The 60,948-nt window shown below is 35.7% G+C and overlaps 2 protein-coding genes across 2 annotated transcripts; both read right to left on the minus strand.

Annotated features, from left to right (window-relative positions):
• Positions 1–3,757: 3,757 nt before the first annotated feature.
• MS3_00010254 (uncharacterized protein) lies at positions 3,758–46,279 on the minus strand (the record flags this gene model as incomplete). Its single annotated transcript, XM_051218612.1, has 21 exons — positions 3,758–3,910; positions 3,958–4,095; positions 4,142–4,270; positions 4,927–5,072; positions 6,469–6,546; positions 7,488–7,542; positions 8,524–8,588; positions 11,319–11,411; positions 11,706–11,775; positions 11,833–11,922; positions 11,959–12,103; positions 27,668–27,891; positions 30,180–30,314; positions 31,807–31,965; positions 35,457–35,618; positions 36,975–37,130; positions 39,781–39,965; positions 43,254–43,368; positions 45,893–46,073; positions 46,109–46,172; positions 46,210–46,279. 21 exons carry the CDS (start codon positions 46,277–46,279, stop codon positions 3,758–3,760), a joined length of 2,613 nt encoding a protein of 870 aa, XP_051075577.1.
• Positions 46,280–50,434: 4,155 nt separating this feature from the next.
• Positions 50,435–60,539, minus strand: SCARB2_1 (Lysosome membrane protein 2). Its single transcript, XM_051210084.1, has 2 exons — positions 58,311–60,539; positions 50,435–56,977 (listed from the first exon to the last, which is right to left on the minus strand). The coding sequence occupies exons 1-2, from the start codon at positions 59,340–59,342 to the stop codon at positions 56,420–56,422; spliced, it is 1,590 nt and encodes a 529-aa protein (XP_051075578.1). The 5' UTR covers positions 59,343–60,539; the 3' UTR covers positions 50,435–56,419.
• Positions 60,540–60,948: the final 409 nt, after the last annotated feature.

Raw genomic sequence — 60,948 nt, forward strand, 5'->3', positions numbered from 1 at the left:
ATCACGTGACTGATCTCCATTGGGATTCTAATTTCCACCAGGGTAGTTAAAATCTCGTATAATAACCATCAAATTAAACGTGAGAACAGATCAGTGTATAAATTCTAAAATATTCCGATCGTTCACAGAAGTGAAAATGTCTGTGACATTGTTTACATAATTCAAAGGTGGACAGCTAAGATGCAGCTGGACAATCTTGACTCCGCCGACGATCTGGCTCATCTACCGCACACACAACAACAAATGCAGAGGTTGACCAGTGTAGCAGCAGCCTCAGTAGCAGTAAGTCTCAGCATACACAAATGGAAAATCAAGATTCTCCGATACAACATAACATGCACCAATCCAATCACACTTGACGGAGAAGCTTTGAAGGATGTAAAAACTTTAACGTATCTGGGCAGCATCACTGATGTAGACGGTAGATGTGATGCAGATGTGAAGGCGCGGACCGGAAAAGCAAAAGCAGCATATCTACGACTGAAAAAAATCTGGAACTCAAAACAACTGTCAACCAACACTAAGGTCAGAATTCTCAATACAAATGTCAAGACAGTTCTACTGTATGGGTTGGAAACTTGGAGAACTACGATAACCATCATCCAGGAGATACAAGTGTTTATTAGCAGTTGTCCACACAAAATACATCAGATCCCTTGGCCAGACGCTATCAGCATCAGCCTACTTTGTGAAAGAACAAAGAAGATCCTAGCGGAAGAAGAAATCGGAAGGAAGCGCTGGTAGTGGGTAGGACACACATCCAGGAACGTAGTCAAATGTATCACAAGGCTGGCATTCACTTGGAATCTTCACTTCCAAAGGATAAGAGGAAGGCCAATGAACACATAACGCTGAAAAATGAAGACAGACATGAGAAGAATTGACAAAAATCGGATAGAACTAGAAAAGAAGGTGTAGGAGAGATTGTGTTTGAGGATTCTTGTCTGCGAGCTATGCATCACTAGAAGTAACAGACTTGAATAAGTAGGCAACCCTACAGACTGGTTTGGATGTCGAATCATCTTGAGCTATATTCTGAATGAGAAATAGGACAGGAGGTGTTATATCCGAGTGGAGATTAAATTACAGGTAACTTCCGAGGACTATTCATGGACTAATATTCTTATTGTATAACTACTCAACAATTACACTATGTATATTTATATCCCTCTTATGACAAGCTTTATTTTGGCCTATAATTTATCATTGTACGATTTACGGTTCTTAAGTTATGTTCAGTTTATTAACTACTGCCTCCCACATTCACAGCCACTTTTTGGGCTTATTTGTGTACAAATATTATTTTCTATTTTATGGTACGTTGCGGTCTGTATGATTGATATATAAACCAAGTATGCATGAAATAAACGATTCGATTCATATTCGGAAGCTGGTATTGTATTCTGGACTCAAGTGGAAGGGCTCGTAGGACATAAGACCAATAAGGACGCTAAACTGCCCACACCGGTTGAACGTCATTGGTTGGCCTAGTGTGAAGATTCGTAAAGTCGTATTCGGATTGGTAGATAAATCGTGTGATCGAAAAGTCAGACATTCAAGGTCATAACAATTGGCGACGGGGATTTTGGCAAAAAAAATACAAGTGGTGACTCAGATTTTGGAAATAAATTAGCTGTTATAATTGCCGGTGATTTTTGGAGCTAATATTATTGACAGTAAAAAAAATGTCGATTTCTTTAGAACCTGCTCTACATATTGGACAGTGACGTTCATTTCTGAGCGGAAATAAATTCAATGTAACTATGATTACCACATGGATGAAGAAACAATAGTTTCATCAAAGAATATCAATTTTTGGAGAGTATTTGACGGTCAGAGAAAACTAATGGTTGAGAAGATCTGTCATCTATTCCATATACAAATACATTTGCCACATGTGTTTCTATAACACTCTGTTATCGATTATTCTGTGTAAATTCACAGTGTGTATGCGTGTGTGATGACCGGAAACAATGGAATTCAGAAAGCCGACTTCTAACACCTGAATAGCTTGTTACGCACTCTAGTAGTCCGGCATATACCAGTACGAGGTTGAGAAGAACGTGATGAGCACAACTCAATGTACTGTATTTGAACACTTGTCGCACTTGTTCTCTCATGTCTGGTCTGGAATCATAAACATCAGACTACTATCAAAGACACTCAAAACCAGATAGATAAAATGAACATTTATTTAGATTAGTGTCAAATATTTTCTCAAGCATACGACGTAATAAAGTAGTAAGTCATCGATCATGGGATGTTTTACGAGATCACCTGGACAAACATCAACAGTTTTAACTTGACTGGGAATATTATCAGATTCAACTGTGGCGCGTGTTTGCTTCAACAAACGGGAATTAAATTTCAAAGAACGAACTTTTATCTCTTCAAAGTACTTAACACAAGCAGCCATGAAATGTTTAATCAAAGCATCTGAATCTTTTTGGAAAGCTAGAGAAGACAAGTGCAGTTAGTGCCTTTCTAAACACAAAGCTTTCAATAAATCACTCATTTACTATCCAGAGTGGTAATCACATTTGTTTTTGTGTACTTTAATATTTTTTTCCTTTGTTATGACTTACCCTTAACCTGTCTAGTTGACCTTTTAATTTTTCATATATAAATGTTCTTAACAAGTAGATGATGTGTGATCAGATTGTTCGAAATGTATTGCGCAAATATATCACATAATTCTGATAAACTACGTCTTCTCATTGCATTATCGAAATTTCAATAAAATGACTGACGTTATATAGACTATGTCAACAATGAAATTACGGAACGAACTAACAGAGAAATTTAATCGTCTTCAGAACTGTGGATAAAAGTGAAGTATGATCATAAGCTTTAATTCCATTAGGAGTTATTACTGGGGTTTGTTATCATCATTGGTTAAATGAACTCATATCTCTGTTGTGATCCCGAATATTTAAATCGTGACAACATTGGATAGATTATGTTAGTATTTTGTAGTTTGCAGTTTGCCACAGGACAAACATATATCAAATCTGTGTTCACCTTATTATAGTGTATTGAAGCTGTGCGTAGAAGCTTGTGTTTATCCATACTGAGTAGCTCAGGGGGTGATGCAACGATGTTCGATGTAAACGACACTGAGTCTGAGTATCTCAGGTGCAGCCAGCTAACGAGGTTACTCGCACGCGATGCACATATAACATCAACGAGAACATTATAACAACCAATAGAATTTTGTAGAATGTTTTCCCATATTTCCATGAGACTAGTTTCGATTATTAACACTACAGTATGCTTGTTTTAAAATCTGTCGGCAGGACTGTTACTAATTTATTGAACCCATATCTTTTCTGATTATTACTTGAGTATCAGCTGAATCCTCTAGAATTATTTCATAATCAGCATTCATAACACCTAATTAAAAACAGTCTGTCATCAAGCTTTTACTAAACAGTGAATAATCGAATAACGGAGGAATGAGCTGTATCGTTAAATGTTATTTCGGTATTTCGACATTTCAGTTTCAAACAACGAACGTCGGTAATTACAAATGATACTTTTCAGTGGTGAGACTTCATCAAACTGGACATTAACAACGGATTGATTGTTTATTGCAAATGTCACATAATCACGTATACACGATACTGTTGATTCACAAGTGGAATGTTGTAAACTCTTGTAAGACTAATTAGTTTTCACCGAATGAAAACAATCACATAAATACAGAAAACCATATTTTATATTCTACGAACAAATTTACATAAGTTTAACGTAAGAATCATGACACACTCTTCTTCTTTCTGTAAATCCATAGCCCTGTTATACAGCCAGTACATACAACAATGAAAGTGACAACCACTGGTATAACTATATACGAGTAGTTGCGTGACCTTCTTTTCGCTTCATCTTCAGTCGTTTCGGTGGTCACATTCTGAAAAGGCAAAACAGTACAATAATTACTCAATATCGAATATTTACCAGATGAGTTTCAGTGTTTTCAGTATTCTGCCTCAATACATTTCTTAGGTCGTCTACAGTAGTTGCTGGAGTTGTTACTTCTTCTTCTTCTTCTTCGATAAGTGTTGGTCTACTTGAAACGCTGATATTTGAGCTAGTCTGGAGAATGAAATAGTGGCAATATAACCAAATATCAAATATTTACCAAATGAGTTTCAGTGTTTTTGGTAGTTTGCCCCAATTCATTTCTTAAGTCAGCTTCATTTACTGTTGGAGTTGTTTCTTCTTTTTCTTCGATAAGTGCTTGTTCTCCAGAAACGTCGACAATCGAGCTCTTCAGAAGGATGAAATAGTGGCAATATAACCAAATATTAAATATTTCATCATTCAATATACAGTATTTTCAGTATTGTTGACACAAGTGAATTCAACTAATAGTTACATAATTTACTTCTGTACTGTGTGATCAATGAGTATTGATTTAAGATATCTGCTACCGATTCGACAGTCAATGTGATAAGTACACATTATCCTACAATCAACAAACGACTAATATTTGAGTGATGAAATTTGTTTCCTGGATGTCATATTTTATCACAATCTAAATATTAATCAACAAACGTATAACTGTCGGTTTTATTGATGCAGTTCATACAGGATACACATTTCTCAACAAGGAATCAGAAATACTTATTCTGAACTTGAACTATGAGAGTTTTGAGAACTTGCACTTATCACTCAATCATGCTACATGATTTTCAACAGATTACGCTTTATCATTCAAACTGTTTTCATCGGTATGTTTCAATAGTTTCCGTAGATTTACGGTTTCATATTGGATATCGGAAATCTGTTCACATTCTATGAGCTGAAAATTGATATGTTTCCAGGCATCAGTGTTAAACAATGCTGTGAAATGTTCTTCCGAGTAAATAGATTTACAAATATGCTGATACTGAATACAAACTGTGAAGTCTACCGATTACTTACTTTATTCCGGCAAACATTGACTTTGAAGTTGTGAGTATCCTTATCATTACTGGTAATGCACATATTGGCATGATCACACCACATACACGTTTTGTTCGGTGTTGTTGCGCCTCTACATAATTTAGTCGACTTGTGTTCCGGACAATCTTTGGTGAAAATAATAAGGTGACTGCATTTCAATTTATCAAGCAAAACATCAGTGAACTACAAAACATGTAACTATAACTCAATAATATTATGGTAATTTCGCAGTTCAGTGACTATTTCATTCACTGTGAGTTTGTCATCATATTGCGCAATGCGAAATTCAGTACACTTTCAATGTCATTCACATTTCACGACATGATGTTGATGTTGAACAAAACTACGTTCAATAATGAACGATGAGTTTTGACGAGCAAATTTCGTGGATTTCATTGACTGTAAACTTTCAGGAATGTACATACTGTGCTGTCAAGCGTTCAGCATGCGTATAGCACTTGATGTTTGTGGAATTTCATTCCATGATGTCAGTTTTATGACTGAAAGATGGGTTGTATACCACGTCTACATATGAGCAGTGGAGAATTAAGTTGAAAACTCACTCAAACAGACTACTTGGAAATCGGTGCAAGAAAGTCAGTTGTTGAAAGACAGAAAATACATTTTCAGTGACGTGAAAGCAATCGAACAAAAAAGAGGAAAGTAACATTGTTTATCAGTTCATCGTTGACGTTTTTCTTGAACAGACTTCAGTTAATCTACTGTGGTGGGAAGTTTCAAACTATATGGCCATACTATATAACCTGTGTGCTTTCAGATAGCACGTCAGTCTAGTTAGATCATGAAAGATTCATCCATAATAGATAACACTTTATTCAACGAATATTGACGTCGATCTGAACAGTAGATTATGGAATAATTCTCTCAGTTGTCGAAATGTTATTTCAATAGTCTAACACATGATGAACCGGGCAGTGTTTATGGTTATTCACTCAAGTATTCACGAGAAAGAAAGCATTTCAATATCAAGAAACTCGTCAGTGTTTTTGATGCTGTATAAAAATCTACGGCCTATGATAAATTGTAATCAGATCGCGTGAGTTGTCTGTACTCTCAATCTATCGGTCGAGTACGATATATTAGAGATTCTGGATGTTATGCTATTCCATCCAACATAATTACAATTTCTTAGTGTGCTATGCGATTTCAATACCTCGTGGAAATCCACTATCATATGTTCCAAATGAGAAGCAAATAAATATGCCAAATCAATGCGAAATCAATTTACCGACTTATATCATCTGATCTATCGTTTTGTAGCATTTTGTCTAAGTAAATTTCATCAAAGTGATGACATTTGTCGTGGTTTAAAATGTGTCTCTAATCATTTTAAATATTCAACAGTGAATAGACGTTTGATGTGACGAGAGTTGAGATTGATGGTTAAATATCATTTAATAACTGACCAAAATTATACATGAACTCTTCAATTTTATGAAATAGAAATTGTGCAACCAAGTGTGAGAATAGTCAACTGTGATAAAATAAGGTTGAACATACCTCCGGAAACTTCATACTCCACTAAAGTTCCATTTTTCATCCATTTTCCAGTAACAATCATATCAGGGTATATTCTTCCTTGTTCAAATAAGATTTACAGAAGAAGACACTTAAAATATTGATTTCCATTTTATGTATAACAACGTGTTTGCTCGTATAAGGAGCAATCAAAATAAGAAACAGTTTAATATCTTGTCATGAATACAATGATGGTTAAACAGCATCCTCACGAAATATGCTTTAAATCACTTTTGGTTTCGAAAGTGATCATCGTCTAACCAGTAAATGAAAAATGATGTCGTTAAGTTTCTGATTTGTGTTATAAGGGTGTCAGTGCAACATCTTTAAAAAATATGTTTAACTCGTTGGAAATAATTTCACAAATCATCAACATTGAGGTTTACTGTGAAACGGCTCAGCAACACATTGCAACAGATCATCAGGTAGCTGTTGATCAAATGTTTAATGCACTTTCTCATACTCAAACGTTAAAGATTGCATCCAACCTAATCACTTACACTAAACGCTTGCCTTGGAACTCAGCTTCATCTTTCAACAACATACGATCATTTCAGCGTAGCGTGAAGTTTCAGCATTGTGTAAAACAACTATGAGTCCTTTTTGACAAAATATGCTTCCTTTTGTATTGAGTAGTATGAGAACAAGGCGTGCACGTTTGAATAATTGAACAGTGAATGAGTGGGTAAAATAATGGTTGCGAAATCATGATTTTGCTTCAAGATGTGTAAACACTTTAATAGCATTGAATTTTCAATAAACAGTAACGAATGAAGAGTGAGTTTACGAAAAGTATTCCGATTTTAGTTCGCACAACTTTCCTGAACATATGAATGACACTTTGAGCAATTTAACACACAAAACAACTGATAAGTGTAGACTGTCAGAAAGATATATTTGAACGCTCTGACAGATTACAGCAAACGTCTATGTGGACATACTGAAAATGGGGTAAAAACAGATGGTGACATTATTCTAACAGAATAAATGACATTTGTTACCTCTTTCGCAATAAGTTGTAATGCCGACGATCGGTGCCGGAACTTCCACGGGAACCTAAAAAAGTAGTGGATGTTTGAGTCAAGAACTGAATAAACTATTATTCAACACGCAACCACCTATATTAAAATCACCTAACAACTGAAGTAATATGTCGTCATTCGCATTGTCGTACACAAAATCAACTAATAACACCCACAGTCAGCACAATGACTTGCTCATTTCTCTTAGAACTACGCTCCATCTAGTCTACAAACATATTCTGATTCACCTCAATTGTCAACTTCAGAAAAGTTAGATGAACGATCTATCTTTCTACCATGGAATGAGGCGATATATTGGGAGATGGATATCCACGTCGGTTGATAGAAATGTGATTGTGAATAACTGCAATGTTGCTGCACGTGACTTTGTTGTCATGTGCTGTGATTGTGTTTATGAATTCATTTCGACCCTTTAGCGTTCATTTCCCTGGTGAATGTTTTCCACAATGTGTTCTGATTACCTCGAAACAATCAAAATTGATTCAGTTCAACATACACGAAACCTTCATCTTACGAACACTTCCTGGTTGCCTGAATTCCGAATGGATGAACTAGCAAATAATTACATTCGAAGAATTATACACTGAGAAACAATCAAGATTTGAACAATTTATCACAAAGATCATTCAAGAGCGAACTTTTCAAACAGCTGATTTTAAGATTGCGTAACTAAGCTTGACAATATATAACCTTTCGCTTTTAGTACTCTAACTTAGACTGTGGGTACTTAATCGGCGCGAAGACATCAGAATTTCTTTTGATACTAATTCGCTTCTTGTTATTCACTGTTTTTACAAAATTGCTAGAATAAAGTGTGTCACTAAGGGAGTATTAGTAGTTCCATTAAGTCAGTGTGAACACTACAAAATATTGATCTCTTCCTATCGTGTTCAGTGTATCTTGATGCATTCGGCAGTATTGTTATACACGAAGTTTTAGAATAATTTGAAGTGCTTGAAACATAATGACGGTTATATTCAATTGTGCAACTTACGTTCTCATAATATAAAGATATCTTCCCATTCCGATAGATCACGTAAACCATTTTTAATGTAACACCTGCAAAGAGAAAATTGTTGTTATTTAAAATTTGAGGTATTAATGATGAGCGTGTTATTGTCAGATGTGACATTGTATTTGTTTACTCACAAAGTGATCTTATTTAAGCTGATATTTATCCTGTTAGTAAACCAGAGAGAGCTGTCATTGACAAGGAAGGCAGGAAAATTACTGAGATTCAAGAACAAAGGAACAAATGGATAGAATACTTCACGGAACTCTTGAATAGCTCAGAAAAGGCGGCATTCCTATAGTCGAAGAACATATGAAACTCAAAACAACTGTAAACCAATATCGAAGTCAGAATCTTCAAAACGAACGTCAACACAATTATAATATACGGAGCTGAGACTTGGACAACTACTACAACCACCATCAAGAAGGAGCAAGTGTTTATAAATTATTGTCTCAACATCCATTAGCCGGGTACAATAAGCAACAGAGAGAACAAGCCATCTTCCAGATGAAAAAGAAATTAGGAAAATACGTTGGAAGTGGATATAAAATGCACTGCCGAAATCACCAAACTCCATCACAAGAGAATCACTAGCTTGGAATTGTGAAAAGAAGCAAAATAGTGGAATGCCTAAGAACACATTACGTCGGAGAATTGAAACAACATGAAAAGGATTAATAGCGACTGGAACGAACTGGAAGGGTTGTTCAGGACAGGCTCGGATGAAGAGTGCTGGTGGGTGGCCTCAACTCATCCACGAAGATCAAAAGCCGTAGGTAGGCAAGCAAGTAACTGAGTAAGTATGCATGTAAGTAAGCAAGTAAGTAAGTAAGAACATCATGTAAATAAAACGAGCATGTGTAGTTTCCGAGTTTGCCATACACCCTTATTTTCATATTGAAACATTTAATCATCAAGCTTCTAATTAGATCTGATACTTGCGGATATATTCACATTGATGCAATATTCTGTACATTTATTCATGAAACAATCGACACTAAGTAAACTTGACGTGAGATGTGGAGCGTTTGTTTAGAAATAAAACTTGACAGTTTAATTTTCTGTGCAACACATTGGTAAATGAGTAGATCAGATGACTCTGACCATAATATTTGTTAAAGATGATAAGTGAATAGTTTATTACATATTCTCTTAACAATCTCATATTTTAAAGAATAATATATAAGAATGACTGTGTAATGAGTAAGTGTTTAAATGAATGTGATGTTCACAGAAATGGCTTTCCAATGCACACAGATGTACCTCTTTTTATAAACAGAATTCTCATCACGTTTCTTTAAAGCCTGCCTGAACCTCTGTATTCGTCTGTCCACTAGTGGAAGGAGATTGTAACTTGATCTATTCATAATAATCTATTTATTACTCCTCAAATTTAGTATGTTCGTGCTTATTTCAACTGTTCTTTGAGTTTCGATCAATGCGTTCAAACGAACTGTGGGTTCCACATTTACTTCCCATCTAATTTTTCCGAATGGCTACGCTGTATTACTTCTGTCAGTTTTTGAAAAGAATTCAATTACGCATGTTTAACAGAAAACGTGGGAGTAATTAAAGAGAATGACGGTGTACGTGTTAATATTTCACATGTGGTCAAACAATTATTCAATGGATACATACTTTTGCCATCAACGTTTCGATGATAAAGCTTTCTGACAGCTAATAAGTCCTCTGAAATAATTAAATGAATGAAAGTTGTGTTCAAATATCAGCATTACGAATATCCACTCCTTTGCAACAAACATACATTTCAACACAGAATGAGTTTGAACACGATTTGTCGTCTTCCTTTCAAGATTTAAATAAACCGATTCAAGTAAAAAGAAGTTTCAAAGATCCTTATTATTATTTCAGCAACTTGATGAACATTTCAATATCGCCAACTGAGAAGAATATTTTACTTCTCAAACGTTGGGTTTTAAAGTTTTTGGTTAAATGAGACATCGGTAATAGCTTCCATGACAATTCATATACAAAATCATATTCTGAGATTCAGTTATTCCAATGGAACAGTGTTCTCTAAGTTAAACTGATTATTATACAGAAATGCCACTCGAGTGTCATTAATCCCGATTACTGAACAAAATGAATTAACTTCATTTTTATGTTCTATGTGTTCTCGTTCAAATCAATCATGTTGTACTAGCAAACTCTCCATGGTCGTTAGTTGGTTGAAAGTTAGAGAAAGTGCATGAGTTCTAACATCATGATCATACGAATATGATAATCAGGAAAATGTTGGATATTCGATGGTCTACAGATAGTGACAAGAGACATTAAACTTTTAAGAACTAAGTAGGTGACGGGAAAGATTTATAGGACATCAAACATATTTCGATATTTCACGTGTCTCAATAATCCAAACTGACTTCCCATACAACATCGCTTATTTTTGTAACGGCCATCAGTTCGATTCATTGAATCTACCACGAAGTGTCACAGTGGTGAGATATCCGTTCCATGGTAGCTTGAACAGACTGAAGAGCAGATAATTTTCACTTGAGCAATCGCATCATTCGTTTTATCATTTCTACGCAATCGATTTGTGCCTATTTTGAAGTGAATCGCAGTTTTATTTAACGCTTCTACTGGACATTAATGAGTACGCGTTGTGAACAAATTTTAGGGCAATAAATTCCACAAACAAAATAATCACTGTGTACTGATCAGCTCTTATGAAATGATCAAGTCAAGTACTGAATCATTCATGTAAAATGGAAAAAAACAAAATATCATTGAATGATAGAAGGACTCACCATCATGCAGAATCTCAGATTCAGAGTCACGATCGTTCATTATGTAAGTTGTAATTACTCCTTTTCTTCCTTGTTCGTTCAGTATTATTTCAACTGTGTTTATTGAATGAAAACATGAAACTTGATTGACAATCTGTAGTGAATTAATGAAACACTTTGAAAGAAATTTAAGACTAAAATCAATTGCATGAACTGTGATTAGTCTCCTATGGGGCGTCAAATTATTTACAAGGTGAACAAAATATGATATCAGTAGTAGTTTTGAATGTTAGAAAAAGCATAGAACTAATTTACTGAAGAAATTTAAAAAATCTTTGACTCATGGAATGAAGTGTGAATAAGCAAAACTCAGTAACAATTTTTGTTCGAATAAAATCATTCTTTTACCATCAGCTTGTATCTTTAGTGAGCTAACGTCTGGGCCGTAGAATTTAAACGGGAATTTCGGAGGGACTTCCTGAAAATATACAAACATATGAATTAATACCTTCATTACAAACTGAGATCAACTCACCTCGTAAGCAGCCAATTTTACAAACCTGTCATTTTCAACTGGAAGAGGCTGATTAAGGCGGATTGTCTCGAAATAGTAATGTTGGTGAGACTGAATACTTGTATAAGAACCTGACCGATTACTTACGTATTTATGTGAGTCGTTTTCAAAAATTAATTTTCTATAACCCTCTAGTTCACGATTCTCACAAATTTCATGACAATCAAAAAATGTTGAAATTATTACGATGACCAAACTGAGCAGTATGAACTGGCCAGATGAAAAAGTATATCTGAAATAGTTCAGATGAACAAAACAACATTATCTCATTAGTTCATCACATTGAAATTCATATAACACGCTCATTTGTCTCAACTGTACAGTCAACACTCACCTCATCATATTGTCCAAAACGATAATAATTCTTCTTAGATCTTGTTGAGTTTATATAGAATTTTTAGTGTTAGTTTGGTTCTTTCTGATTGGATGGTTCAAAGTGTGATCAGTTAGACGATCAAAATTCATAAAATCATACGATCATTGTTAACCAATCATCATGTTGGTAGATGAACACGTCGTTATGCAGTATTCTTCTAGCTAGCTATTGACGCATATCAGCTGACCCATTTCCACTGTTGGTTAAAATTCTTCACCCCTATTGATGATAACCATTTTTGGATATCACTAGTATTCCTTTACTTCACTAAGTGATTAGTGAACTTTTGCTTCAAAATGTGTGCTCATATATTCACGAACAAACATTCTGTTGCATTCAATAATCATCTATGAATTTATTGTCAATGATTCATTGTTTCTGTTTGGTTGATTAAATTAATATTGGCACAAACTGCTTTGAATGGATGTCTAAATTTACTTTTTTACATTTGAATATTATTTCAATCATATCAGTTATATCTGACGATTCCATCATTGTTGAATGTGGAATTGTAACTTGTGAACAAAGTCACATCAGTTATATTTGTCCAAGGTATATTTAGTCTACGCTAAATATAATGAATTAATTAGATGGTGGTTGGAGGTAGTCGACAGGAAACCCTGGGTCCGGGTTTCGAGCTACTTGGCACTCGTCAGCAAGGTGTACCTGTAATCTTCAGGGAACTGATGCTCCCTGACGTATTCAATCCCGTGTCACCCAACCACTATCAAATCTCACAATAGTGCACGCAGTGTCGAGTCATCTAGACTGGTGGCCACATGGGAACGTGGTTGATAGCATTTGACCTGCACCAATTATAAGGACTTGACACACATGACATTGATCACCACCCAGTGATCAATCAATTGTGATAATGAATTAATTATTGATGAATGAATAACAGTCTGCACTTTCGTAAATGAATAGTAATTTCAGTGAAAGAAACTAAGACTATTTATGTTTTGATTATATTTGCAAAGAGTAATCCTTCGTATTGTGAAGGTGAATTCTGCACTTCAAAATGTTTTCGACAATAAATAACATTTTACATCCTCGTGTATTACAATATGTAGTTGAATGAACGGCTCATCAGCATTACAATTATCTTCATTTGTATATGAAATTGTATCACTAATATGTGATCTGTTATCACATGACTATTGGTTCTTCTTATTAAAACTATCATCAGTGTAAGTAGTAGAAGGCTTATGTAATCATATAACTTATTCACTAAGGCTTGATAAGAATTCACCTGAGTGTTAGATCAGTCATTGATATCCATGGAAATCCTGTTGATTGGAATAGTGAACTAATCTCATAGAATCATTGTCAATTTCTCCTCATAGGATAAGTCCACATTCATGTCGATTGAAACTTGATGATTAGGTTTAATAAACATTTCAAGTTTATAAATTATTTTATTCAGTATTCATTGAATTCCATTGAGTATGAAGAGAGTTCATGTTCAGTAATAAAAAGTATACGGATTAGATGATCCCATTCACTAAGATAACAAATAATATCTGTAACTGACTCGAATTAAGTTCGACTGAATAACAATTGCAAACATGATTAACAAATCGGAGTCTCTGTCACTATCTCAATAGTAAGCATTTGGTCAATTATCTCACATAAGTGTACTTGATGCGCAACTACATTGCGAAGCACAACCATGGGAACGGTTGCAAACCCTTAGAAATTAAATTTCACAACGGAAAGATGCATTTCGTTTAGTCGATTTTCTTTAATTCATCTAATGTTGAAAAGGTTGTGTGACAATTTGAAGTTGTTGATTTATCATTCTAACTAACAATCCCCGAAATCACGCAAATAGAAACAAACACAACTAGGTGAGCACAGACGAACATATTGCATTCGGAATTCGAAGTGAGGCAGTCATGAAGTACAAGGGAATCATTAGTTCATATCGATACCGCAACCACCACAGCTTAATTTGGGATCTGAATTTCTACAATCAATTCCTTGTCTTCTCTATAGCTTTATTACATTTCTGTCAGACTGTGTATTTGACAGAGACTCTGTGTGGTCTAGAACTTGCTTATCAATATTTGAGTTAACAACTCAAATTGGAACGGACCTACCTGAGTCACCGAATTGTATATGATCAACAACTCGGCTGTGTATCGAAATCAATGATATTCAAAATTTTAACCACACATTTCCCAACACTATCCTCCTTCACCAAATAATATGGGATCTTCATATCCCAACGTTATAAGTGATGTGACTTCATTTAAAACATATTTCTCACATTGTTCAAAGGATTCAGCAGAAGTAATTTCACGATACGTATAAACAACACTTGATAAGAAATCATCCGAATTGTAATCAAAATGGTGATTATTTAGTGCTCGAGCTACGCATTCAAACGTTTCCCATAAGAAACATATGCATTAATAGGACAAATAACATTTGATTTTACGTCATTAGGATTTTATTTCTCTGAAGTATTTTCCACAAATTTATTGAGAACTTCATTGAAGAACAACAGATCATTAAACATAGTCAGGATCTATCAAATCTGCATCGGATTTTCGATCATGATTTGATTCATTCAACATACTTTCCTCAGATTTATGAGAAAGTTCGTTAGAAATATGTGAATCATTTGGAAAAATGATATTCTATACAATAACTTCAAAAATCCAATAAGAATTTGATAGGTTAGTGTGATGACTAATCGTTTGAATGCTTATTGTCTTGGCTCTTTTAATGTTACCTTTTCTGTCTGGTCGTCACTGATTGTTATGTCGGAAATGCTTATCACTTATACTCGGAACGAGGGACCTATACAATTCCCACGACGCGAAAGTAAGAACACAAAGACTGGTATAAGTGATGACTTATTAACCCCAAACCACGAAGACGACGACGATGATGATTCTAGTAGAAAATACACTCATTTATATATATTGGTAGTACACCCATTTTGATTATTAATTAGGATGAAATTACATATATGAAAAATACTTTGAGTTATAAGAAATCACAAACTGAGCATAGTTCATGTTAATGAAATACAAGGACATCGCATATTATGCAGAATAAAATATCATACGAGAAACGAAAACAAACACTACATTGAATCAAAACGAAAGTTCTTTGAGAGTTAAATAAGGAAGCTAAATAGAATTTTATGGAAATGTCAAAGTTTATATTATTCTGTAGGCTGATTTTCCGACGACTGTAAGGAAATGTGCTACAATAATAAAGTACACAGCATCATCCTTGGTCACAGTCCATATTTCGAAACTCTGCATATAATCCTCAAAAGCATCGTAATCTGAATGTATGTCCATCTGTTCATCACAAAAAACTATCGCAACGCCAACACGATGATTACGAGTATATGAATTATTATAGGAACTAGAAGTCCACTCAATAACGCAATTTAGATCAACACAATCATGTGAGCACAGACGAACCTGCTGTATTCACACTTCGAAACCAGGTAGTCATCAAGTATACAGGAACAATTATTTTATACAAACACCACTGACTTTCAAATAGTTTGCATTTAGGAATAAGATTTGATAAACTGAGAATTCTGTCCAATTCAACAGATTGAATATAACGTAACACTGAGTTCTATCACTTCTGTTACTTCCTATACAATTTTCAAAGTAAAATTTACTATTTTTTTATTCTCAATGTAAATTATTTGTGCATTTAGTTAATGAGCATATTTCTGTTGACCTCAACTGTCTACAGAACCATCGTTGATTATACTTTGTTGTTGTCTATCACCTTATTTTATCTCTTTAATCAAACATGATGGTATTCTTTTTACTGTATGTTGTATAGTAAGCGTAATATGAATCATAGTTAGAATAAAAGTCATCACATTTTAATGATGTGCTTACGTGACTGACGTTCACCTACATACATTCACGGAACTAAAATGAGTGAATTTCTCACTTTACAAAAGATTGATACTTTTCTAAATATAAAATGAAGTAAAAACAATTCATTTGGCTGTCAATTCAAAGAAAGTTTTGCTCTAATTATGAATGAACACTGTGAACATTTGCCAACTAATTTCAGGTGAGTTTAGTGGTTGTTTACTCATAGAATCATTTGGTTTTCACGTTCTTTAAAATTAAGAAAATGAAATAATAACAGATTTGACTGAAATCAAATTAGTGAATGACTATTGTAAGATAGTAAATAATTTGATGAGTTCAATGGGGGATTATGGAGATTGTCATAATTTTGATTGAGATCATGAAACGATGAATGTCAGACCACACTGAGGACCTGGAAGCGTCAATCGGTCGTCTCGTCACAGTACGGAACTCACCAGAAGTGAGATTCGAATCCAGGACAATCGGTCTCACATGGATTTCATCCATGTGTGTTTCGGCTTCTCACTTGAACTCCAGGAATTCCATCTTGGAGCCAGTCAGTAGTCATCACACGATATGGAGTTTCATATAAGGACGAAACGGCTGTATTTTTACTCAATGACGCGATCTGTTCTATCTTTCTATAATTATGTAATTCCCATATAACGAATGTATAGCTTAAATAAGTGATTTCGTCGAAAGGTAAATTTCCGTCGCTCAATTCTCTTCATTATATTTACTCAATAGCATATTGGGTTATTTTAATTACTTCAAGAAAATTTTATATTATTAAGTTATTAAATTAAAACATAACGAACACATCCTCAACTCGGAGAGGCCAAGTTTCACAAACATAGAATAGAACTACTTTCACAGACACATTGTAGATCCGAACTTTTACAGCCAGACTGACATCACGAAGGCGCCAGAGATAGTCCAGATTGGCATAAACCGATCTGGCTTTCACTATACGTGCATTGACCTCATCATTCACACCCAGCTCTTTTGCAGCTACATAGATATACCGACTTCTCGACTACTTCTATCTGCTCATCATCCAGAGTGAGAACATAATTGGAATCCTGCCAGTCTTGAAGAAGTTCTTTGCACTTCGAAGGTGCAAAGCACATACCGTTCTGACGGAGACTGATCGCCAACTGATTAAGTGCGGATTGCATGGCTTGGGCATTATCGCTCAATAACATGACATCATCTGCATACTCAAAATCTAGAAGTCTTTCTCCAGGCAACAGATCCACACCACCATTACTTATATTCATCAGAGCTGTTTCCAGAATACCATCGATGGCAGAGTTGAAGAGGAATGGTGAGATTGTGCAACCCTGTCAAACTCCACTGCTTGAATGGAACAATGGAGAAAAATGGTTGTTTGTTTTCACTCTACCTGAGGTGCTTGTATATAGGGCTTTTAGGATGTTAACGAACTTCTCAGGCGCACTCTTCTTTAATAGACAGTCCCAGAGAACAATCCTGTCCAACGAATCGAAGGCAGTCAAGAAACAGTGAATTATGACGGTGTTCTAACAATTGGTCGAGGGTGGAGATATAATCGATACGTCCTCGACCGGAACAAAAACCAGCCTGCTCGTGGCGAGTCAGTCTCTTCGAGGTTTTGAACAACCTATGAACTTTGACGGAAGCCAACAGTTTGGACGCAATCGGAAGTAGACTTATCCCCGATAGTTTTTTCAGATACGACGTGAACCTTTTTAAAGATAGGGACAACTATCTACTCGTTACATGGTGCTTGAGCACTCTCTAGTTCCCAGACTTTTTGAACAACACATCCAGTTCCTTAGCCATAATGTCACCACTGTCTTTAAAAAGGGCCGGAGGCAAGTCATCTGGGCCCGAAGACCTGTGGCGCTTCAATAGTTTGGGTCCCTTGCGGACTTCCGTCTAATTTGGTGCATCAGTCGTCACCAGGCATAGAGGGCAGAACAGTTCGATCGATATTGCCGGAACAGCATGTCAGTTGAACTGCCCTTCGAATAACTCTGCCCATCATCCAAGATGACCATGGATGATAATTAACTCTATCCATGAATTTAATTTTAATGGTTCGGCTGGCATTACTTTTGAAACCTGTTTCAAGAAATATGAAGATGTATTCAGAGTTGTCCTTAAAAAACTTGATGAAGCCGCTAAGGTCAGAATTCGCTTACGAAAACTGTGAACTGTTGAACATGAACGTTACAGTAACTTTATCCTTCCAAAGAATCCAAGAGATTTTTCGTTTGATGCAACGATTGAAATTTTGTCGTAAATTTTTGCTGGATGATCATCCTTGTTTGTTATTCGTTATCAATGTCTCAAGATGACAAAAGCAGGTGATGATGACTGAGTGAAGCATGCGGGGTTAGTAAACCGTGAATTTGAGCGCTTCAAATTATCAGCAATGACAAAAGACCAGTTTAAGTGTCTTGTGTTTGTGTACAGCCTCCAATCTCCCGAAGATGCTGATATTAGAACCAGAATTTTGAGTAAAATTGAACAATGCCCGAATATGGCACTACAAGAAGTAACCACAGAGCGCCAGAGATTGGTAAACCTAAAGCATGACACTTCCATGGTCAAAAATAATGGCCAGTTGCCATACGTTCATGCTGTAAGCGGAAAGAAAGATTCCCGCTCAAGAAAACTATCGCACACAGACAATCAGCCTTCATCTCCATGTTCGTCTTGTGGTGGTTGGCATTATAAAAGGTTCTGCCCATATGAAGAACATTGTTGTAGCAAATGTCATCCGAAGGGACATATAGAAAACCGCTGCAGAAAAGGAACCTATAAGCGACATTCTTTGAAGCCCTACTCGAAGAAATACAGATATAGTGCCCAAACAAACAAAATATTGGTATCACATAACCGAGCACGAATTTGCCGCCAAAGAAAGTATGTAAACTTAGATATAAATAAAAAGCGTGCCCGCCTGCAGCTCGACACCGCTTCGGACATCACATTTATTAGTCAAAGAACTTGGAATCTTATCGGAAAACCACAGGTGCTTCCAACAACCCAGTTAGCTCACAGCGCTTCTGGAGGAAAACTAAATATTGTTGGAGAGGTTTGTTGTATAGTTTCGAAAGGGAACGCGAAAACGAATGCAACATTATATCTCACAGAGAAACCAGGACTAGATTTACTGGGTCTAGACTTAATAGAAACACTACAATTAGCGAATCACCCCATTAACCACATATGTAGCGCCGTGAGAACCAATAAGCCAGTAGAAAAGGACCTGAAGGGTTTGTATGAGAAAGACATAGTCAAGTCTTTACGGAAGAGTTGGAGGAATGTAAAAAGATAAAAGTACAACTGATTCTTAAACCGGGAGTTACCCTCTTCCTCGAACCAAAACGTCCGGTACCCTATGCAGCGCTGCCTATTTTTGAACAAGAATTAGAGCGTCTGGAAAGAAGTGGAATAATACAGCCAGTAATTTTTTCTGATTGGGCAGCTCCAATAGTGATTGTCAAAAAGACAAATGAAAGCATCCGGCTATGTGCAGACTATTCGACTGGATTAAATGAAGCACTTGAAGTACATCAATACCCCTTGCCGGTACCAGAGCATCTATTTGCGAAACTGAATGGGGGTAAGTATTTTGCAAAATAAGGCCTATCAGACGCTTATCTACAGATTCAAGTAGAGGAAGAATGTAAGCATTACTTAACAATAAACACTCACAAGGGATTATTCCGGCACAACAGACTTCTTTTTGGAGTAAAGACTGCCCCTTGAGTCTCCCAACAAGTTATGGATACTATGTTACAAGACATTCCTTGTACCGCGGTCTATCTCGATGATATATTGATCATGGGTACAAACTATGCTGATTTCGAGAATAAGGTGGATACGGTTCTCAAACGCATAGCAGATTATGAGTTCAGACTGCGTGCCGAAAAATGTGATTTTTTCATGGAGCAATCCGCTACTTGGGATTTATAATCAATAAAAACGGAAGAAAACCTGACCCTGAAAACATCAAAGCTGTAAACTCCATGCCTCCATCGACGAATGTACCAACTTTACGTTCTTTCTCGGGAATGATTAGTCATCATGGTGTTTTTCTTCCAGATTGACATCGTCATCGTGCTCCTCTTAATTGCCTACTGAAAAAAGATGCCAAATGGTTATAGTCAACCGAATGTCAGGAAGCATTCCTAAAACTAAAACAGCTTCTATCATCAAATCTTTTATTGACACACTATGATCCACATCTTCCAATTATAGTCGCAGCAGATGCATCTAACTACGAAATCGGGGCAGTGATTTCACAAACCTACTCTGACGGGTCTGAAACAGCAATCGCCCACGCTGCGAGATCGCTGACTATGACTGAAAGGAACTACAGTCACATAGAAATAAAGCCCTCTCCATTAAATCTGCTGTGAAAATGTTCCACAAGATGCTGTCTGGTAGACACCTCACCTTACTTACAGACCATAAACCGTTACGGGCAGTTTTTGGATCGAAAAAAAATATCCCTGTATATACAGCAAACAGGCTACAGAGATGGGCAACTACGCTGCTGGGCTATGATTTCAAGATAAAGTATCAACCAACAACGGATTTTGGACAAGCAGATGACCTCTCAAGACTGATTGGTTCACATGCAAACAAGAAAAAGAGGTGCTTGTAGCTGCCATAGATGTTGAGGCTGAGGTTCATAAAGTATTGGTAGACGCAGTTTCCGGACTCCCGGTTACATTCGAAGCCATTAAAGAGGCTAGCAAGAACGATAGTGCATTAAAGATTGTTCGCCACTGCATACTCAACATGTGGCCTTCATCTAGACTACACCGAGAACTCTTATAATAGTTTCGTCGACGAGAGTCATTAACAGTTGTCGATTCATGTATCATGTTTGGCTATCGTATCGTTATCCCCAGAAATCTTCGAAACCAAGTCATTAAGTAGTTCCACAGCGGGCACCCGGGGTTAAGTAAAATGAAGTCACTAGCTCGCAGCTATGCATACTGGCTGTCAATGGACCGTGATAAAGAACAAAAATGTCGCAGTTGTTGGTCCTGTCTAGAGTCTGCAAAGAATCCAACGAAAGTTGAATCACAACCATTGCCTAAACCGGACGAACCTTGGCAAAGAATACATGCTGATTTCGCCGGACCAATACAAGGCAGAAATTACTTAGTTGTTGTCGATGCTTTCACAAAATGGCCAGAAGTATATGACATGTCGAAAATGACATCGGAGAGTACTATGAGAAGATTGTCAGGATTATTTGCTAGTTTCGGCGTTCCAGAGATCTTAGTGACCAACAACGGTACTCAATTTATGTCATCTGTTTTCAAACGCTTTTGCAGTGAAAATGGTATATCGCATCTACAATCTCCTCCGTACCATCCTCAGTCGAATGGCAGAGCAGAAAGATTCGTAGATACGTTAAAAAGAGCTCTGATCAAGGGGGGAAGTGAGGGCATTCCAGAACAAGTGATCAGTAAGTTCTCAATGTCGTACAGAGTTACCACCAATCCTGCAGTACCAGAAGGAAAGTCGCCAGCCGAGCGTATGTTCAGAAGGAAAATCCAGACGGTCTTTAACGGTATGTTGCCGCCCAGAAAGACAAAAAACCGCAAATGAATATCACACGGTCACTCGTAGCTTCCATGTGGGTGAAAAGGTACTTGTCAGATCGTATCAGGGTAATAGGAAGTGAGAACCAGGTGTCATAAAACATCGAATCGGAAATATACCGTACCCAGTCCGCAAAATGCATAAGACACGTAAATCAAATACAGAGACGGCAGTACGATGGTCCCAGAAAGCCGGCTCCCATTTGAATTCCTTGTGGTATCATCTCGGAAAAGCCATCATGAGCGCAAACATAGCAGAGACAAACGACGCAAGGGGAAAGCTATACAACCCTCGAGGGTGATGGGCCGCAAGGGGAATGCGGCAACAAACTTTCACGTGGATCCGAGAAAGAAGTCTTACTCAACAGACTAAAAGGAGGAGGTGTGACGACGGACCACGGGTGAGCTCGAGGAAGCTGTGGGAGGCTCAGATGGAGCCGAAGATATTCCATCCAATCACCTTTTAGAAGAATATTCTAGAATTCAATGTGTAACCTCCTGATTGGTCAATGCTAATAACCCCATGTACGCGGATTGGTGGACTATAATGATGATTTCGTTCTTATTAAAAACTATAAATACCTGACAATTTTGTACTACAATTGACACTATTTGGAATAATATTCCTTTCGTTAGTCTTTTGTTTTTTTACTGCGACTTGGAAGGGTTTCGGTGTTCTAGTTCTCTGTTATACGCGGTATATCAAGAAATCAGCCTTTAAGATATAAGAGAGCTTCCGATAATCACCAGATGCACCTGATGTCTCGAGCCCCTCAGCACGCTCCGACCACAAGGCTTCTCGGTACTTACGCATTCTCTGTCCAATTTCATTACGTAACAGCCGTCGTTTGTGGTCAAACTCACGGTCACCTGGAGTAGACCGCAATAGTTGATCTTGCTCTAGTAATTAGATGTATATTCTCAAAGTCACCTTAACGCCACTCAGAGGTTGCCACAAATTAGAGTCCTAACGGTCTTCCTGGTTGTAAATCTCAAATCATTGAAAAACATAATTTTGGACTTTTGTTTCTTTCTCCATGTAGGTTTTTAATAGCATTAATCTGAAAATATCTGCAGGTTCCAATTTCGCAGTAAGCAGAAATGTCTGGAGCTTTTGCGCAAAATATCTCTAGATACGTAATCGCTCATGAAGCAACAAGTACTAAGTGTGTAAGTACTAATAAATTGTTGTTCCTCAATCTCTTAGCTTTTGCACGTGAATGAACATATCCATTTAGTTGCTAAACTTGCTGAAAAAGGTCGATTCCGTGAATCGGCCCAACTGTAGGTCGTTCTTCAACGTAATTTAGTTTATCTCGTGTAGTCAGTTGATCAGAATAACTTAGATTCAAAGCAACCAGTTGATGCCGACACTATTGCTAAATGAGTATCCCTTTAATCTGTGTAATTTACTTTGAGTTCACGTTGTTCGGCTTCGGTTACTTTTGCCACACGATCTTTCATATTGATGGATGTTTGCACAATCTCGCGTCCCACCGATATTGCTGTTCATCGTTTCTTTCAAATCTTCCTGCAAGACAACCTTTATTTTAATTCATTCTTTCAACATAATAAGAACTTTTCATACTCTTACGGTTAAACATTGCTCTCAAAAATTATGTATATATCAAGTTTATCTAGGCATCGCAATCATTATTTTGTAATTTTAATTCATTGAGTGAAAAATTATTGTATTTGTGTTTAGTTTGTTTTTATTGACTCCACTGGCTTAAGACCAGTTTGTAAATAGTTATGCACATATGTGAATATTTGTGCATTTGCTTAAGCTGTTATTCTGTCTAATATCTTTGACAAATTGGCGTGGTAAGTAATGTTTTGAGATTATGTATCATTTAAACGACTGTTGTTCATGTTGTCTACTTGACTGTTTTTGTTGGAATATCAAGTCGTGAAATACTCACTTAATATTTGGGTAGATACATTAGTTTACTAACCTGCCAATAAGCTCGCGCTAATAAATGATTTTTCCAGTTGTGAGATGTTGGTTTCTCAAATTCTCCACTTTTCGCTTTTCAGAAAGTTCCTTGACTCTTCCAACTTGTGGTACCTGTGTTATAAGTCGAATTTTTGATCTTCTAACTTCACATTAGTTTGATTTGTCCCACTTTATGGTTGTGAAATGATTTTTAAACACAGGTATTTGTAGATTATTACCATCCAGTCACAAGTATCTTCAAAGTATTGCTCACGTTTGTTGGGACTACCGAATGAGCGATGCACAGTATAGACTCAGGATATTGGATAAAGATGACAAGTCGATATGTAAAGTGGTGAGTCTTCATTAGCTGAGGAGATTAGAACGCGTATTATGTGTTCTTTCAGCGAACCACCACCCCTATCTAATCCCACCAGAGCTTTCTTCAATTACAAAGTTCAATGGGAATGACGAGATTAACCAAACCTACCTAAACCTATTCTGGAATGGAATGACGTAAAACAAATTGCTTGTATGTACTTACTGTCTGAGATGTTTGTGCAGTGAACCTTCAAGATTTCAATAAATTTCTCAGACACACCTTGCGTGAACAGATAATCCCAGGTGATAGTCCTCAATGAGACGTAGGTGATCATCATATGAGGAAGCACGACTGTTGGGATGCAATAATCGTGACGGTAATTTAATGTCGAATTCCCAGTTAGCTTTATTAGGCCAACGTGTCTCAACGATTTGCGAGGTATTTGTAGAAACCTAGTATTTATAAACCGAACATCTCACCAAATAGCAAGCGAGTTTACTCGTCATTTCCGTGGAGTTATGCAATTGCGGCCAGTGCTCATCTATGCTTTTCGGTAGGTCAACTGATAGTGTTTTACATATCTCGGTTTGATACTTGGTTGCAACGAAAGCCACAGTCAATTGACTTCTCAGAAAGACAAATTTATTGGTCACTGAAAAATAAGATGAGATCGATTCAAAGCAGGGTGTGATCAGAGTCCAGATATGTACTTCAACAAGTGCGGAAAACTTGTGTCCAGCCACGCTAACAGTAGGTGGTTGCGAAATGATCAGTTTGAGTGGATGCCTAATTTGAAGAGGGAATGTGCCAGAGAGCAAATCTGCAATGACTGTTCACCATTAACTGACAAGTGACTGTTGAGTGCTCATTGGACTGCCAAGTGACTTTCCTCTGTGCATAGACTTTCGAGTTTCAAATTTAGATGTCCGGTTAGCAATGCAATATCTGTGGCATGCGCTTTCTCGGGAAGATCATTCAACTAGTGATAGGATCCACCTGTCATTACTTTCGAACTATAATCTGCCAAGGTGTAGACAATAGCGAAAAGGCATCGTTTCCAGCATCGACTTATACTCACTTTGTGCAGACTGTTCAGATCGGCAGGTGGGTAAGTAATTTGTAGTAATTCACTAGAACGTTGCATACGGGTCTCTGATCTACTGCAAACATGAATGTTAGCAGTTTCAAGATGCACGGTAAGACTTATCTGTTGCCCAATCTGCTTCAGTATACGAACGTTGGAGAAGGCCAGCACATGACTTTTCGGGAAAAACTTATCTGGATTTCGTGTTTGGTGGTAGCATTCATGGTTTTGACCACTTAGGGATTTGGTGTCACTGAGACACGTTAGAGCTTTCGACGTGGATTAGCTGCTGAGTACGTTGGGAAATAGAGATAAATACAGAATGGAGCAGCATTTTGATGTTTTATAAAATCGACACATTTTTAATGGAATCATTGTGAGTATCTGTTGCATGGGAAGCTTTGCGGAGCCAATATGGCACTTTCTTCATATTTATACACTATCATATTTGTGAGAAGACTGAGATACTTTCTGAGTGCACAGAATAAGGCACGTGGTTACCTCAGGGACCCTTTGATTCAAAGGTCTTGTCCAAGAGCCAGTAGCTTTTCCTCAGGGGATCCACTCCCGTCGTCCCCGATGACTAAATACAGGCTCGCACTCCATATACCTCCTCTAGATTCTGAACCCCATTCGCACCATTGAATTGGAATCAGGGTTCTCTTACTCTAGGTGAACAGTCATTTTCTACAAATTTTGTACAAGCACTGGACATCCACTCTTCATTCTCCAATTTTTCTGAAGAACACATTTCTAGAAGGCAGTGAGTATAACTTCTCAGACAGTGTTTATTAATGAATGAACGCATGAGGGGATTTTCAGAGAGAAAGTGAGCTCAACCTGTACAGGAGCATTTGAGGATATTGCTTATGATTGATTACCAATGTCGACTCAAAATGAAATAGTTTCTTATGCGCATTCAGACCTACGTACGTGCAATTCGTTCAAATGTTGCAGGTTTCTTTATGCAGCCTTGAATCACGCTGATTGTGTCTGGTTTAATGATACTATCCAGCCACAAAAACTGAAGTAAGCGGAGTTCCGCTCATTGTCATTGAAGCCAGAATTATGAATAATCAGCCGTATAATATTTCTACTCAAGGAGACAATTAGGACGTTTGGTGCTTAATTTATCCTGATCGATTCAGAGCACCCACTTAGTGGAGTCATAAAACATGGACTCAAACCCAATAGTGTACGTAGGCTCCAGAGTGCAAAGAGAACAAATAAAATACGAACTTATTTTGTTCAATTGATACTATGAAACTGCATCTACATCCCCTTACAATCTTGTAGGTCAATCATGTGAATTTAAGAGTGGAGCTCTAAAACGCCATCTGCTCCATTTTGTGTGTCCAAACAGTATTCCAGACCATATGCTAAACTCAATACTAATCAAGAGCATGAAGGGCATGATTCACTTACACGCTAACGTTCTTAAGCTATGAATATCGTAAGCAAAGTCATTCTTTGTAACCCAGCTATCGATGGTTTGGTTTCGTACACGACGCTTTTCTTTTAAAGAACTGAGTTGAATTGTGATTATGTTATGTAGCATGCTGATATTTCGTAGCAAAGAAGTGGAGTGCGGGGAAAGGTTCTATACTAGCTACTAGTCTACCGAAAAGTGCAGATAAGCACGAGAATCGCTTGGCTGACGACATTAAAATGACGAATGAAGTCGGCTGCAGTCTCGCGAAACGTCCTGTAAAATTAATAGCGTAGTGTGACTGGGTGAAAGAAGAGAAGTGGTCCGCTTATGATAGGACACCGTGCTACAGAATATAACGGTATAGAACTGACATCTGTTATCCGGTCACTGCTCTCCGATACAGGTCGATTATATGTTTTATGATTCTTCAGCTACTACAGATAAGGACATCTAAATAATAAAACTTCCACTCACCTTAATCTTAGCTAATACTCGCAGTTTGTGCACTCTGCTCCGCATACGGTTTATTCCAGTTGGCTTTGAAGATGCCACAGATATTCGTAGTTTGTCAACGCTTCTAATATGAATCGTACCCACCAAGTGAAATCAAAGGACAGAAGCGAGGAGGTTCGAAGATATATTTGATAGGCTAACAATATATCGTGAATCAACTGATCTAATCTGGCTAGCGATTGCAGGGGTTGCTGAGTACGGCGTTCCCACTCGTGATCTGATGCTGATGCATGACCGAGCGTCTCCGGCTAGGTGAGACCATGGAAACTAATGTGGGCAGCATCCAATGTTGAAGACTTACAGAGCTATTTATTTTGGGGATTTATTTACCACTAAAGCCTCAGCACTATCTATGGTTTTTGACAAGATATTCAGTGATGTCACTAGTTATTTGCTAATAAGTACATGTAGTTACAAATATCCAGCGTTTTCAACACGTCATAAAATCAGAACTCTTAGAGACAAATTTAAAAATATTTCATTTCTCATGATTAATACTGTCGTTTTTCGATTGATCATAATCTAGATAGATAGGTGGGTTAAATTACAAAATCCAAAGGAACAACCCGGTTGTAATCGCTTTCATTTCTCTATTTTGTGTTCCATTGATCTGTTTACGTCAGGTATTTTTGAAGAGACCATGAAATGTCACTTTCTAGGTCTTTGGACTGCCTTGATAATTGCTTCATCCACTGGTTTTCGACTTGTTGGCGATGTATTAGCTTTATTGATGTTTACAGGGGATAGACTTTCTTCATTCAATAATAACTGTATATCATCATTGCCATTAGTGTGTTTGTTTTTCCAACTATCATTATTTGAAGGTTTGGTTTTCTCTTGCTCTAATCGATCAATTTTTATTTTTTGTTCAGCAATCTGAAATCGAATATTTGTATAAAGAAATAATTGAATTCGGTCTTAACACCGTTTAATGTGCTTATTTTATTGTCAAAAGGGTTGTTTAAACTGTGTGTGTGGGGCTCAATGTCTATATGGTGAAATTTATTACACATACTAATTGCTGTCAAATAGAATCGAAAGAAATTTACAACACTATGAGGTAACATGTCATGACCTTATTTGAATTCCTAATACTACTGTTTCCTGTATTTCTAGTTAATATAACATTTACTAAATAAAGATAATCGTTGTTACGATATTGTCTTGTGATTATTGTGCCTATTCAGCTCACATGATAGTCGACTTGATATGTACTGATTGTTACTAACCCTACCTATTCACCTTCGATCTTACTTTTGAGAATGACTTTTATCACACAGTGAATCAAGCTAAGGAAACATCGAGAAACAGGGTGAACTGGACGGCTTTTTATATTTTTTTTAGGATCTCCCAGGCAGTAATTGTCTGAAGATCTTCGGTTACCAAAATGAATAGCAGACCACTGGTCTGAATTCCCCATCTTCACTCAATTCGTAATACATTGTTTGTCACTGAATATCGTCGATACAAGAGACCGAAAGGTCTGTGTTCGGATAACAGATATATGTCGTGATGTACTTCATCTGAAATTGCTTTTGGAATATTGACGACAGGAAACTGAAAGAGGAATATAGAAACAGGACGAAACTGGTAGTTATAAACAGTGCAGAATTATCTTCTTATGACCTTAATGGGGTGATTAGCCACTTCTCTACCCAGTGCTCGAAACGTATTTGAAAAATGATAATCGACACGTCATAAACCTGACGTTTTGTCACTACACCAATGATTTCCTCCTGCTAATAACTCAAATAAATTTGGGCGATTTCCAGTAGCCGTCTCTTAAAGTTGGTACTTCAAACGTTACAATGCTCTCTGATCACTTGGCTTTGCTATCCTTATGCAGGCTTGATAAACCTTTCTTCATAAAGATCCGCAGCCTTAAATGCATCCATATCATCGACAGCTATTCTCAAGCGTCGGCTAAAAAGGGAGAACATTAAACATATAACATCGACGGTGGATATGGCTGTTGACACTGAACAATAATATTTTGAGACCAGTGCATAGCTGTTTAATTTGTCTATTCCGGTTAGCATTTTTTAGAATGGTTGCTTTCTGTGGAATGGTGCCCAACCTTCCTCTTTTACCCGGGCTTGAGATCGGGAGTAACGCTAAAAGAGATATATGCCATAGAACAGCTACAAGGCTGCTTACTCCCTTTCTCTTTCTTCAGGCGGTTCACCGGATAACGAAGTCCTACACATCCCAAGGGACGCAAATAATACAGTGGACAGCTTGGATACAAATAGCCGATTTGGACGGCACAGATAACCTAGCTCTCCTGTTCTATGCACATGAAGAAATGTCAATTAAATCAACTAGTGTAGCAGCAGCAGTAGGTCTTAACATATACAAGGAAAAATCCAACATCCTCAAATACAACACGGAGAACACCAAACGACCCAATCACATTTGATGGAGACACCCTGCAACAGGTGGGACCTTTCATGTACATGACATGTTCAGTGTGATCGATGAGCGAGGAGAATTCGATGCGGATGTAAAGGCAATTATTGGCAAAGTTAGGGCGGCATTTCCACAGTTTAGGAACATATGGAACTCCAAACAACTGTCAACCAATATCAAAGTCAGAATCTTCAACGCGAACATCAAGACAGTTCTACTCTATGGAGCTGAAACATGGAGAACCACTACAATAATCATCAAGCATGTACAAGTGTTTATAAACAATCGTCTACGTAAGATACACAGTGTCTGTTCACCGGACACCATCAGCAACAGTGTGCTGTAGGAGAGAATAAACCAGCTTCTATTTGAAGAGAAGACTAGAAAAAGACGTCGGAAGTGGATAAGACACATTGAGGAAATCACAAAACTGAATCACGAGGCAATCGCTAACTTGGAATCCTGAAGGGAAAGGGAAAAGAGGAAGACCAATGAACACACTGCATCGAGAATCGGAAGTAGACATTAAAAGGGTGAATAGCAACTGGAAAGGATTTTCAGGACAGATTTTGGTGGAGAATGCCGGTGAGCGGCCTCTGCTACTTCACGAGGGGTATCAGGCGCAAGTACATAAGTTAAAATATTACAATGACGTTACATCAAATAGATAAGGATGAGGTATAAACTATCTGATAGATTCTTAATCATCTTTTTGATTTCTAGGAATGTGTTTGTTTTACATATATGAGACATACCTCTTCATTAATCTTCTTCATATTTTCAATAAATAGTTGACGTTCCTTCTTCAAAGCTTCAAACTGTTGAGTTAAATCTGGTTGGATTTGTTTTCCTGATAACAAGCTATCAGACGTTTTTTCTTGATAAGCAAGCTGATTCAATTAGCATAAAAAGTACTTATTAAATGATCACGTATAAAAACTACCAAGAAATACTAATGTAAATTGTAGTTATGTGCTTAAAAAATACTGTATGCTGTAGGGGATAAACTTCAGAAATCCAACATTTTGTGTTGTAATAATTTTGTTCAGGCAATTTTGAATCACATTTTCCACGATGTAGTTAAGGAAATGAAATAATAAACAACACTCACTTTCATCATGATGTTGGTGGAACATTATTACATTTTGGAGAAATATGTGTTATTATTGGTCTATAAGACGAGTCGTACCTAAATCATTCATACTGATGGGGCAATATTCATTTTTATCAACTTTTAGACATTCATGTTTAAAATCTTGAGACTCCACAAATATGTGACAATGTTTTATCTGGTCTGAGTGATTCCACACTAATTGTGATTAAAAGGTGTCTATAATTCATGACTTTAAATGAGTTACAAAGTTCTCCTCAAACCTCAGTCAACTTCATTTATAGTGCGAGGCCTAAAGACGTAAACTGTCTAAGGACCATGGGGATACATTTACGGTATACTACTTCCTATTATTCATCATCTGACAATTTTACGCATCAGAAAGGATTTTATAATACACATTTTAGAATAATTTAATACAGCATAAAATTGGCTTATTAGTATTACTAATTATTAAAGGAATTTGTTGCGTCTTTAGTATGAATATAGGCTAAGATCATCCAACAATGGGGTTTCATGCAACAAGCTACGTCAGAGTTGTTGGCTGATGAATAATTAAACTAGTTCTCAAACAAAAGATACGGATGTTAGGCCGACTAATGAGTTTGAAGTTTTGAAGTATCTTCCTCTTAGCCAATTAAACCTGGCTAATGTTCTCTCTTTATTATTCTTGCCTACTCTAGTTGCTTCTGCATATGAAAACAGCACTTCAACCGTAATAACCTTCTCAACATTCTTATACGATAGAAAAAAGGGTTTTACTTGATAAGAAAAGCTTTTCTATACTCATACGAAGTCAGACAGCTTATACAATGATGATCTTTGGAGCATATAAAATTATCAGAGACCTGTTATGTTTCAGAGTAAAGTGCTTTCGTAGTGGGCACCTACAACCATTTTGAAAAATCAAAGACAAGATGTTCAAGTCAGTCTGTGGCAAAAATCAAATACAAAAGAGAATTCTCTCCACTAAACCGTAAGAAAGTGTTTGTGCTTGCTAGTGGCCTGTTTGTAGATGAGATCCGGTGAATTCCAGAAGTGTCAAACTCAAAACAGTCATCCCAAATGACATGAAGTGATCGTCGTACTCTATCGCAAATTGATTAAAGTTAGAAATGTAAACCTTAGTACCTCGACCGAGTAATTTGACAGTTATATGCTCGCCGCATGATCTGAAGATTTTGGGTTTATTTATTAGTGGAATTACGACTGATAACTGATGATTTGTAATAGTTACTGTATCAATGAAACATAACCTCCTTTTTACATACCTCTTGTTGAAGCTTTTCGTTCTCTCTAGATTTCAGCAATACATCTTGACGAAGCATTGCATTCATATGCATTAATTCATTTTCTCGTTGTTTTAATCGGTTCAATTCGGCGATATCTTCTGTTTGTTTAAATTGACTTCGTTCAAATAAAGACTGAGACTGAACAGAAGATAAAAACATTGAGTGAATTACTATTATTTTAGTGGTATTTAGGTACACGTATTTGTGAGCTGAACTTACTTACTTGCGTCTGTTGCTCCCAATGGAGCATTAGCCGCCGAACGGCATTCTCCAACACACTCTGTCCTGAGCCTTCCTTTCTGGTTCTATCCAATCGTTGTTCATTCTTATCATGTCTGTGTCCATTTCTCGACGAAACAGGTTCTTTCATTTTCCTCCCCTCTTTTGGCCCTTAGGATTGCAGATGAGAGCTTGCCTTGTGACGCAGTTGGGTGCATTCTTCAATGTGTGTCCTATTCACTTCCAGAGCTTCTTCCTCCGCTATGATCTGATTTGTTCTTTCCCACAGTAGGTTGTTGCTGACGGTGTCTGGCCAACGGATTCGAAGTATTATGTGTAGACAACTGTTAATAAACGTCTGCATCTTCTGGATGATGGCTGTGGTAGTTCTCCAAGTTTCCACCCCATACAGTAGAACTGTCTTGACATTTTTATTGAAAATTCTGACGTTCGTGTTGGTTGATAGTTGTTTTGATTTAAAGATATTCTCAATTGTAGATATGCTGATCTTCCTTTGCCGATTCGCGCCTTCACATATGTATCAGATCCACCGTGTACATCAGTGATGCTGTCCAGATATGTAAAGGTTTTGACATCCTTCAAAGCTTCTCCGTAAATTGTGATTTGACTGGTGCATGCTGTGTTGTATTGCTTTTCCCTTTGTGTATAATGAGACCTACTGCTGCTAAACTGGTCGTCTTCTCCTGCATTTGTTGTTGTGTGTGCGATAGAAGGGCCAGATCATCTGCGAAGTCTAGATCGTTCAACTTTATCCTATATCCCCACTGTATTCCGTGCTCCATCTCAGATGTTGACGTCTTCATGATACGGTCGATCATCAAGAAAAAGAGAAAGAGTGAGAGTAAGCAATCTTACCTGACACCTGTCTTTACTTCGAATGAGTCTGTGAGTTGTTCTCTATGCACAATTTTGCAGTTTACCCCACCATAGGAATTCCGCATGATATTGACTATCTTCTAAGGCACGTCAAAGTGTCGAAGAAGCTTTCGTAGTGTTGTTTTGTCCACGCTATCAAATTCTCTCTTATAGTAAATAAAGTTTATGTGAAGTGATGAATCCCGGTCAATTGATTGTTCAACAATGATCCGTAGAGTTGCGATTTGATCTGTACACGATCCTATCCTTATGGAATCCAACCTGTCGGTCTCGAAGTTGGGCGTCTACGGAGTCCTTCAATCTGTTCAACAACACCCTGTTGAATATGTCTCCTGGCATTGTGAGAAAAGCGATGCCTCTGTAGTTCTCAAACTTTCTGAGATCGCCTGTTTGGTGTTTTTATCAGGTGTTCTTCTTTCCAATCTGTTGATACTTGTTCTTTATCCCAAGTTTTGCTGAAGAGAATGTGTAGTATTTTTGCAGTTACTCCCACATCTGCTTTCAGTACCTCTGCTGAAATGTCTGGTCCCGATGCTTTGCCGCTCTTGATTTGTCTGAGTGAATTGAACTATCTTCCTAAATATATTTGTTATTTTGTTAATTTCCCTTTTTTTGCTTTCACGGAACTCGAACTGATCAGTCATTTAGTCATGAACAAAATAAAACTTGGCATAAATGTACATCTGTTCAAGTCTCAATTCGCCAGATTAGTATAGCGACAAGTAATTGACAAGACAAAGAGCAAAATATTTTCCACAATAAAAGTACCAATCACAAAAAAATCTAAAAAATAAAGTTAGTAGTTTAAACAGAATAAATGGAAGATATCGAATAACATTGGGACTCAAAATCTAAAGGAAGTTAAGGAATAAATACATTTCATCAATTGTAACCAGTCTCAAACCGTGTCATCTGTTCCTTAGTCATGGACTTTGGTTATCCAACTACCTTGGATTTTTACCCTCTAATTATTTTTAACTTTTCATTAAATGCTATGTCAATAGCTCTTTGTATTCATTTTTTTTTATCATAAAAGTGTTACATAGTCCAACCATCACCTTACCACTACGGGGTTTGAAACGACAATTGTATCTGTGTGCTAATGTGGTATGGCAACTCCAACTGATATACGTACATACAAAGTTCTACGTTATTACTAACTGACTGACTAACTGACCATCAGTCTATCAAATTTAATGGAGCTTATACTTCTGATATATAATATATATATATATATATATATATATATATATATATATATATATATATAGATATATATATATAGATAAAATATTAAAATCAGCATAGTAAGTGATTAAAGCATTTGAACTTCAACCACTAGGTCCCAGCTTTTAACTTCATTCTCCCACATAAGTGCATCTGCCTTGATTTAAACAATAACAGTTATCACTGATTAACACTGATAGTGTGGTTTGAAGGTGATTCGGAAAATCTATACTTTAAGAAAACCACCTGTTTCGGTTTGGGCGCTCAGGCAATATTCCAGCCCTCACACAAATAGAATGATTTATGTGGCGCATATGTATTTGTGCCAATGTTTATCTATTTAAATAGTAATAATAATACTGAAGACACTTAGTATATAAACGAGAAACTTCAGCCGAAATCGAAGTTCAAAACTTAACAAGCTAGTGTTTGTAGGTAAAGTTATCAATCAAAAACGCTGTAGGAAAAAATATAGAAAAGACATCAAGTGAGTAAGGTGGTCCATTAGTAAGTATTGGTAAAGTTCTACATTCCTCTTCTTTCCCTTCAAGGACTTTCGATCGCATGATATGATTGGTTAACACATGTACCAAGTACAAATTTATATGCTGAACTTTGAGGTACGTATTGTGTGTAATGGCTTGCAGCACTACCCGGCTGCCTAAATCAAAGTAGGAAGAGCTTGATTCGAACCTGTTCCATACCAGTTGGAAGTTAAGTGTTTTAATCACTTATTCACCTCCACTGTATTTCATATGGGTCTTAGGTGAACACTGATTTCTCTCTAATAATACTAACTTGTTTATTATGATCCATGAGTTTATAAGTTAAAGTTTGTCACTTTGTTTAGTGTTTCGCTTAATTTCTAACCAATTATAGCTTTAATGTGAAGCCATCAAAAATAAGTAATGAATTTAATCGGTTTACTTGAATCTTCCCATTAATGTGTAGGACTTCAAGTGATCAGTCTCTTATTAGCATTTATACATACTGTGTGTAATGCCTTAATTCACAAGCATTCAAAGCAAAGATGATATTTGAAGCGAACGGAAATGGGTTCGAGTCCAAGAGTGAATATCAACTCTGAGATGCATGTGCATACAACTGATGAGTCCCAAAGAAGAAGAAATGTGCGTCCTGGATTCCACTGCGATTTCACTGAGTTCAATCAAATTTTCGATGTAATCTTTCAAAGGTTCTAGTAAGACTCTATTACCTACTAAATTGATGGAGTACTATTTAGTGATTATCAATTAAATTATCATTCATAAATGAATATAACATACTTCTTCGGCTAGTTTTCTTAACTTTTCCAATTCATTACTTAAATGTAGATTTTCTTTTAAAAGTACATCATTCTTATCAGTTTGTTTATCCTTTATATACCGATCATTTTCTGATCTCAGGAAGGCATCACTTAATTTTTGTTCAAGATGACGTATTTTATCCTAGATAGAAAATCAGAAAGAAAAAGCAATACAAATAAATTTTACTACTTAGTCAGTATTTAAGTAGTACACAATTAATGTTATACTATGTCTATTAAATGTATACCTTGGGACCACCGAGTAAGTAATGCAGTTGTTATGAAACGGGTACTAGGTAAGGATGGCAAATCAATTAGGGAACTAGGGAAACGTCTTCAGTTGAGATGGCTGATACATGCTCAACCACTGATGGCCCCAATGAGCGATGTTTTATGGTGAAGGTGTAGGTTGGAAGAAAGCTAGGGGTGGTCAGACCAAAACATGGTACAAATCCATGAAGTCACTGACAAGTGGATTGAGTGAGCCATATTGGTAGGTGTAGACTTACTGATTGGAATCCATGAGACGATAGCAACCGATAGTTAGAGACTTGAATGACATGGCTCAAAATCGTTTACAATAACACAGGTGCAACCACGATTTGTGTTCTCCCAAAATTTAATCTTCTGAATTCTTCATGTCTCTTTCTTTTTTTCTCTTTACAAATTTATTTCACTGTATTATACTGTGGTGTTTGAACGAACTAATAATACCTTTGTACTTGTTGAATGCTCGATTTCGAATTCCAAGTACAATACATTCGCTTGTGCTTGCGTCTTACTTCTTAATTCAATTGCGTTAATTCTGGGACTCTTAGTTCGTGCTATAATGCAAATAATCCAAAACATTATACATGCTCTTTGAATAACATCTCTACCACTATGAGATTTGAATCGACAATTGTATCTCTGTGCTAATGTAATAAGGCAACTTGAACTGATCTACGTACGTACAAAGTTCCATGTTGATACTGATTGACCATGTCTATTAAATGATGGAATTGTTTTGTATTGATTCATCGATCTTTTTAATTCCATCCAGATTACAATTAGCTAACAACAATTCCAAGTAACACTACTAAACGTTTTTTACATGGTTTCTGGCGTTCATTATTACAACATATTTTCCACAATGGGATAGTTGATCCTTCTTCAATAAATGATGTTGCTAATGAGTTATGGTAACTATATTTGACTTTTGTATTGAGCACACTTGAAGTTATATCTCTTCACTTTATTTTTTGAAATATAATTATAAACAATGAAGCTTGTGATTATCTGGAAAACAAACGTAGTATTTATAGAGAATTTAATTGTTGAATCCATAAGTCATTCGAAGTTGGATTGCTATGGAAAACCAGGAAGAACTGGACGGTCATTTCGTCCTAGTATGGGACTCCTGAGAAGTATGCATCCACGATCTTGCTCAAAGGATTCAAACTCAGAACCTATCGGTCTCACGTACAAACGCTTAACCTCTATAATAAATATTACTTACCTTAAATTCATTCTGTGGTGTTGATTGTACACGATTTAATTTTTGTTGATAATGAACTTCTAATTGTTTTAATATTGTATTGAATTCAACTAGTTGTGAACGACTTTCAATTAAAGATCTTTCTAGATCATTTGCTCGTTTTGTTTCATCATCAAGCTAATAATGATAAGAGTAAAAATCATGAAGCATTTGTTATATTTATAAGGAGAAAATAGTTTAAAGCCTCTAGAAGAACAAACAGTAGCTGTAATGTAAGCAAAACATCTTCAAGTATATGAGTATGAGAAAAACTTTTCGGTTCCCGAAATGGATTCCTTTATTCAAAGAATCTCTCAAGTTTTCAATGATATTTTAATCATTGCTTCCAACCTAACTCATGATCATGATAATTTATGTTTAAACATTATTTTATCTATGAGTTAATGATAATCTTTACATGCTGTAAAATCACCAGTGACACACATTGAAGAAAGCATCCAATTGTGTTACAGGGCAAGCCATCACTTGGAATCCTGAATGTCAAAGGAAAAGAGGAAGACCAAAGAACACATGCTGTCGAGAAATGGAGACAGACATGAAAAGAATGAACAACAATTGGATAGAACTAGAAAGGAAGGTTCAGGATAGAGTTGGTTGAAGAATGCTGTTCAGCAGCTTTTACTTCATCGGGAGTAACAGACGTAAGTAAGTAAAATCATCATTGAACTGTTGCTTTTGTTTCTCTTTTCATGATCCTCTTCTATCAGTGAAAATCTTACTTCCAATCTTTAATATATACTATTTATATCTGTCCGTATAAGTAACGCACACCAGAATAGGGGTTTATGGGATCGTTAAAAGTGTACAATACATTGAGTACAAGATATCATTGAGTTGACAAACCGGAAAAATTGCTCAAACTTTGATTTAAACAACTTTTTACATGATCGAAAGAAAGTGATTACGTAACTTTTTTAACGAAAGACAGTAAATGTAAATTACTACAGATATTAAGCTATAAAAAATTTAATCTGAAAAGAATAATTTATGTTCTGAAAGATTATAAAACGATAGAAAGCCAGATCATTTCAGTTGTAGTAAACGTTCGTGCACGAGACTGAAGGCCCTGGGTTCGAATCTGGCGAGCGGGATAGTGGATGCGCAATGCTAAGCAGCCCCACAATAGGACAAACCAGCCTTCTTGTGCTTTCAGGTTTTCAATGGTGGTCTTACATCAATCGGTTCAAGATTTCAATTAATGATTTATTAATCTCCACAACCCTGTACTGATAATTTCGGTTGTGTTGATTTCTTTGAACTAAATAGTTTGATTAGAAAACTAATGTTGTTCCTCTGAACATCATCAATTTAATACATCACAACTAAACCATCCAGCTCAATGAATAGTACGTTAAAAAGCCTTAGAGTATCTATGAGATTATTTTCGGATATCATTTTGAATAATCAGTGCGATGTCTTGTCACACAGCACCCAGGAGTTTTTCATGGTTGGTTTTGAGTGATATCTGTGCTTCGGACAGTTTCTAGTTTTCAGATGAAAAAATTAGGCTCCTATTTCTAGAAACTCATGAGGTTGAATAAATTGAATCGTTTCAAAGGCTTATTCTGGTTTATTAGTTATAAGATCACTTGGTAGTTATTCGTAACCATTGTTATATCATGAGCTATCTAACATTAGGAGCTTACTATCTGGTCTTTAATGGTTATTAATCTAGATATCTCACTCATACAATAAGTTATTCAAAACCAAAACAAAATTTTTAGTATATTCTGTGACTAGAGAACCTGCATAACTTCTTCAATGAACATCATTTAATTGAAGATTTGCTTTTCTAGCAGTTGAAAGTTTGAGCAACGGCTTCTTGTAAATTTCCTTTAAACAGTCAACATTACCCAGGACAGGGTTGGATGGAGAATGCTGGTGAGCGGCCTATGCTCCTTCACTAGGAGTAACAGGCGTAAGTAACATTAAGATTACACTAATTGCAATCTTTCACAAGAGACTTTATAAGTGTCATTACCAAGATTTAGCTTGATAATTTCAAATAAATAAATCGAGAATAGTACATTTTTTAACTGTCTGATTCCAGCTGAAGCTGTACGGTTTTATCTGTTGACTATCTGAATGCTACTGGCTACAGTAATATTCAGGGGAAAAAAAACATTAAACTAAACCAAATGATGCAATGGCAAAAGAAGACAAACTAAATATCATCTACAAAATAAATTGTGCCAACTGCGAATAAAAACACTACATCGGACAAAGCGGACTCCCTGCTCATCTTCGCCTGCATGAACATCAATAAGCAGTCAAACACCATGGCATATCTTCACTTATATCAATGTATGGGGACATCTGCGGACACACATACGACTAGAAATATGTGGAAATCTTAGATAGAGGCAATTCCAAAAACACTAGGGAAGTTTTACAAGCTTGGCACTTAGGCCAATCAGCAATCAACAAGCACATTGAAATTGACCCAATTTATCGACTGATGAGGAGAATTATGCACAAAAATATAGAAACAAAAATCAAATTAATGGGAGATACAACCAAAACAAAGAATTAAACAATGGCAAGTTCAAGCTCAACAAGAATCAATCAACACCGAAGTGTACATGACAAACTGTGAACCATATGTGGCGAAATTCGAATATATCACTTCTACCTGAATTTTATGCTGCTGATATTGTCGTTCAAAAGAACAATGAAAGCTCCACAATCAGACTATCCAGCTCAGAGAACAAAAATTCCATCAAAAACATCAACTTATTCTCTAGTATAGTCAGAACTTTCAACTTACTTTAGCTCTAAGAATATCTAATTGTATTTCCATAGCAGTTATATTTGATTTTTGATTACATAATTGATATTGTAATTCTTTTATTTGTTCATCTTTTTGATAAACTTCACGTAATGCTAATTCACGTTCACCTCGAAGTGTCATACATTGACGTGTTAATTCATCTTTTTCTTTATCATGATATACTAATTCAAGGAATTTAGTAATCCAAATCAAATGAAAAGAAGAACACACAACATTGATTAACTAATAATGATTCATAATTATACACTATATTCAATTGAATGACATTTTAAATATCCACTATTGTAACTTTGTGTTAACCTTGAGTGTTGTTCTTCACTCTTATTCCATCTTTTGTAATACGAGTCAATGGAATAGCGCCTATTTCAAACAAATATAACCATTGAATATCAGAAGGCGGTTTGTGGATATTATAGCAATTTTAATAGTTGAGATGATGAGTTAATTGAAGTTAGATTACCATGGAGAGGCTGGAAGTACTGGACGACCGTTTCGTCCTACAATAGGACGCCTCAGCAGTGTACATCCACGACCTCTCACTGTGAGATTCGAATTCATTTCTCGCGCGCGAATGCTCAACTTCTAGACCACTGAGTCAGCTGGTATTCAATGGTGTTAATCTCTATCTTCAACCAATCCACAAAATTGAGCCACACGTTTATATAATTATTTTCATGCTAATATGTCAGCATTTTCCGAAGGTAGGTTTTGTTACCTGTTGAAATATTGTTAGAAATGCAAAATCTGTGAATTTTAAATGCTTGGCCTAAATTTTTCTGGCTCTTTCCAAGATCCCTCAATATATTAGGTTTGTTTCTTGCAGGTTTGTAAGTATGGATTGCTAATTCTTGAAATAACTGAGTTCCATACAACGATGAAACGGCCGTCTAGTGCTTCCAGGTTTTCCATGGTTGTCTAGCTTCAGTTGACTCACGAATTCAACTGTTAAAATTACAATATTATCTGCCAAACCCCTTCTGATATCAATCAGCATATGCTCTCTAGTGACTGGCTTCAAGAGGTATTTCCTGGAGTTCTAGTGAGAAGCAGTGACCAGTGAATTTCAACCGGATCTGTTGTGAGATAGTAACTCACTGAATACAATGGTGGATGCATCGCCCAATTTTGTGGATTAGTTGAAGTTAGACATTAACACCGTTGGATACCGGCCGGCTCAATGGTCTAGAGGCTAGGCGTTCTCGCACAAGTTCCACAGGTCCTAGGTTCGAATCTGACGAAGCGGGATAGTGGATGCGCATTGCTTGAGGAGTCTCACTATAGGACGAAACAGTCATCCACTGCTTTCAAGTTTTCGATGGTGGTCTAGTTTCAAATGACTCATGAATTCGATTATTAAATTTACATTACTTTATACAAATAAATGCATCAGTGACATTAGTCTATCTTATAATAAACATGTGAAATCTTTAAAGTTCAATCTAAACTATAAGCACATGATTAAACACTTTTATCATGTTGCTATAGTTACCAAAATGTACGGTGTTGATAATAATTTGTTCATTCAAGTAAGATATTACTATAGTTACATTTGTCATTAAAATAAGATTCATAATTATATTCATATTATAATACATTTTTCGAAAAAACAAAATAAAAACAATTATAGTACTAACTCTCAATGCTGTATAACATTAAGGTAACCTAATACTTTAAGCTATGAACCTGCCTTCATTTCTCAATATACAATATTATCACATGTCCTCTATTGAAATGGGATGTGAATATGGTAAAATAAGTGGGGAAATATACAATAAAGGGGTTTTTCTTACTGAACAACAAACCTTATAAAGATCGGGTTCCTTGGCTGAAAGTGTTTTTGTCAATGAAACAAACGAACAAAAGATAACCTCATCAATGTTAACCACATTATGAATGCCCAAGGTTATCCTATCAGCATAGTATCTATTTATTTTTTATAGTTTCTATTTGTAACTATTGAAGAAGCAGAAACATTCGTATTTCAAAATTTTTAAGAAAGTGTTAGGAAACTTTGTTGATATGCGCTCATTTTCTTGTACTGTACAATACATATTACAGTTGTATGAAGTCAGTTAACGTTTACACTAACATAATGCTGAGTATTCAAATATGATTACATGTCCTTTTATTTCTACAAAATGGCAATATAAGAAGTTGTTGGAGTATGTCATATAATTTTAAGTGCTTTCACCTGCGGCGTCAGATTAAACCAAGACGTTTTACTAAAGAGTGGGTTGTCGCAGCCTTTATCTAGTATGATGATCTTACAGCTTTTTGTAGCCAAGTATCTGATCCCAGTTTGACCGTACGAATGTGCTATGTGCATAAATTCTCCATTTAACTCCGTAAATTAACTAGGCTAGCCCCGTTTGTGTGGCAGCAGTAACAAGAAGCCAAATATGGGTAACGTTGGAGGAATTTATTTCAAACACTCGTCTATATAGACAAACATCTAGAATAATAAGAAAAACGAATCCAAGCAAAAAATGTAAGTGAACCGACTCGTTCTAGTAAAGTGTGACTCAATATTTATAGTCAGATAAAAATAAGTTACAGACATATGATGGGTAGGTTAAGCAATGAGCACACATGTGCTTATCTAAAAACAGTTATAAAGCGAATAATAAAGTCAAAATGTGACTTGAGGTAAAGCTAGAACAACCCATGGGGGCTTGATATGGTACCAGACAGTATGAGCCGTTTCGTTCTTGTTTGAGATACTTTGGCATTGTGTACCCAATGTTGCACTCGATATCAAGTTCAGAAGACAAGACTATCCTAACTAGCATGACATCTCTAGATTATTAGGACAAAATTCATATTTCAATGACTTTGGATAATTCCTAGTGCAAACGAATGTCGTATTTCACAGTTCCCACAAAAAACAACTTTTCACTTAGTAACGATATGAACAGTGGAAACTGACTTCGACACTCATTTCCGAATTCGCATTAAGAAGTGATTATTTGTGAAGTTCAATCATGTTGAAGATTAAGGGGATATTACCAATTAATGAGTACGATACCTGTTTTTTTAACGTGATAGTAGATAAAAGTTACTCACCCTTCAATGGGTTTACGGCTTACATCTGTCTGTAAAGAAACCCTCTTTAATACCTTACTGATATATATAATAACACGGTTGAACAATGTGAGATCTCTTTGTGCTTGACGCCAAAGTATTTAAGATAAACGTTTTGTTCACAAAATCATAGGAATCTGTAAACGTTTTATCATGGTAGTATTACAAATACAACGTGGGTCGGATTGTCTATCAGTGATTAGTTTTGGGTCATTGGTGATAAAAAACTGAAACTATGAAGCGATATGAGATAAAATGCTTATAATATAAACTTGATATTTGTTATTCAATGATATGTTGGAATTATATGATAAAACTTCAGCACTCATCACTTGTAGGAACTGAAACAGAATACCTTGGCAACTCACATAAGGTTTCCCGTAAACTCTCTTCACAACGATTTAATTTCTGTTGCAATATGCTTATGTGAGCTTCTTTACGATGAATTTCAAGTTTCAAACCGTCAGTTCTTTCTTGCATTTCCTAAGTTACAATAAAATTAAATCAAATCAAAACATCCAGAAACCAAAATTTAGACCACATCATTTCAATGTCCGTTAAATTAGCTAGTTCACAAAATATTGTGATACTGATAGTTGTGTTGTTTGTAAATTACTTTCCTACTACCTTGCCATCAAGAGTTTTGCTATATGTCAACGATATAAAAATAAAAATAACGACAAAAATTTCGCTAGTTTAGCTCTTAAAAATGACCTACATAAATCATCTAAATAACCCGGAAGTTATCAGCTGCTAATAAACGCTCTCAAGGGCATAGTGATGCATAATGATCACCTATATAAAGATGTATGTACGATAAGTAGTGTTGAGTTGCCCGTTATTCAGGTACACACAAGGATCTTGAAGTCACTTTTAGCCAAGACTTAAAACCCACTTCACACTGCGATACAATAAATGCTCACGTTTTAGAAACCCTAATCAATAAGAAGAGCCTTTAGTCGTGAAGATGCCAAGATGTTTTAAACTTTATATACGGCCTTTATTCCTCCTTAACACGGGTATTACACAGAAACAATCAGCGCCAACTTGCTTCATTCATGGCGTAGGCGAGATGTCCGTCTATCGACCAACGGACGTGTTTACTGTGCAGCATTTCGTTGCGTCCTACTTTATGGCAGTGAAACATGACCGATAAGAGTAGAGAATATCCGTAGGTTACTAATATTTGATCATAGGTGTCTTCGAAATATTGCTCGTATATCCTGGGACCATCGAGTAAGTAACACAGTTGTTAGGAAACGGGTACTAGGTAAGGATGGCAAATCAATTGATGACGTAGTGAAACTTCATCAGTTGAGATGGCTTGGACACGTGTTACGCATGCCCAACGACCGACTGCCTCGACGTGCGATGTTCAGTGGTATAGGAGTAGGTTGGAAGAAAGCTAGGGGCGGCCAGACCAAAACATGGCACAAGTCCATGAAGTCACTGACAAGTGGACTGAGCCATGTTCGTAGGTGTAGACTACCTGGTTGGGGACCGCGAGATGATAGCAACCGATGGTTAGAGACCCTGAATGACATGGCTCAAAATCGTTTGCAATGGCGCAAGTGCATCCACTCTTTGTGTTCTCCCAAATTCTAATCTTCTGAATTCTTCATGTCTTTTTCTTCTTTCCCTTTCTAAATTTATTTCACTGAATTACGCTCCTTGAATAACATCTTCAAACCCTAATTTTTCTGATTACAGCTTATAATTTTACTACATCTAGCGCTACGGGATTTGAATCGACCACTGCTGAGAATTCTATATTGTACCAAAAAGGTAATATTGAATAAAGCCATTAATAATAATAATAATAATTTCTGTGCTAATGTAGTGTGGCAACTCGAACTAATGTACGTACGTACGTACGAAGTTCTACGTTGTTACTGACTGACTGACTGCACCTGACTAGGAAAGGTCAGTTAGCTGTTAAAAAGTTCCAAAAAATGGTAACTAAGTTGATCACCGGAGCCGCAAACTTACCTTATGACAAAATACTGGCTAAACTAAAATCACTTCTCCCGTCATATAGAGAAAATAGATCTGACTTGATAAAGGTTTTCAAATTATTTAAAACTAATTTTATAACTGACGTGCCCTTACTTTTTTAGTTTTTCAAAACAGAGAATTTATGAAGACACCCTGAAACATTTTGCGAGTCCAAGACCATTTAGTTGTCAACTGACTACTGACTTTCCCAGCTGATCTCTAATGAGTATAGCTCCTCATTGCAACACGTGGTTAAACCTACATTTGGCAACTCATTAATAAGAACGTTGGATCATCGAGGGACAGCCATCGCCAGGGCTGACAGAAGCTAATCACCCTCCTATCCTTCCAAAACTAAAACTTGAAAGTTTTTCTATCAAGCTGTACTTTATTCACCTAAGCCGAATTATATTCCAGTTTCTGAATTGATTTTCAAACATAATCATTCATTTCACTTAAACATTAAATTGTACTGAAATTATCTTCATTGTCTTATAGATATCAACATACAGGGCCTATTCTTAAATCTAAAACATTATTTAAAATAAAATGTAAGTTTCGATTACTTTGCTGTCTGACAATAAACGAAAATGGCGTCCGAATTCGTTTGCATATTGTGAAATCGTGGCACACATTAACCACAATCTAAAAATCTGTAATTACTCTAGAATTAGCCAGTCTTGTCGGTCACATCTTAGAAGCTTTTGGACCAGGGGAATGAGAAAAGGTTTTAGTTTGACTGTATCCATGACTCATGGATGAGTCTTAAGTAATGTGTTAGTTATGGACAAGTTAAAGGGTAATGGCATTTGGTTAAATCAGATGCTTTCATCTTCGGAAAGCACGTAGAGATACATTAGGCAAACCTAATCACTACCACCTACAATTCAAAACTTATAATAAGTGCACGATCTGTTGTTATTAATGCAAACTTAAAGGTTAAGCAACCAATGTAATTTAAAAGTGAGTTATTCAGATAGAGTATATAGCACCCAATAATTCACACACGTACTTTGAGCTTTTTCAGGGAATTAGATGCCTCACAAACCATCAAAGGTTGTTTATCCATTACTTCGGCGGCTTGATGTCGAATATAGTTGTTCTCAAGCTCCAAAAGATAAATCTGTTGTTGCAGACTTTTAATATATTCATTTTCTAAGTTCCTCATAGTTCGGTAATTTGTTTCTAGATCTCTATGAAGCTGCGACAAGCAGGTATAATTACTTACGATGAGGTGTCAAGTGAAAACCCTGTTACTGCTTTTCCATATTTTTCGATTGCATGTTTTCTTACTATAATCAAAACAAATTAAAGTTTATCACCACTCACGCGATCGATGAGGAGAAAAACTTTTAGAACGCATAGGCGTTCGAATAGAAATCGAGGTGCTATTTCGCATCATTGAAAAAATTTCACCAAGTTTTCTTTTTTTTGTTACTTGTAATCGCTTGGAAACATTAGGTTCGTCTGTTCAAAATAGTGCTACAAATCGTCATGGCATTATGTAAACCAATCCGTCAACAATGACCTTGAAAGTTGATTCAGCTTCAGTCTTCAAAAATTAAGGATAGTAGATAGATGGTCCTATTTCAATCCTCACTGTTTCTTTTCCACCAAAGATTCAGCTTCTCCTTGAAAATGTTCACTGATGGGATGGATGCCACTTTTTGTAAGTAATGCGTTCTAGTCATTAACCACTAGATGATAAAGCGGATCCCAACTATAAGCTTGTTAGATTGCTGTTTATAAACCTTCTTGGGAGAGACTATAATTTGTGGATGAACCATTCACGTATAAGATAACAGATCTTGAATATTGGCGCGAAATTCATTCATCCATTTCGGTAAATATAGCTTTGACGTTATAGCTGATGTCAGTTCATGATGAAAACCAGAAATCTAGTTTCTGACCTTAATCATCAGCCGTAAATTATAATTCCAATTCCTCATACATAGCTTTAACCCTCGTTTGACCCCAGTAGTTAAGTGGATATCCTAAAGGTCAGTCTAGCATCCCTCAAAGGTCGTCCATAAATTATAATTTCACCTCTCCTTGCTGTAGCTTCGAAGATTAATAATGCTGGAGGTAGCGAAGGGATAAGACGTATTACCAAGTAAATCGTAAATAAAGATACGTAGCGCTAAAATAAGGTCACCTCGCTCGTTATAATACGATAAGAGGAAAATTTTGAGATTTGAGTGTTAATCATGAGGAAGTTTGGAGAGACCTTCCACTAATTTTGTTCCCAGAAGTTGAACATGCCCAAGTGTGTTAGTTTCCTTAATAAGAGGTAGATCAGCTGCTGGGATACAACACACAGGTGGTATATAAATAACGAAACGTGTCCATGTTAAACCATGATACATGCAAACATTTGGCAGCTGCTGATTGCAGCACGCAGTTTTTTTAGTCGTGACTTAACAGTGCCCCTAATACTGTTAAACAGACGTGGCTTTACAACTTTACTCAATGTAGAAGCCCACCAAATATTCAACATTTGATGAAAAGTTTGATTTCAATTATTGTAAGCATTATACTCAGTGGAAGCGCTTCTTGAAGTGTTAGTGACATTCTTAGACGGAATGTGCAGGGTTTAAGGGAAAACATTTTAGTCTTCCAAGACCAACCATCTAAGGAAAGTTAGACATCCCCCACAAGTTGAAAGTCTTTTGAAAAAGACTCAGATGTGAGGTTTACGTGAGATCGAGGCTAGATAAGGACATTGATGGATAAGCTACCTCAGAATTCTGTGATGAGTATAGGTAGTCAATTTAGTTGTACTAAGCTTCGCAGTTTCTCGTAACTTGTAGACTCAATCTTGTTTTGAGTAAATCAGCAGGATATGCTGACGTCTCGATGGAGAACTTAGACAACTCACTACTTGACGTGGAAAAATTTAGTTGCATTTATAAGCTGTTTAATCCCAGCTTCTGAACTTTCTTAGAATGTCCTCTCACATGATCAGTTCGAGACAGAGGGAAACGTTAAGAAATAATAATACCAACGACATCTTTACAGTAAGTCAGTATCAAAACATCCTATGACTTACAGTGACACCAAGCGTAGTATAGATTGTGACGTAATTGAGTTCATCTAAATATAGGCCATACTTCTTCAGTTGACCACCGGCCATTCCGTTGCAGCAGTTCATTCCTTTATGGCAGTTACATTTGCTCTCTACACATTTCGGTGAAGTCTATTCTGATCAAGTCCCTAACGCGAGCTACAAAGCAGCATCTCAAATACTTAGACTACAATATTACATCAGGGTCACAAATTAAATAAATTTTAGTAACATATGTAGCGTCAGTTATTATCCTAAGCCCATATACCTTATTCTAGCTTTCGGACATCCCATTCTATTCATCCTACTTGAGTCATATGCTGATCTTGTTAATTATTCGCTTATCGCTCTTCACTGTTTTTACATGAGCGTATATGTGTATACTCTTCATATCCCATTAATCACGTATCTGTATGTCTGTAGCTTACCTTTGTCTGACTATAAATATTGAGTAACACTTGACTAAAATGGAGTTGGCTTCCCAGCCATCTCCCCTGCGTGTCATTTTGCTTTGCTCTGTCTCATTCGCTTCATATACAAAATACATGTATTCACAAGTCAATTCTCGTTATCCGACTTATTTAATTCCGTTATTGGCTAACGTGATTTAAGTCGACGATTATATACGAGAATAGGCGATAACAAACATTCGTACTATTTAGGAGTCAGATCCACGGGCCACTAAACATATATGATATATGAATTAAATTCAGCAATCGGCATTTGCTCGCAAGATCTGACCGCCCAAAAATCGATGAAACGAGAGTCTTTTCCGCTGTTCTGTCGACAAGTTTCTAGTTCAGCTGGAGTCGCATCTAATTTTGCTCATAACACTAAAGGAATATCAAGCCTCACTCGAATGTTAACGTTATATTGACTACTTAATAACAAAAGGTTCATTTGTACCTTCTACCCTAGGACCGCCCTGAGAAGTTCACACGGTATGGGTTAACATTTTCTTCAGTAACTTTGTCTATTCTTATCAAATTTTCTATCTGAACATCTGTACAATTGTTTAGTAAAACTCTAAAACAAACATCTAGACCCTTTCCAAATCATGTGCGCATTTAAGTTTCTGCTCTGTGTTCTTAGATTTGGTTTTATTACTCAAAATGTGGCGAGACTCTAATTTATGGACGAGTCAATCAGAGGCGTTTTAGAGATTTCAAGGTTACGGATCCAACTTCAGTGCTTAAGGCTGACGTACAATCGGTTCACAGGGTGTTTCGTACAAAACGTGATGATCGAGCAGCTATAACAAATGAAACGGCGAGAGTATAATTTGTGGACGAATCACTCAGGTATAAGATAATAGGTCTCGGATTTTAAGCCGAAAGCCTCCCATCAATTTGGCTAAACAACTTTCTGGCATTATAGCTGGTGTCAGTTCGTGATGAAAACCCCTTATATAATTACTAAGGCAAATTACGAAAATTATTGCGAACTGGATGATAAAAGCACAAATAACCCTGGCTGCAGGCAGGTACTACAATATATATAGATGTTTGGAGAGCGTAGTCTCCTACATAGGCTTGGTTATGTGCATCGTATCGTTGTCCACAAGAAGCATTTTGTGCACTCAACAACCGGAGTGCACATAAATAATATTGAAACTATGTGGTCGAAACTGAGGGTTTTTGAGACTTTATCATGGCTCCAGAGGTCGACTATTATGTAGCCGTATGGATGATTTTCTATGCTTCATGCATTACGATTTTAGAACCTCTGAACCTCTTTCTAACCTTGACAAGTTTTTGAACCATGTATAAGAAGTGTATCTACTTTATTTCCTTCGTTTTGTATAACATATATTTTACTGTGTACTGACTGTTTGCTGATTGGCTAATATTTCTCAAGGTTGCTTAAGATTCGTTCAAAGATCATCCGTAAATTAGAGTCTCGCCCAAAATGTTTGAAAACGTCAAGTTTTCTTTGTTTACTCTGCGGTTAAATCCAGCCAGACTTTGGAACCATAGACGAGTATACTGTGATTGAAAAATAGACCCTAGAAAAGACTGGTCTAGTCGGCCATGCGTTGTCGAAAGGACCTTTTTTTCTTCCTAGTTCCTTCACCTCTGTTCTCTTCTCTTCACTCTGACCAGTCACATCAGGACTATTTGGAAAGCTGATGGTTTTATATAGGCTTTCAGATTCGAAATTGGAGTCAAAATCAGTGACATTTAGTGATATAATATAGTATTCTAATTATAGTATGAATTAGGAATTCCAGGATTAACGCAATTGAATTAAGAAGACACAGGCACAACGAATGTACTGTATTTAGAATTCGAAATCGAGCATTCAACAAGTACAAAAGAATCATTAGTTAATTCAAACACCACATCCGCCACAGCTTAAATAGAAGTATAAGTGTTTGTAATCGGTTGTACGTCTTCTTGTTAAGTTCATCCTGAGTCTGTCCGACATTGTATAAGATAAAACTTTGTAGTATCTAGAAAGTGCTCATTAGTATAGGAATTAACAAACGAAATCGGAACAGACTCACCTGGAATTGTATACAATCAACATGTCGGTTTTGTAATGAAATCATTAATATCTAGAATTCGAACCATAGATTTTTCAACACTATCCCCACCCACGAAATAATGTTGGATCTTTATACTCCCAAGTTATGAATAATGTGGCTTCATTTAAAACATATATCTCACATTGTTTAGAGTAAACATTAGAACTGTTTTTGTGATAAGAGTAAACAGCAGTTGATATGAAATCATCCGAAATATAATAAAACTCGAGGTCACTTAGTACTCGTGCTTCGCATTGGGCAGGTTTTTCACGAAGATCAAATACATTATGAGGATAGGTAATATATGATATGACATCAGGATTTGATTCTTCTGAAATATTCTCATGAAATTCATCAGGACTGTCGTTGCAGAGCGTAGGATCGTTAGAGAAATCAGCATCTATCCAAACCACATCAGGTTTTCGATCATGATTACATTCATTTAACATATTTTCCTCAGAATTGCAAGTAATTTCATTAGAAATATGTGAATCATTAGGAAAAGTCATACTTGGTACAATAGCATGAGAATTCTGATAAATCGGTTGATTAGGAAATGTTGTCTCACAAGAATTCTGGATTTCATTTAACTCTGAACTGCCATATGACTCTGCACTGTCTTTTGAAATCGTTGATAAAGATAAATGATCATCATGAATACTCGACTCAGTAGAATCAGAATTACAAGATTTAATATTAATTGCAGTAAGATGAACATTAGCATTACAAACTGACTGAACTTGTCCAATATCACGACATTTGAAGCATTTAGAATTATGAAATTTACATGAATTAGAAGAGTGGAACTTGCAACAGGACAAACACTGACCAAACTTGTCCCCATCCTCGTGAACTGCATCCAAATTCAATGAATTGTCTGCATAACCTTGAGTATGCACTAGGTTGAGATGACGTAGTAATGTAGTGGACTTTTTTATATCCTCATGAATCATTTTACGAAATCTTCCTCCTTTACGACATTTGAAATTTGTATACTGAGCATAGTCTAGCAGTAGATCCTTGAGAGCTGTATAAGAAAGCGAAATGGGTTTTTCCGGCATAGCCAGAGTTCTTAATAAGCTGTATGCTTCTTTTCCAATGAATGTGAGGAAGTGTGCCACAATATTAACATCCTCATCATCTTCCTTGGTCATAGCCCAGATTTCGAACCTTTCAAAGTAATCTTCAAAAGCTTCCGAAGTTGAATGAATATCTAACTTTTCCATTGCAGGCTCCTTCGCGACGCCAATATAGTATTCTAATTATAGTATGAATTAGGAATTCCAGGATTAACGCAATTGAATTAAGAAGACACAGGCACAACGAATGTACTGTATTTAGAATTCGAAATCGAGCATTCAACAAGTACAAAAGAATCATTAGTTAATTCAAACACCACATATAACCATCCTTATTCGTTCCAAAGGTGATTCTCCTTTTTCACGTTTTGCAGTCGAGTGTTAGGCAGCCCCTGAAACAGAACTTGCATCACTCTCATTTTCCTCATTGTTAGTACTCAAATTCCTGGTATAGCTTTCACCAGCTTTCTAACTAGGTAACAACAGAAGTCTCTTCACTTTCTCAGTCAGTGGTATCTTATTCGAGCAGCAAAATATATTGAGCTGATGAAAGCAAGGCTAAGATTGTCTCTTACAAGTGGTTTGTATCAGACCATCTAGTAACAAAATGGTGTGAAGTAAAGGATGACACAGATTGTTGACGTTTTATAACATCTGTACTCATAATTTCGGATCGTAAAGGGAAATGGAAAAGATGAAGACCATAGAACACATTGCGTCGAGAATTTGAAGCAGACATGAAAGGGATAAATAGCAAGTGGAAACAACTTGAAAGTATTGCACAGAACAGAGTTCGACTGAGAATCCTTTTTGGCGGCCTATACTCCTTTACGGGGAGTAACTGACGTAAGTACGTACCAATTAGATGTGAATCTAACAGCATTGTTGTTAGGTAGAAACCAAAAGCGGTTACTGAGTAGACGTATTATGCTGCTAAAGCACTTTTGAGTTGAAGAACTAAGGCTATGGTTCAAATAGACCTACACAATGTATGAAGGATGACGTCACATCCCATTACATTGATCAATTCACATGTTTGTGTGAACACACATACATAGAGAGGATTAATCAAAACATTCTAATCAAGGGTTATGGAAAATGTGTCTAAATGGGTTCAGTATCAGTTAATGTCAAATGTTCCAATAAACGTTGAAAGTAGAAAACCATGTTCATCGATAGCAAAGTACATAACTGAAACGGGTCACAGAATTGACATCAGTAGAGCTTTTAAAACTTGGTATAGAAATTGTCAAGGACTAATTCTCAGGTTTATTGAATCCCAGTCTATTTATAAATTAAAACCCCCTAATAATCCGTATATCACCTTATGGCCTAGGATAATGAAACAATCTCCTATTCTTTCTAAACGACGTTAGTTTTTTCTCTCTATAATTTACAGTTTCTACTTTGTTTACTTGAACCTTCATTTCATTGACCCTTGTTAACTTCCATATAAAATACTTTGACAAATATATGTGTGAGCAGATTGTAAGAAATGTATAGAGTAAATAAATCACAATTTTCTGATCAACTCCATCTTTTCATTGTTCTATCGAAATATGCAAAATGGACTAATTGCTTAAAACTTCTAAAAAGATAACAGATTTGCCAAAATTAGTATTTAAGAGTGTTCAAACAAACAAGCAAAAGATAACTTATTGAAATAGTCAGATACCAGGAACAGGTAGCTCAGATATTTAAACAAGTCACGATAGTATTAATCTCTATGGACACTTTTTGAAATTTTAACGATTAGTTCAATTTTATAGAAATTAAGTGACTGAGTACATAGAAGTTATTAGATGTGAACAAAATATATTTGAATCTTTTAAACGATCGAAATCTAAATGATTCCAACGTTTCAATCATTAAATAAAAGACTAGCATATATTCTTTATATCAGAGAAATCTTAACTAATGTTAGGTTTAGTTCAAAGTTATGGATTAATAAAAGACAACAATTTTTAACGAATTAAAAAATTTCCCGGATAGTTGTTCATATCTCTATGTTTGAAACCTTTAATCGTAATAGTTTCCGTTCAATTAGCTACAAAAGATAGCATTCGATCTGCACTAATAAGGACTTGACACACATGACTTTAGTCACTACCCAGTGATCAATCAATTGTGATTACGTGTCAGTCCTATAGGAGGTTGGTCGCTGCCCGGATAGCTCAGTAGTAACGTCAATGACTGTGAAGCTGGGTGATATGTGATCGAATCCGCCAGGGGGCACCAGCTCCCTCAAGATTATAGGTACACCTTGCTGATGAGTGCCAAGTAGCACGAAACCCAGGTCCAAGGTTTCCTGTTGACTACCTCCAACCACTATATAATCTTAAAAAAGAGATTTAGTCAGTGAGCTGTTCAATCATGTTACATGCTTGTGGCTAATGTTTTTTAGCGAGTTAGTTTTCAATGAGATGGGATCTCTAACCCCGTACCCAACCTTTCTCGTTTATCCAGGCTTGGGACCAGCAGTAGCTCCAGAGGAACCTCAGGCGGAGAACATAACTTTAAAGGATATATTCAAGCCCTTAACTGATCTGTATAAACCAAACAAATCTCTTGTTCAGATAGTTAGATGATGTGTACACATTCTCATTGTACTTTCATCATCAATTGTGTATATCCATTTAAAGAGTCAACGTAAATCATCGAGAAAAGAAAAGAAAACAAAATTGAAGATGAACTTTAAAATTTCAATTATTGATTATTTTATTAACTATTGATTTGATTCACTTGTTCTTCTTTTTTTCGTATCATAATTCATTCAATTATTCATCCATTTTTTTATATCATTCAATATATTATTTGTATAACATATGTCGGCTTATTATTATTAATAATACATAGTTAGATCACCTCTCATATTACATAACAAGCTTAATTTGTTGAACTTTGATCGAAAAATGTATTATGATTGTGTGATTGTACAATTACAGATTCATATTACTAAGATTTATTTGATAGTTAACTTTTATTTATTTAGTTGAATTCATGAGTCAATTTTAGTTAGATCATCATGGAAAACGTGAAAGCATTGGATGACTGTTTCGTCGTAGTATGTGGTTCCAGTTCAGTGGTCTAGAGGTTAAGCGATCTCGCATAAGGCCAATAGGTCCTAGGTTGGAATCTTGCGAGGTGAGATCTTGGATTCGCACTGCTGAGGAGTTCAACAATAGGATGAAACGGCCATCCAGTGCTTTCAGGTTTTTCATGATGGTCTAGTTTCAATTGAATCATAATCTCACCTATTAAAACTACTGTATTATTCACAAAAAACCTTTCTGATCCTAACTTTGAGTGTAAAAATCTATCCAGCCAGAGGTAAAATTTTAAATAATTAAATCTTACACCTCCACCTGAAGCCCCTCTGGGGCTACTGCCGGCACCAAGCCTGATAAAGGGGGGGTTGAGCATGGGGTTCGCGACCTGGTTAGGAAACGTTAACCAGTTAAATCTTACATAGACGATGACACTTATTTTTGATTGTTTTAAAACACTATGTTTTATGCTAATTTCCCATTTATCAGGCTAAATATCCACTTCTTGTCCAATTATTGTTTGTTTTATAAATTTCATCAATAAGAATAATGAAACAAATTCTGTTTGACATTAATAAAATGAATTTCAATAATTAACATCACGAATCCATTGAAGTTAGACCATCATGAAAAACCTAGAAGTACTGGATGGTCGTTTCGTCTTGTTGTGAGACGCCTCAGCAGTTTGCATCCATGATCTAAGCCTCTCGAGATTCCAACCCAGAACCTATCAAACTATCATCATCTTAACTATTGAAATTACCGTAATATCCACAAAAACCCCTTCTGATATTAATAAAATGATTAATTTGAATGTACCCAATTGTTGAGATATTCAGAAAAATATCCCAAAAATTATCCTGTTAAGCCTAATTCTATTCTTGAACGTGAAATGGTGTCATTTTCCTACTGGTGAATATTTATTTCACGTGTCATTTTCTTGTCGGTCAATATTCACAGTAGTCCTAACTGTATAAATATCCATTTGTCTGTAAAGTATCATTCTTATTTTTATTCTTCTCCTGACCCCATAAACAATTTTCATCTGCAGTTCATGTTCTGATATATTGGAGATTGGGGAACAGTTTTGAGGTCGTACTGGGATATTTGAAGCTGGTCAGTCGTTAGAAATTAGAGTAGCCACGTCGCGGTTCACAATACCAATAAATTTAAAAGTAAAGTAGAAAAACAAACAAACAAACAAACAGAAACAAGAATATGAAATATAAATGGGCAATTGTATAAATAACTGTTTATATCCATTGACTATTTATTTATATAAATCCATATTATAAAAAGAATATGGAATAATCAAATTTAAATGAAAGAAAAATATGATAACATATCAATGACATTGACGATGTTTATTATTTTGATATCATTAAATGGATTAATCAAGCTATAGAATTTTGTTGATTTCGTCCATTAGAACTAGTCTGAACTTCTTCAGGATAGAACAGTCAAAATCATTAAATATATATATATATATATATATATATATATATATATATATATATATATATATATATATATATATATATGTATATAACATTTTCATAATCAAATTAGATCAAATCTATCCTGTGCTTCATTCAATTATATTTATTATTTGAAATCATTAGAAGGATCAATCATGTTACAGGATTTTGTTCATTCTATCCATCAGAACTGGTTCCAACTTCTTCAAGATAGAATAATCGAAATCATCAAACAGGTATATATTGATGTATACATATATATATAACATTTAAACAATCAAATCAGATCAAATCTATTCTGTGCTTCATTCAATTATATTTAGAATATCATTAAAATAAATGGATTAAACTACAAGATTTTGTTGATTATTCGCCCTTATTATTCGTTCCTCTTCTCGTTGTCGTTGGTGTTCTTCTTCTTCTTCTTCTTCTTCTTTTTCCTCTTCTTGTTTACTTTGTATATTCTCTACAGAAGTACTATTCGTCTGTACATATTCCTGATTATTATCTTCATCATTAATATATCGTGTATACACAGGGGGATTTCTATTAGTTTGATAAAAATATAATGAAATAATAAAACCTATAATCAATATAAATGATGTAATCATAATCAATAATATAATTGTTGCTATGTATGGGTTTTGTATTAATATATTATGTAATTGATTGATTACAGTATGATTTAATTCAATCGATTCATTAATAAACATAATTGGTAATAAAATGTTGGAAATATTTTCAAGTTGTTGAAAATTTTGATTATTTTTAATAAAGATATTCATTTGAAGTTTTTTTTCCGCTTTAATAACATAACCAGTATTTGGTTCTATATAAATCATTGTATTGAGCTCATCTGTTGGATATAATCCATCAATAGCATTCTGATAAGATTGATTAGCCTATTTATGAAACAAAGATAATTGGAAATATTTAAGTAAATAAATATAATCAATAAAGTGACAGGTATCTACCTCAGTACAATGAAAGATGGTTGAATAATTTCACGGATTGATTGAAATTGGACATTAACAGTGTTGGATTTGGACTCAGAAGTCTAGAGGTTAAGCATTCGCTCACGAGACTCATTAGTCCTGAGTTCGAATCTCGCGAAGCGGGATTGTAGATGCTCACTGATAAGGAGTACTACAATAGGTGATCTAGCATCAATTAGTTCATCATCTCAATCATAAACTTTATCATCTCCACAATCCTATACATTCTTTTAAGTTGATCTATTAGTAATTATCTTTTAATAATTCACTAGTTGATATTAGTTTGTAATAAAAATTGACATAGAAATTAATACAAAATATTCAATTTTGTGTCATGGATAGAAATTGTATACAACTAATTATGAATAAATACGACAAAACAATCTTGTGTCTGAACTTCATTCAGTATAGAAATCCATATCAAAGTGCTTTAACAATAAACACAGAAAATAAGTGGATCATATAACTAATGTTTAAATAATTTTCAAGAAAACTTGATGAATATTTTTAATTTCAATAGTTGAGATCATGACTTAATTGAAGCTAGATCACCATAGAAAACCTAGGAGCATTGAATGACCGTTTCATCCTATTATGATGAAGCTCTTACGTTCAAGACTGATAGGTCCTGGGTTTGAACCTCACGATTTGAGGTCGTAGATACGCACTGTTGAAGAGTCCCACAATAGGACGAAACGGCATTCCAGATTTTCCATGATGGTCTAGCTTCAACTGACTCATAATCCCAACTAATGGAATTGATATAATATCCACAAAATCCCCTTCTATCATATAACAGTTTACTATCTTTCATTTAATCTATCTATGACCGACATATATATATATATATATATATATATATATATATATATATATATATATATATTTATATAACCTACAGTTAGCTTATCAAACAAAGTACAACTTGAACTCTAGTACAAGTTTCCTGTGACCCTAGTTCCATAGTTGACCAAAACTAAATGAATTATTATCAGAATGGGTTTTGTGGAGATTTTACAAATTTCACTGAGTGAAATCATAAGTCAATTGAAGCTAGACCACCATGGAAAACCTGGAATTACTGGACGGCCATTTCGTCCTAGTATGGGACTCCTCAGCAGTGCACATCTACGATCCAGTCCCCCGAGAGACTCGAATTATAGTGTTTTCCTAAGATAGAAAATTCAGTTTATATAAATATTTAAAATTCATTCAAACAATACAATAAATTTCAACTTACATTAAGAAAATGTGGTTGTGATACAGCAATTGGTATACCAGGTTGACATGATGACATATCTAATACACCATCATCATAACAATTAGGCCAATCTAAACAAAATCCTTTATTTTTTTCATAATATTTCGGTGATTTAAATGTATCTAACATGGGAATAAATTTGAAAACTGGTAAATGATTGAATTTCACTATAGAATCTCTAGTAAATTGTATAGAACGACATATATCTGATGCAAATATATAAGGATTATCATTTATAGTTAAAAAGGTATGAAATAATGAACCATCAGTACCATTAATCATATTCGCTGTAGATGTTTTCCAATAAGATAATTTATCCTTTCCATTATATTTGATAATTTCACCAATCAGTTTATGATTATATAAACCATTATTAATTGTAATAGAATCACTGAATGTATTATTCTTATTAATGAATAAACCAATAGTTGTTGTGATATTCATAAAATAATTTGATATAAATGTTAATAATTCATCATTATAACCCCATAATAATTGTTTTATAGGTTTTTTAATGAATAAATATTCATGAAAATGTTTTTCAATTTCTTCAATAATTCTACTTAGTAACCATGGCAACTCATTGAATTTAGTTGCTATGGTTATATAAGCAAGATTTATAGTTGTAATCATATCATTTTCTGTACCATTTGATAAATTTGGAACAAAATAATACCATTTTATTTCTTGATAAGTAATTGTTTCATTTATTTGTGTAATATTGAATTTCATACGTTTTTCAAGATATGTATATGGTCCTAATTGTTTAAGATGAGGTTTATGACCAGATTGAAATTCAATTGGATTTGTTAAATTAAAAAAATAAAATTGTATATAAATAGGTATTGAAGGTTCTGACCATTCAGTGTATATAGTTGATCCTGGATTTAAACGTGTTTCTCTAGTGATTAATAGCCAAAGAATAGGATATAATATACATAATGATAATAATGAAGCAAATAATAATATACTGAAGAAGATGATAGACTTTAAACACGTATGAAACATCATAGTTTTGAAAAATGACTTTTTATCTCTAATGTTATTATAGACTGTTGTTATACTGGTTATAGCAGACAGGTCAGTTGAAATATTATGAACCGATCGTTAAATATGTAAAGTAAAACAATAAGCCAATCAAAAATTAATGAACAACTAACTGACATCAATATCAGGACTGTTAATGTCTGTATTTAATGATTAATAAAATACAAGTTGTCATAAAATGTTTACAGTACAGTGAATGTAAATAATTGACTGTTATGTATTATTGATCTGTTGAAAGGTGTACTTAGTAATTACTATTCAAAGACAAAGATAAGTAAGCTTAAGGATATCGTCAGTGGAGCACCCACTTACACAGCAATGAGGATCATAATGACCAAGTCAATAAGAGGCCTCAGTGAATTCTAGATAAGTGCCCAGGAAAGGACATTACCATCCTGATAGGAGACTTAAACGCCAAAGTCGGAATGAACAACACCAGGTATCAACATGTCATGAGACTACATGGACTGACTGGGCGAAACGAATGAGAACTGTTGTAACGTGAGATGCTGCTGATTGGAAGTTAGCGAATTACCGATCGATTCAAAGACGCGTAAGATAAGTAAGAACGGCCTAGAAATCTGATTGGTCCCGCTTCCCTGTCTAGACCAGCCAGTTGAGTCCAGAATCCAAGTCTCAGCCTCTGAGATATGAATCATTATATTTCAGACATACTCTGTTTATATACTAATCAAGCAGGCCATATTGTGCCATAAAATAGAAAATAACATTTGTACAATATTTGACAAGTGAAATAAATATTGATCAATAGGAGATGTCCATTTAAAGTCCAAGGACACCATTAGACTTAACAGGATAATTATTGGGATATTTTTCTGAATATCCCAACAAGAACGGTGACGGATTTGCAAATTTATGCGTATTCAACAAACGAACGTTGATCGGTTCATGATCTCAATCATAGCTCAACAATCTCCACAACTCTGTACTGATAATTCCGATATGCTCACTACTGACTAGCTTTTATATGTAATTCTTGGAGTTCTACTGACAAGCTGTGACCAAAGGAATTCAACTGTCCTGGGTGAGGCCGTTACCCAACAAAGACAATGTGACATTGTTGGGGACGATAGATCCCCAAAACTCATATTTTGTAATTTCATCTTATCGATTAAATGTTTAAATAGCAACCAATTGATGAAATTATTGATTAATGTTTAAAAATTTTCCATGACAATATCGATTATAAATATTTGTATGAATACGCTTGATTTGTGTGCTTGACTTGACTTGGTATCTGCTGTTTGCCTGTAGAAGACACTTTCTACGCCTTACCAAGACTTCTTGATCGAGTTAGCTGAGTCGAGGACAACGGACCAGAATAGCCTATCGAGTCTCTGAATCCTTGATCCTTCGTTCCGTTCTGAATAAGCCGAATCAGTAGTAGCATTCAAGCCTAACGAACCTAACAAACATGGTCGTGAAATATCGTGCATTGGTTGGAGTTAGATATCAACATAGATAAATCTCGGTTCAGTGATCTAGAGGTTAAGAGTTTACGTGAGATATAGAAGGTCCTGGGCTCGACTCCCACGTATGGGATCGTGGA

This window comes from Schistosoma haematobium, chromosome 1 (assembly GCF_000699445.3).
Source record: "Schistosoma haematobium chromosome 1, whole genome shotgun sequence".
NCBI classification, from domain to species: domain Eukaryota; kingdom Metazoa; phylum Platyhelminthes; class Trematoda; order Strigeidida; family Schistosomatidae; genus Schistosoma; species Schistosoma haematobium.

Excerpts from the sequence above, each read along its gene's own strand:
- SCARB2_1 (XM_051210084.1), bottom strand. The coding sequence starts at position 59,342 with ATGATGTTTCATACGTGTTTAAAGTCTATCATCTTCTTCAGTATATTA. Across the intron at positions 56,978-58,310 it reads CACAACCACATTTTCTTAAT|GCTAATCAATCTTATCAGAA; the intron begins GTAAGTTGAAAT and ends TTTCATAAATAG.